The following is a 72,089-nucleotide window of genomic DNA, read 5'->3' on the forward strand; positions in this document are numbered from 1 at the left end:
CAAATGAGAAGCCGAAAATAATGCCCTGGCGGAGGTCGAGAGTAATGAAATTAATAACTGCGTCGGTGTAACTCTCGGTGACTGAAACAATGGTGCACGCGATGTTTAAATCGCGGCCATCCAAAATCATAGCGGAAGAGCACGACTAGCGGAATCATCGGCATAATCCATACGCCAGGCGTTGATGGCCAAGAAGCTGCCATCATAGCGGTCACACTCTGTCTGAACAAAACAGAGCTGTGCGGCGCATTCTTTTCTTACATCTTTCAGCATGATCATGATCGAAACATCACGTGCACCATATTTTCAACCATGAAGAGTTACTACATTCAACTCTTCCGAGCTTATTAGAACCACATGTCAATGATTAACACTTTTTCTCGCTACCATCGCTAGGGTATAATTTTCAACTTCTGTCCTGTTTCTGCGTCTGGTGCACGCTCTGCGTCTGCCCGCTCCTCCCATTGACCAAACTCTCTCTATACACGGCTGTGCGCCCGACCGACGCGGGTTGGCGCCACGTCCCCAAGGAGTTGGTCGCCCTTTCTCTCGCCAGTTGCTGGAGACGCGGAAAGACACGGGCGCCAACGAAACGCGTGAAGGACTCGTCCATGTGGTTGAGCCTTAAGGTGAAAAAAGTTTAGTAAAGAACAGTCAACATTTGTTTTCTTTATTTATGCTTCGTGTACCTTTAATGCTCTTTTCTTTGTTGTTTGTTGTATGCCTCAATGTTTCTAATAATAAAAAGCAGTGTGCCCGTCATAGTTCCAAAGAGAATTCTTTTTTCTTACTTACTTTTTGCATTATCCGACTTGATTAGTGAACGATTTAGATTACCCAGTTTTGCTCAAATGTCACAGCGAACTAGTATAGGCGTATTACCATTATACTACTTTTAGTAATGATAAAACTATAAAAAAAAACAAAAAAACATTATGACCAGAGCATTGGAGCTAACAGAAATTGTTAATTTAATTTATTCAGCTGGTGCTTTGCTCTTTTTAAAAAAATTAGATGAAAGTGCCGCGCTGAATGAACCTGATTGTGGCTACAGCGGCATTGTGAGAGAAAGCAGATTTATCACTGGAGGACATCGAGCACAGATAGGAGAGTTTCCTTGGATGGTAAGCAGAAAGATCGTCGTTTCGGTTTTTTCTAGTTTAGTATGTTAGACAGCTGGAATCATTAGTCTAATCATTCGGTCCCGCACATAACTCATTATGACTGTATAATGTACTGTGGGGCAGACTTGTACACGTTACTCAAAAATTGTAAGGAATTACATTTACAATTACTCAAGGCTAAATTGTAATTTTTTACAATTACAATTACCCTCTCATAAAAGTAAGTGACCGTTACTCCCAAAAGTAATCCGTTACTTTCGTGGCGTTACTTTCAACAATAATTTCCTCAATTAAGCAACAAAAGGAAGAAGGTTATTCAAGTTCTTACTGTTGCCACCTGTCCCATTTATTGACCTTGAGTATTTTGAGCAACAGCTGGCTCTTGAAAGTCTCGTCAGACATATATTGCGTCATTTTTTACTGAAGATGTCGACTGCTACGCTACGCTGAGCACCATCTGAACTGAGTCACTGGATGGGAGTGCCGTATTGTGCCTCATGAATATTTAATTCTCTGCATTGAGCTTTTTCAGCGAAGCAATGGAAGTACTATTTAGCTCGAAGATAGGGCAAAGCTTCATCGTTGCAGCCGTTGCCTGCTTTTCGAGAGTTTTAGCAGAGTTAAAACCAGTAAGGTGATAATAAAATAATATTTAAGGTTTGGCTCGATATTCTTCTTCCTTTGATTCTGAAAAGGTCGAGCCTCGGTTGAGACGCCTTGGTGAATAAAAAAACGTTTTTAATATATAAATATAAGTAATAGAAAATAAATCAGAACGTTGGTTAAAATAAGGAAATGCAAATGCACGTTTGCCGTGTGTACCTTTCTTGATGCCGTTCAAAAACGCACGGAGCACGGACTGATAGCAGTTTACTCCTGTTTTCTCCAGATAGACTTCCGCTAATGCCACGGGCAGCGAAGGGCAGAGAACTGAGCCACACTATGGCTCCCCACCCTAGTGAAAAATACAGCAGCTCGAGGGCTGGTGTGACTTGATGTTACACCAGACTTTTCCACAGATGTGATTTGGGACGTTTTCTGGTGTGACACCAGAAACCTGGTGTTCTGTTGTGACACCAGAAATCTGATGTTTGGGTATGACACCAGAAATCTGGTGTTCTGATGTTACACCAGAAATCTGGTGTTCTGGCATCAGGTTTTGTTGTAATATGATACCATACCACCTGTTGACTGGGTGTTACTTTACTCACAAAAAAAACGTGCAATGATAAGTTTGACAACAACGCTGCTGCCATAATTACTTTATTCAAAAAAGCAAAAAAGCACAACAGTAAAGCTTCTGAAGCTTTACTGCTGTAGGGAGTTGGCCGTGATCAACTGGAGTTTGTCCGGAGCCACTGCCGTGCGTCGAAGAACCGGACGCCCTGTCGTTCCGAAATTCTTGGCCTTTCAGCTTGCAGTTGACTCGTGTCTTAGTTACGCTGATCCGTTCCGCGTACCCCTCCGCACCAGAAATTTCCTCTTCTAAGGCATCATATTCGACAGATAACTCGATTTCCTTGTCCAGCTCTTTCAGGGAAGCATCCTTAAGTAGAAGAAAATCAAATGTTTCTTCGAGCTTACCGATGTCGGTTGGATCCGTGGCCAGCAGACGCCAGTCTCGTTGATGATCTTTGTTGTGGCAGCTCGCAGGGTAATCCTCTTTCGCTTCAGGCGGTCGACGCCCTTCTCGCTCGTTGTAGGCATTTCGGCCCCAAAAATCGTAATAATTACTAGCTTCCTTTGTTTCTTTGCTACCAAACCAAGCTCGTCGGAAGTAAGGAAAGCGCACCAACACATCTTTTCGGCCTCGACTCACAAAGAAGACTTCTTTACTTTCTTAAACTTAAACAAGAATACCGGCAGAAAGGGAAAGAGAAACCCTCGAAGAGGCGAGCCGGCAAGCGCCCCAAGCTGCTCAAGGCCGCCCGGGAAAGTGCGCGGGACGAGGGGGACACTTCTTGAGCACAAAGCAGCCCGCCGTGGGGTCTCCGGCGACCACCAAGACGGGAGGAAACAAGGCGCCCCGTCGGCGGACGGAGCGGCACACAAACTGATAGAAAACACGCGCGCGGACGGGGGGAAAAGTCAACAAAAACACAACTCTGGTGTCACACCGAACTGCGTGGTGTGCACACCAGGTTGCTTGATCGGCGCTTGAGTCCTTGTGGCGTGACACCAGACTCCCTTGGTGTACCCATCAGGCTCATGTGCGGGTACACCAGCATTCCTGGTGGGCACACCAGGCTTGCGTGCTCGATACATCAGCATCGCTGGCGGGCACACCAGATATTCTGGTGTCACACGAGAATTCTCTGATGTCACACCAGGGTTGCCTGGTGTATTTTTGATTAGGGCACTCATGAGTTTCCCTCTCTCCTCAAGCCCAGAATCTCAAGTCTACGTCAGCCACCATTATGTTTTATTTGTAAAGATCTCTTATCTTTTATTTGTAAAGATGCGTCGTGCTGGAATACAAACAGCGAAAAAAAAGGGAAGACAATTTAATTTTTGCAGTGATCGCAAAAAGCTGACTTACAAAAAGGGTGGCTGAGATGCGGATAACCTGGCTGAAATTCACAAATAAAATGGGCCAACCCTAGAATTTGGACCACAAAAAAGGAAGTAGCTTCCAAAACAGGTTCAAATAATGTGGAAGAAGCAGGAAAAAAATACATCCTGTTCTCCAAGAGAAGATGATAAGTGTGCAGCAACGAACGAGGATGCTTGTGGCAAAAACACCTTTACATATTATCACATCCCTTTTAGTGGATTTTAGGGCAGACGGAGCGTTGTCTTGTGTTGTGACATTATGAAAATGGTTGTAGTTACTATAACCGAGAAGGACATAGTTAATTCCTGTCTGTGCACTTACCGCCTAGAGTTTCTCGAAGAGGCATACGATCACTTGGTGTCCACCTTTCCCCGCCTTCAATAGCAAAAAAAAAAAAAGAAACGAAAAAAAAAAGCGGATATAACTTGCCCCCCCCCCCCTTTTTTTTTTGTAGAAATGCTTATTTGGATTTTATGACATTGTTGTTAGGGTCTAAAAAGAAAATAGATTCAGGGGCTTGGTGGTGCAAAAATAGGCTTTGCAGAACTGAAGAGTGCCAAGCCTCCCTAGCGCTGGTCAATGCGCGTGACAGTGTCACTGCGCTCAACTTTACCAAAATAAAAACGACCTTTTCTTTGAAAGGGGGGAGGGGGGGGGGGCTGGTCCTGAAAAAAATGTAACGGATTACAAGGAATCCGTTACGTAAAAAATGTAAGGGAATTACTTTAGAATTACTCTAGAAAAGATGTAACTATTCCGTTACTAAATTACCGATAAATGTAAGGGATTACAAGTAATTTCGTTACTTGTAACGGATTACGTACAAGTCTGCTGTGGGGATTAAAATTTAAAATTATTATATATGAATCGCTGATCGCAGTTTTTTATATGTTCATCTAGTTATACACGTTACTTATCTTAAACGGTATAAAAAGGGCAATTTGATTAAAATATTTGATGGTTATGAAATAAATGTTTTTATTAACGTGCGGTTGTAACCTGTGAATTAAAAATTCAATTCAACGTAAATAATTGCAACCATTTATGTATTACAACTGTAAGTAATTAAAATAGGATAACTTTTCAAGTTTTAAGCACATTTTGAACTGTTATCACCAAGAGGCACGGTTCATGTAACTTTCTCCATCGAAGCAGCTTCGTACGCCATTAAGAGGGCACTTTGTCCTGTAGCAATCAATACACCGATATAACACTTCCGCAAAAATTAGAACGTAACTGTTTTTTTTTCTTGTTTTTTTCGTAAATATATGTAGCATTTTAACATAGATTAATTTTCCGTGGTATTTTATGCTATACAGTAATAGCCATTAGAAGCACCAGGCGCGCCTTTGCATCAAGCCAGTACCTGCTTTGTACATTTGGTGTAATTAGTTTCATATCCGGTAAAAAAAATTCTAATAATAAGCTTAAGAAACCCAGTGCGTGGCGATCCCCGAAGATTTTTTCTTTTATCCTTCCGCAGCCAATGATATCGATACCCCAATGAAAATGTCAAAAATCATTTATGATTTGACCAAGAGACATATCAAAACATATATAAATTACTTAAGGCGCGTATACGACTCGTATAAGTAGATATATATAATCTATTATCGACATATGTTATCATAACATCGGAATATCTGTATATATTTGTTTTTTCACAAGCGTAAGAACTTTGAAGAACTATAGCTACGAGCCGAGTATCATAAAAGTCACGCCCTGGTGTGTACTCAAATATAATTTATCGTTGAAAGTATTTATTTCTATCGCAAATGTGCCGCTCGTGGTGCTCCGGTAGCTTGTTCCATATTTCTTTGTTATTGCTGCCAACATTTCTGTTGTGGTCGCATCCGTTTCGCGCCCATAAAATGCCATGATCGTCCAGCAAATGGGCCAGAAAGAGAACTTTCAAAGGTAATCGGTTCACTTAAAAGGAAAGCAATGAGAAACTGGCACGACAAAGCGCAAGCTTCACGAAACTTGGTGGGAGTATCGGTGTTGAATCCATCGATGTAGACGGGATGAGTACGACCGGCTTCTGTCTAATCGACTTCGATCTTCTCCGCAGCTTCTTGCAAGATGTTGCTCTGTGTAGAAACTGCAGCACGGGAGAAATAAATTTGGAATAAGCTATTGATACAGACGAAGCGGTTTGGCATCCTGCCGAAATGTTTTCCCGGCAGCGAGTGCGATGGTCTCAATGTGCTCGAGACATCCAGGCGTAGTGCGGGCAACGTTTTTGAAGTAAATCAAAGGTTCGGTTATGCCCTTCGCACCAGCGGAAAAGGATTGGCAACTGGTCGCATCATATGTGCTGTGCTCAATCTACCGCCACCACCAACGAAGTTGGCACCGTACAACGCGGGGCTTCTCGACGTAACCATGACCGCTGTGAGCACTAGTATGGTAAAAGCTGCCGAAGAACTGAAGAAAGAGGCCTCCGCCTTTGATAGAGAGCTGGAATCTGCTGTCACAGTGGACGACACATGAATGAAGCTGGGTTATTCCTGACTACACTGCGTCGTAGCAGCAATCTCAGCTGACACAGGAAAGGTGCTCGACTTCGTAGTAGGATCCAAGTTTTGCCATATGTGTGCACGCAACCTTCACACAGATGACAAATAGAGCGAATGCAAAATAGCCTACGGTGGGACATCTGGTTGAATGGAATCTGCAGGAGCTGTAAAAATCGTTGGACGCTCAGTTGAAAAGCACCAAACCATTTATACAACTTGTGGGAACCCATCGTTTTCCTTCCCACCCCATCGTGCGCTGCGCACGCCATGTGGCGATAACACCGAAGGGGCGTTGCCGAAGTGAACATTCTTGTGGCCACAGCGGAGCTACCAGAGGATGAAAAGCTACAAAAGGGACGGAGAGACGACGGTTACGGGTCTCGTCTGCGCGGGACAAACGACGACGGCTCCCTGGCTTCTTGACGGCGGGGCTCTGATTGCCGCCGCTGACCGGCGACCTGCCCGGAACTGTGTCCCGCCATGAAAGATGACTGCCTGGCTCCTGCACCGCGGGGCTTCGATTGCTGCCGCAAGCCGGCGACCTGCCAGGAGCTGCGGCCCTCCCTAGATGACAGTGCCCGTCAAAACCAACGTGGCCACTTGCCCGGAACCATAGCTTCCCGTGGACGACGTTTGCGTGCCGCCAGATCATCGGGAAGCCGACCCATGACGGCGTTTGCGCGCCGCCCGCCGACCGCCTGGACATTGACGTTGGCCTTGCCTCGTAAACATTGCTGGGTTCATAAATAGTTAACCTAGAGCGTGTAGCGTGTTCATCCGAGGGAGGGGCGTTAAGGAACCACCCACAAACTTAGGTCGTGCGTCGGTGAAGGAAACCGCAAACCGTACATAACTGTCAGAGACTCCCAGCCCTACGAAAAGGTCATAAAAAAGCATGAGTGCGTTGGGCACGTCTGGAAGCGTATGGGCACCAGGCTAAGGAACATAAAAAAGAATGAGAAGAGGAAAAAGCTGGCCGATAATCTGCAATTCTCCTGGAAAGTGTGCCTCACAAAAAAGGACATAGATTTCATTCAGGTTTACTATGGCAAGGCTATTTGGGGAAACACAGATAGTTTGGAGAATATGTTACGAGAAGTATAGGCGATATACTTTCTGCAGTTTTCTACAGATACCGAGCCCAACCACGGACGCTGCCCAAAGGGGCCATCTTCATGGAGGTATAAACGCAGCACTGATGAAGGAAACCTTGAGACATAATCTCAAGAAAACTACATTCCTGAGGCTTTGATGAAAGTCATCCAGCCAGTGTTCAACGCGTTGTCAGATCCGGGTCTTATGACCAAATGTTTGGATGGATGAACACAGAACACGTATAAACCTCTAAACTGATTCATCTGGTGCCACTGCCTTCAGACCACAATTGTCAGTGCTAACACATTGAAGACAGCAATTAACGATGCCGTGGCTTGCTACAACGACGCTAATTCTGCACGAAAAGCTGTTCTGGAGGCCCCGTTAATATTTATAGGTCTGTATTGTGCCGTTGCCCTAAAGAGGACGGACGAAGAGCGTGTTCAAAAAGAGAGAAAGAGACCAAAGAAAGACGCCTGAAAAAAAAATGCTAAGAAAGGTTTCAGATACACCATCGTGAGAGACGCAGGCAAAATGTATTCTCCTGAAGTAGTTTGACTTACGATAAGAAGTATGTGAACATAAAACTTCACTTTTCTCAAACTGCATTTTTTATACATTTGCATTAATTCAATGTACTTCCCTTTGAAACTATTGATCCGAATCCAGTAAAACTTTGCACACATGTAATACAACCCCTCATAAATATTCTGATCTAGAACAAAATGACTGAGGACATGCAACCTAAGAATTGAAACAAATCCCACTGCTCCGTGCATGGAGTGATTTTATGTTTTTGGACACAAACTCCAAGGAGCATACAATATCTCTCCAGTTCGAATATGATCAATGGAAGTTGAGAATAACACTGCCTAATATCATCAGATTCCTCCTTGTGGCTGCTAAGAAAAGGTGCATTGAATAATTAAACCCACCTGAAATTTTGGGAGGGGGCCATCGGAAGGGCAAGTCAACTAGCTACAAAAACAAATGGGTGTTATGTTATAACCAGTGGCACTGTTTTTGAAATACATAAAATTTGTTGTCAATACATCCACCAGACTCTGAAATATTACGTTAAAACTAACATGCACAATTTACCATACCATACCCCCTTGAGTCGGTTGACTCTCTTTCTGGGAGTACATGAAGAGTGGAAAAAAAAAAAACACAAGAGATCCGGCCATAGCGTGCAAAAAAAGGTGTCTATGAAAGTCCTATAAGGTGTGGCTTTTCTTAGGCTGGGCAGACTGTCGGTTGGGTTAATGAAAGGCTCTTTGAGCACAGAAGGACAGTGCTATCAAACTTGCGCAGCTCCAAAAGGGTGAGGATTTAGATGAGTGTAACAATTGCGTTCCCAAGGTGAAATGGACAAAGTTGCTAGGGAACATTTAGATCCATTTAAACGTGGTATTAGGATTAGGATTACTTCAGCAGTGAATAGTGTTAGCGTTCCCCTGGTTCTTCTTGATCAATAAGAGCCCACGTTTTTGCGGTTGCAGTTTTGAGAATTTACTCTGTCAATTTGTTTTGTTGTGGTTGGCTTCATAGATAATAAGTTACTAGATATCCACGGTGGATGGCTCACAATTTGCTGACACTAGTATTTGTTGTTTTTTCCACTTCCGAGTTGGCTGAGAATTGTTTGCTATAACGGAGGGTGTTGGTGATTAAAACTTTATAGCTGTGTCTTTGACGGTGTTGTGCCTGTCCTTGTTTCGCATGTCTTCGGTTTTATTATATTGACTAGTAAACACTTTTTTTTTTCATGTTTATTTATACTTACCGAGAGCTGAAAGGTCGATCCCTACGGAATTGTTTTATGTCGGGCTGACATAAGACAATTCCCAGTTTCCTTCTTTCCATTCCTGTCTTTTCTCCTCGTCTACCCACGAGGCTCCACAGTCCCTGTTTTCTATCCCTGATCCACTCGAGGTAGAACCGTTCGAGCAGTCACAATGTCACGTATTCAACCGACGCACCCGAACGGTTCGAACCCGACGACCCGACCGTGGCCCCCCCCGCCCGCCTACCTTGCCAATCTCGCCGCACATGCACACTGCTGATTTAGGAGGAAATGACGTAGAGTGCTTTGTACTTCCGGAAAGATCTGTGATATCCCGCAGAGCAAGTTCGGCCGGTTTGAAAAGCTTCGTGCAGCGGGCGCTGCTAAAGATCTGCGAGCGGAACATGACCAACTCGAGCCAGATCTGCCAGCGGAATATGAGCGCTCCAAATGGAGTGCTCTTTTTCACTCCATTTGGAGCGAATGCGATCTGCGAGATCTGCGAGCGGTATTCACCATAATATAATTCTGTATGAACGCAAGGAAAATGTACTTGGAGCTTGATGCACACTTAAATGGAAACCAAAAAACCTCAGTAGACAAACGCGTGTAGTGGGAGTAAGCTGTTTCATCATCCTCAAAAAGCACAATTCGTCTTTTATACTGGCACGAGCAATATGTGTTTTGCTTTATTCGATGGCTTTAGTTGTCTTTTCCTCTCTAACCTTATATCTGGACGAAAGTAACAATATTGCAGATGGTACGCCAGAGACGTATCTCCAAATTCTTTTACTGATACTGCCAGCTTCGTTCAGGCACGAAGCACGGTGCGAAACTGCGGGTCGTCTCGATGAAGTGCTCCCATGTCGGTATCTGTAACTGCGCCGAGACACACAAAAACACCATTGAGAATGTGCCATCGTGCAAGCATCTCGGCATATAGATTTCATGCGCGTGAAAAGTCGATTTCTATATATTGTCGCGAATGACAAATAATGAGACGGTGAAAAACGGAAGGAACTGAACGTTTAATGGGGCGAACTTCTGCCCTTCTGAACTTCGCAGGCTTCGATATCGACGAAACGGCAGAATCAAGTGCTGGGGCGAAACTGACTGCGGCTGGCCACGCGGAGCCCCTTTTGTACAAGCCTAAGCTTCTGAAATAATGGACGTAGAAGGTTCGCGCATAGAACTTTCTAACTTCGAATCAGCTCCCCCCAACAGGGTTCTCAAATATACCAGAACATCACTTTACAAAGTAAAAAAAAAAATGTGTGCACGCGGCCAGGAATCGAACCTTGGCTTTCTGAGTGGAAGGCAAGCGCATTAGCCGTTAGGCCTCGAGCGCGCTGCCGCTTGGTCAGCTGCGCTCGTGGCATTACTTTCCCCTTTGGAAAAGGTGCATCGTCCCGATGCAGCACAAAACGAAAACAAAAAAATCGCAGCAAAAGCAAAGCAGAGCCGCGAGTCACAATTCACAGTTCACTCTTTCATGAGAGTCCAAAGTCCCATCGTTCTATTAGGCTTGAGCCGGACGACGTGCACCACCTCGGGTCGTCGCTGGCGTCTTGCAGATGTGCACGTTCCATCGGGAAGAACATCCTAGTTCAGATCCTCGAGGCTTCGGATGATCTCCTAGGGCCTGAAATACCGTTTCAAAAGCTTTTCGTTGAGACCGCGGCGCCGCATGAGCGTCCATACCCATACCCGGTTTCCGGGTTTAAAGTGGACGTTCCCGGAGACGAAGGTTATACCGGCGTGCGGCGACTCGCTGTTGGTCCTGAATCTTGATTCTTGCAAGTTGACGAGCTTCCTCCGCGCGTTGAGAGCGTTGAGAGATCTGTTAAACGTCGTCGTTGCCATCATCGGTTGGCATGTGAGGCAGCATGGCGTCGAGCATCGTGGGAACCTCCCGGCCATGCACCAGTTGAAACGGCGTCACTCCCGTGGTTTCTTGAACCGCTGTGTTGTACCCGAACGTAACGTACCGCAAGACCTCGTCCCGTCTTGTGATCCACGTCGACATTCCTGGAGATCTTGTCGGCGATCGTCTTGTTGAACTGCCCTGTTAGCCCGTTGTCTACGGATGATAAGGGGTGGTTCGTCGATGGCTGGTGTGACTAAGCGGAAGTTCGTCTTGAGTCATCTGTGCCGTGAAAGATAACTTGCGATCTGTGATCAGCACTTCAGGTGTGCCGTGGGGAAGGGATATGGACTCAAAGAAAAACTTGGCGACTTCCACCGCTGTTGCCGATGCAAAGGCTTTCATTTCGGCGTATCATGTAAGATGATCGGTGGTGACGATAATCCCCCGGTTTTCTTGCGTCGATATTGAGAACGGCCCAAGTAAATTCATTCCGACCTGCTGGAAGGGCGAAGTCGGGGCAGATATCGGCTGCAGGAGTCCTGCTGGCTTCGTCGGAGGCTTCTTACGTCGTTGGCACGCATGGTACGACCGTGTGTACAGATGGATGGTTTTCGGGAGTCTCGGCCAGTAGTACTGATCATGAATCTGGGCGACCGTCTTGCTGTTGCCAAGGTGTCCAGCCGTCGAATCGTCGTGGCATACTTGAAAGATTTCTTCTCGCAGGCTGGCAGAAACAACCAGCGGCCAGGCAGGGTGGCTCGCTCCGAAGTTCTTGAAGATCACGCCTCGCACCAGAACGAAGCTTGACAAGTTTCGGGCAAAGACTCGCCGTAAGCGAACCGACATTTTGCGGCTTCAGTGTCAGTCCGGAATTCTGGATAGCCAGTAGCACGGCTCGCAAAAGTCTCAGGTTGTCGTCGAGGTCGCTGGCGGATACGACGACGTTGTCGAGATAGAATAGACAACTTTGCATTTCAAGCCGGAAGGAACGGTGTCCACTACACGCTGGAACATCGCCGGTGCTGTGCATAGTCCGAACGGCATCGCTTTAAATTCGTACAGGCCGTCCGGCGTGACGAAGGCAGTCGTTTCATGATCTCGTTCGTCGACTTCGATCTGCCAGTACCCACCCTTCAGGTCCATCGATGAAAAGTATCGGGCGTGGCGCAGCCGCTCCAGGGTGTCTTCGGATGGTTGGAAGCGGGTAGACGTCCTTTTTGTTACGGCGTCCAGTCGGCCATAGTCCGCGCAGAACTGAATAGTCCCGTCTTTCTTTTTCACCAGGACTACTGGTGAAGCCCACGGAGGGTTTCAGGGCTGGATGATGTCGTCGTCGAGCATCTCTTGAACCTGCTTCTGGATGACTTCTCTCTCTTTCACAGAGACACGGTACGGCGTCCGATGAATAGGAAGCGCGTTGTAATCAGTAACAATTCGATGTTTAGCAACCGTCGTTTGTCGTACCTTTGACGAGATGGAGAAGCACTCTGTGAACTCGGCGAGAAGATCACAGAGTTGTCATTTTAGTGGGGTAGGCAGTGTTGGATCAATGTTGAACTGCGAAGGCGGCGTTGTGTTATGTGGCCGCGGAGAGAGGTCTTCTTATATTCCTGCTATTGCGGCTGAGTCCTGGAGTTCTTCCGCGTGACCCACGGCGGTGCCTTCCGTAAGGTGCTGATCCTCCTGCCGGAAGTTCGTCACGAGTGCAACAGTATGTCCGTCTTCAAACTCCTCGATGCCTCTTGCAACGCCAATTCCTTCTTCCTCGGAGCAGTTGGACGCTACCCTCCAGCAGAGCTTATACGCAGATGCCTTTTTCAGTCCCAATAGGCACAAGTACTCTCGAGCGTGGTGGCAAACTCACGTGGTCGGAGAGTATACGCACTGTAGCCGACGTGGCTGCCGTAGTTTTCTCATCATCGGGCGTTACGACAGGTTTCCGCAGCCTCAGCTTGTTGGCTCCCAGGTCAATGACGGCGCCGTATTCGCACAAGACGTCTATTCCGAGTTCAATGTCTCTGGCGCAGTCTCATAGAACGAGGAACTTTACGGACACGCCTCGCCGTGAATCTCGACGCGAGCAGTGCATCTTCCGACTGGAGTAATAAGATGTCCCCCGGCGGTCCGTATCTGTGGGCGATCCGACGTCGTCGACACTTTCCGAAGACGTTGGGATAGCCTTCCACTCAGGACGGACTAGTCTGCTCCGGTATCGTTGAGAGCCTACTTTTCGTCGCCGTGGATAATGACGTTTATGTTAATATTTACCGTTGCAGGAGCGTCGTTTCTGTCCCTGGTGGCCCTCTGAAGTTCGTGGAGGACCTTGGCGCCGGTCGTCTTTGGCAACTCCTCCTCTAGGGCTGCCGCGCCTAGTTTCCCCGGCGAGGAGTGAGGGGCGAAAGGCTTTCGCGTCGGGGGCAGTGCGTCGGCGAAGCTCGACATCGCGGTGACGGCGACCGGGACACGCGGAGAGCTGCAGGCGGGAAAGACTGAGGTCGTCGGAGGTATTCTTCGATCTCCCGCGGTCGTTCACCGCAGCGGGAACGTGGATCGTTCGGATGAAAGCTACGCAGCCCTCATTGCCGGTAGGGGCAGCGGCGGTAGATATGGTCAGCTTCCCCGCAGTGGTAGCACAACGGGCGCCGATCGGCCGTCCTCCACACGTCAGTTTTCCTCGGCGACAGTGGTTCCCGGCGGACATACTGGACGTCTCCTTCCGGGCGTTGAAGGTTCAACGGCATCGGTGTGTCTCGCCGGGGTGGCGCCGTGGCTTGGCGGTTAGCTTGCGGAGGTCGTCGGGCCATGGAGGCGTATCTCAACGTCGGTTCCTCCGGCGTCGTCCTGTTGATGGAAACTTCAGGTTGGTCCGCCCGCTGCACTTCCTCGCGCACAGACTCGGCGATGGAGAGAGTCGCTGGACGACTAGCGGCTGGCAGCAACTTTCCGAGTCCCTTCCGGACGACATCCCGGATAATTTCACGGATGTCCGGGGCAATAGGGACACTTTCGCCGCAAAACAGGGTGGACATAGCGATGCATGGATATCGCTGATAGTGGGAAGCGCGCGCTTTGAGGGCGCGATCGATGTTTGTTGCCTCCCTGACGAGGGCTTTGAGGGTGGTAGGAGAGCCCCACACACGGCCTCCGAAGAGGTTTTTTTTTTACGCCCCGCATCACGATTCGCAGCTGTTTCCCTTCGGGGGCGTCGGGTCGGACCGGTTCAAGAGGCGGAGAACGTCTTTATCGAAACTTGTGACGCTCTCGTTTGGCTCCTGTCTGCTCGCTTGGAGAGCTTCCTCGGCCTGCTGACGTCGCTGCTGGCTGGCAAAGGTGCGTCAAAGCTCGGCCTGGAAGTCTTCCTACGATGAAATTCACGCTTCGTGGTTTTCGAACCAGGTGCGTCCAGTGCCTCCTACTGAAAAAAATTATATGAATTTTTTTTCTGATATGTTTATTGGACACCTTTTTCATATCAGAACTTATTTCATATCAGTTTCCTATGCCGCATATCAGTTACACTAGGCTAGGTGGGGCTAGGTACCGCCCAATTCATGTGCTGCAAAAATATATTTATTTACTCTCGCCACCATGTAGATACATTACGCATACCACTACCATCTGATGAACAAATACATTGAGTGTATACACATACACGGCACAACAAACATGAATACAACAGCATACCCAATAACTACTTCGAAGCTCTGCGTTTCCACCTTTTATACAGGTTGTTTTGTAAGTACGGAGTTTTTCAGTGACCACCTACGCAATAAATAATATTTTCAGAGTGTTGGATTTTTTTCAGTAATGTCGTACCTCTGAGAGTATTTAGAACGGCTCAGGGACGAATCTCTTCTTGAAAAGTAAACGCTCATGCCGTAATTATTTGAAAGCCAGCAAATAAAGCCGGTCCACTGCGGTTCCAAGTCACGTGTTTGCTTTCCCGCGCGGCACGTCATATACTGAAAAAAATTATATGAATTTATTTCTTATATGTTTATTGGACACATTCATATCAGTTGTTATATGTTGCATATCAGTTCTTATATGTCGCATATCAGTTTTTGGGTATTTCATATCAGTTCTTGTATCGCATATCAGTTTTTGGATATCTCATATCAGTTGGCATATGTTGCATATCAGTTCTTATATGTCGCATATCAGTTTTTGGGTATCTCATATCAGTTGTTATATCGCATATCAGTTTTTGTATATTTCATATCAGTTTCACATGTCGCATATCAGTTTTTGGATATTTCATATCAGTTCTTATATAGATTCATATACTTTTTTTCGGTAGGGCTAGCTTCCAGAGCGAATTACACATTCCGTAGGCTCTGCTCAAGCCCCCATCTGTTGAACCCGGCGAGGTGCTCGTATTGGTTTAAACAATCGTCCACATCTTCGTAAAGGTCGCCATTGAGAGTCGCCCGCGTCCGTGTCGGGGCCTGCTTGTAGACGATGGGAGTCGGTGGTGCTTCGTCTTGCTACGACGTGGTGCTCATCGTGGCCGTAGTCCTCGTTGGCTTCGACAATAGAGAAACGAATCCCGTGGGTAGGCTTTGGTTACGGCGGCTGGCCCAGGTTTCAGGTTCGTCAACGGGGATAAGCTTTCCGGGACTTGAGAAGGATCGAGCCAGAGAGATCTTTTTTTTTTCAAATATCACGAATGACAAATGATGAGGCGGTGAATCACTGGAGGAACCAAACGTTTAATGGGGCGGACTTGTCCCCCGAAAAACGAGAAGGTTAGCGTCACATGCGTCGATGCGTCACATGCGTCACATGCGTGGGCTTCTAGAACAATCGATGTAGAAGGTTCGCTCATCGAGCTTTCTTACCTCGAATCGACCAACACCGTTCTCGAATTTACCAGATATCACATTACAGAGTCGACAAAAATGTGTACCCGCGGCCAGGAATCGAGCCCTGACCTTTTACGTGAGAGGCAAGCGCGATAACCTTTAGGCCACGAGCGCGCTGCCTACTTGGTCGGCTGCGCGCGTGGCAATATTTTGACTCAATATATGCCCGGGCACAGTCGAAGGCACGAACACACGCCACCACGAATACACACTATAATAGCTCAAGTCACTGGGCCCTCCCTGTACACGATTGGCTCAGGGATGGCAGTGCGGGTACGGAACCATGACAAACACAGGGACGTTCGCAATTTGACGATGTTTGATTGCTCCCATCGGCTGGCAGTGTCGGTTGCGTCCGCACTTAGGGTGAAACCAACGATAGTTGATTCACTGCATTAACTCACATAGAAGAAAACATTTTACGGGCATATCGTGAAAGCTCCCTGATTCAAACTGCTCGGGATGAATTGGCGCGAGATTTCAGGTGCTTCAGGGTAATATATCTTTAACGTAAAAAAATAAACATTTAACTCTGCCAATGATTTTCATAGGTGGCCTTGCGTTACCGAGTATCCGGACATCATTTCTGTGGTGGCTCTTTAATCAAAGCTGACTTTGTTCTCACATCCACACGGTGCATTAGGGGGTAAGTGTGTGCTCAACGATCACGTGGAATACATAAAAAGGCGCACGTATTTTGTTTAATTTTTTTTTAGACCGAAGTTAAGCAACGTTCAAGTTGACGCCGGAATAATAAATACACGAACGGGAGGACGTTACCGCCAAGTACGCCTGGTGAGTTGTGTGTGTGTGAAAACTTTTATTGTGCCTGCAGCAATAAACCTAACGGTTAATTGGACGCGGCCTCACACCTTGGCTGGCGGCTTCGAGGGCTTTTACCTCTCGAGGAGGGCCGTGATCTGCTAAACGGCCCGGAGCTGGTGCTCGCAGTCTTCCTTGCCGATGGCTCCTTTGGGTTCCGTGGGAGGTCAGCCTCTCGGTTGGCCTCCTCCAGTCTTGTCGTACTGTCCCACGCAATGTGTGTCAGCGTCGCCCGGGCGTTTTGCACAGCACACAGGTATCCTTCTGGTATAAGTCTGGTAGTACGTGCTTGCCTATCTCCGGGGTTAGCATGCTCCCCGTTTGTAGCTGCCTGAACGTGACCGCCTTCTTCCTTGTTAAGTTTGGATGAGGCGGCGGGAGCTCCTGTTTGTCTAACCTGTACTTTCTTAGTTGTTCACCGTATTCTCGAGGTTCGTAGTACGGGAGTGGGCGGCTGGCTTGGTCAAGTAACGCGCGAGCCATCGCGTCCGCCACCGTGTTTCCGGCTTCGTGCGCCGGGAACCACCTAATTGTTACCCTGGTCTGAGAGTCTCTTCTTAACCTCCTTTCTGCTTCTGAGCTCACGCGCCCTGACATAAAGTTTCTGATGGCCATCATAGAGTCACTGAACACCGTTGTGACTGTGGGTAAAGAGGCCGCCAATGCTATGGCCACCTCCTCTGCCACTCGCACGTCTTGTTTCTTCATGCTTGCTACAGCCACCAGCTTGCCGTCGCAGGCTTTCTCGACCGCCTCCACGAAGTGGTCGCCGTGTCTGGCCGCGTCGACTTGGAGTGCGCCTTCGTCTTCTGCGTGGTCCTTGGTGAGGGCTTGTGCTCTTGCTTCTCTTCTCTCTGCGTTGTGTTGTGGATGCATGTGCCTTGGTATTGGTCTGATGTCCAGCTTGTTCAACTCCACGGGGGAGATCGTCTTGTCGTCAGGTACTGTCTGGGTCTCAATGTTTAGTCTTTTTAGCGTCGCTCTTCCCGTTCTGGCCTTTTCGAGTCTCGCGACTTGCGCCATTTGTTGGGCTGTGACTACCTCTTCGAGTCTGTTGTGTACTCCCAGTGACTCCATCTTTTCAGTGCTGCTGTTTGCAAACAGGCTTAGTGCGTTCTTGTAGGCCTTTCTTATCATGCTGTTGTGCTTTCTTCTCTTGTTGACTTTCCAGTTGTGGAAAGCTGCGACGTATATGCCAGGTGGCTTATCGCAAAGGATTGGACCATGCGCATCTAGCTGTTTTCTCGCATGCCTCCCCCACGATTCGCCACCCTCGACGAGTTGTATTGCCACGTTGGTCTTGATTTCTAGTTTGTTGATTATTTCGGTGTGTTTTCGTCTCTTGTACACGATCAGGCCCTGTATTCGAATCTGTTCGACTCTTGGGATTACTTGGCCCGTCCCAGATTGGATGATCAGGTGGTTCTATTCTGTTCTTCTCGGCTCGATCCCCAGCAGCTCTTATTTGCTCGGGGAGCAGATCAGGCCCGTTCCTTCTGGTTCTTCCTCGATGGCATACACCGCTGCCTGCAGCTCTTCTTGTGCTTGTTGTTCGTCGTTGCTCGTCGACCACATCGTGATGTCGTCCGCATATAATGTGTGTTTTACTTCTTGAGTTCCGAGTCTTTTGGCGATCTTTGTCATGACGAGATTGAAGAGCAGTGGGGAGATGACGGAGCCTTGCGGCGTTCCTACGTTCCCCAGTTCTCGTTCTTCGAGATCCAGTTCTCCGACGTGGAGTTTTGCCGTGCTTCCCGCGAGGAAGTCTCTGATGAAGTTGTAGATTTTGAGTCCGAGCCCCAGCTCGTTGACTCTCTTGAGGATTGCCGCGTGCTACACTTTCTCAAATGCGCTTTGTAGGTCGTGCCCTAGCAGGGCTCTTCCCTTGTTTTTAGCGTCCACCACTTCCCATGTGATGAGTGCCATCGCGTCTCGCGTGCAGAGTCTTTCACGAAATCCGAACATGGCGTTCGGGAAGAGGCCATTATCTTCCAGGTATCGCTGCCATCTGGCCTTAAGGACGTGTTCGAGTACCTTGCCCACGCACGAGGTTAGCGAGTTGTGTCTGAGGTACTCGATGCCCGGGGGCTTTCCTGGCTTTGGGAGTAGTATCATCTTTGCCGTTTTCCACTGTTTCGGGAGTTTGCCTTCCTTCCAACATTTGTTTATTCCGTGAGGGCTTCAATCGTGTCGTCGCAGAAGTTTATGAGGGTCTTGTTTGATACCTTGTCCGGCCCTGCAGCTGATTTGCTGGTCACCTTCTGGAGAGCTGCTTTTACTTCCCACACCTCGAGATCTCTGTCTAGCTTTTCGTTTGACTGACCGTCGTAGTGTGGGTGTCGTTCCTTCTCTGTGACAGGAAGGTACTTCTCCAGTAGCTGCTTCTTGGTTTCTCGTTCATCTAGCTCGCGTAGTGCCGTTTGGAATATGCTCGCGGGTCTGTTGTGCTGGAATCCCTTGGTTTTCGTCTCGTCTAGCAGGTGTAGGAGCAGGCGCCAGGTTGCTTCGTTGTGCATCTGCCCGTCGGCCGCGTTGCACGTGTCTTCCCACTGCTGTACCGACAGTTTCTTGCAGTGTTCGTGGATTGCTCTGTTGATATTTGCAATCTTTTTCCTTAGTCTTCTGTTTAGTCGTTGTTTCTTCCATCAAGTGAGGATGGATTACTTGGCTTCGACGAGATACGCCAGCCTGCTGCCCATCTTGCCTTCGGTGTCTTCGGTCGTTTCTACTTGTCGGGATGCGTTTGTGGTCGCCCTTTGCAGGTCTCGCGTGTATTCTTCGATGTCCGCGAACTTTCCCGTGGGCGCCAATTGTCTGAACGCATCCCAGTTGGTGTAGTTGAATTTTATAAGCCGAAAACCGAAGAGCGCAGTTTGAAAACCAGACCTACGTGGCCCGCCTATTTCTACAACTAGGCAAACGGTGAAAATAAGAGCCCCAGAGATCCCATCAGCGCGACAGAAAAAGTCACCTGACAAATTTTCGTCCAAACGTTTTTGTCCTACGCATCCTACGTCGGGTCGGGTCAGCAAGCGACTGCTCAAATCCAGTCGAAAGTCGGGTCAGCAAGCGACTGCTCAAATCCAGTCGCTGTTTGACCGCGATGGTCACTTTTGCAATGAAAGTTGTCGCGCGACTAGATCGCATCGCCGGTGTGAACGCGCTTTAATATCGAACCAGTCTCACGGCGCGTCCCGATATTGGCGTGTGTACCTACGCGCGAGTACGACATCCGGCACAATTTGCGTTTGCAAAGCCTGGTCCAGCCGCGTCAAAACATTCAGCCAACCTTTGGATTGGAGAAATCAAGAGACACCCGAAATAAGATGAAGTTGCCAGCCGAATAAAACTTGATTTCTATTTAATTAGGATGAAGACCCACCCGCGTACATCAAATACCTCATCAGCAGAACTCCAAGGCAGTAAGCCTAGTTCTGGCACTTGTTTGGCAACTTTGGCCAATAGCTGCCAGATGACAGCCGAACTATCGGGAAGCGAAGCCTAACTTTGGCACTTGTTTGGCGACTTTGACCCGTTGCTGCCAGATGACAGCCGAACTATCGGGAAGCGAAGCCTAACTTTGGCACTTCTTTGGTGACTTTGGCCCGTAGCTGCCAGATGACAGCCGAACTATCCGGAAGCGAAGCCTAACTTTGGCACTTGTTTGGCGACTTTGACCCGTTGCTGCCAGATGACAGCCGAACTATCGGGAAGCGAAGCCTAACTTTGGCACTTGTTTGGCGACTTTGGCCCGTAGCTGCCAGATGACAGCCGAACTATCGGGAAGCGAAGCCTAACTTTGGCACTTGTTTGGCGACTTTGACCCGTTGCTGCCAGATGACGGCCGAACTATCGGGAAGCGAAGCCTAACTTTGGCACTTGTTTGGCGACTTTGACCCGTTGCTGCCAGATGACAGCCGAACTATCGGGAAGCGGAGCCTAACTTTGGCACTTCTTTGGCGACTTTGGCCCGTAGCTGCCAGATGACAGCCGAACTATCGGGAAGCGAAGCCTAACTTTGGCACTTGTTTGGCGACTTTGGCCCGTAGCTGCCAGATGACAGCCGAACTATCGGGAAGCGAAGCCTAACTTTGGCACTTGTTTGGCGACTTTGACCCGTTGCTGCCAGATGACAGCCGAACTATCGGGAAGCGAAGCCTAACTTTGGCACTTCTTTGGCGACTTTGGCCCGTAGCTGCCCGATGACAGCCGAACTATCGGGAAGCAAAGCCTAACTTTGGCACTTCTTTGGCGACTTTGGCCCGTAGCTGCCAGATGACAGCCGAACTATCGGGAAACGAAGCCTAACTTTGGCACTTCTTTGGCGACTTTGGCCCGTAGCTGCCAGATGACAGCCGAACTATCGGGAAGCGAAGCCTAACTCTGGCACTTGTTTGGCGACTTTGACCCGTTGCTGCCAGATGACAGCCGAACTATCGGGAAGCGAAGCCTAACTTTTGCACTTCTTTGGCGACTTTGGCCCGTAGCTGCCAGATGACAGCCGAACTATCGGGAAGCGAAGCCTAACTTTGGCACTTGTTTGGCGACTTTGACCCGTTGCTGCCTGATGACAGCCGAACTATCGGGAAGCGAAGCCTAACTTTGGCACTTCTTTGGCGACTTTGGCCCGTAGCTGCCAGATGACAGCCGAACTATCGGGAAGCGAAGCCTAACTTTGGCACTTGTTTGGCGACTTTGACCCGTTGCTGCCAGATGACAGCCGAACTATCGGGAAGCGGAGCCTAACTTTGGCACTTGTTTGGCGACTTTGGCCCGTAGCTGCCAGATGACAGCCGAACTATCGGGAAGCGAAGCCTAACTTTGGCACTTGTTTGGCGACTTTGACCCGTTGCTGCCAGATGACAGCCGAACTATCGGGAAGCGAAGCCTAACTTTGGCACTTGTTTGGCGACTTTGACCCGTTGCTGCCAGATGACAGCCGAACTATCGGGAAGCGAAGCCTAACTTTGGCACTTCTTTGGCGACTTTGACCCGTAGCTGCCAGATGACAGCCGAACTATCGGGAAGCGAAGCTTAACTTTGGCACTTCTTTGGCGACTTTGACCCGTAGCTGCCAGATGACAGCCGAACTATCGGGAAGCGAAGCCTAACTTTGGCACTTCTTTGGCGACTTTGGCCCGTAGCTGCCAGATGACAGCCGAACTATCGGGAAGCGAAGCCTAACTTTGGCACTTGTTTGGCGACTTTGACCCGTTGCTGCCAGATGACAGCCGAACTATCGGGAAGCGAAGCCTAACTTTGGCACTTGTTTGGCGACTTTGACCCGTTGCTGCCAGATGACAGCCGAACTATCAGGAAGCGAAGCCTAACTTTGGCACTTGTTTGGCGACTTTGACCCGTTGCTGCCAGATGACAGCCGAACTATCGGGAAGCGAAGCCTAACTTTGGCACTTCTTTGGCGACTTTGACCCGTAGCTGCCAGATGACAGCCGAACTATCGGGAAGCGAAGCTTAATTTTGGCACTTCTTTGGCGACTTTGACCCGTAGCTGCCAGATGACAGCCGAACTATCGGGAAGCGAAGCCTAACTTTGGCACTTCTTTGGCGCGTTTGGCCCGTGGCTGCCAATGACAGCCGAACTATCGGGAAGCGAAGCCTAACTTTGGCACTTGTTTGGCGACTTTGACCCGTTGCTGCCAGATGACAGCCGAACTATCGGGAAGCGAAGCCTAACTTTGGCACTTGTTTGGCGACTTTGCCCCGTAGCTGCCAGATGACAGCCGAACTATCGGGAAGCGAAGCCGAACTTTGGCACTTCTTTGGCGACTTTGGCCCGTAGCTGCCAGATGACAGCCAAACTATCGGGAAGCGAAGCCTAACTTGAGCATTCGTTTGGTGACCTGGGCCCAAAGATGCCAGATGACAGCCGAACTACCAGGCAGTGAAGCCTAAGTTTGGAACTTGTTTGGCGAATTAGGGCCAAAATACCCAGACTGTTGCCAAGGGAGGTCAGGTTTGGCTCTACTCTGGCTTCTTCGGGCTTTTCAATGCCCTAAACTCCCAGACGCAAGCCTAGTTTTGGCCCAGAATTCGGTGCTACCTGGGTGGCTTATTGTTTCTGGCAGCAGTATTGCGTCCGGTTTGTATTTTTGATTCCTGATGTGGTGCAGCAGTGTTGCTTTCTTGTTTTTGAGGCTTCGGCAGTTCAACATCCATGCTTTTAATGTTGTTGCCATTGCTGCGTAGGTACGAGGTTGGCTATAGTCTCCAATCGTTCCGTGACCGTGGCAATGAGTGTATTGAAGCGGGTTTCTATGTTTCGACAACCTTCTTTGCTCTTGTCTATGGGCTCCAGGACTTTCTGCAATCTGTCTTGGCGCTCTTCCAGTCGGCGGATGCGACTTGTTTCTGTGCTTCTCTTTGCCAGAGGTTCCTCCGCAATTTCGGTCGGTTCCCAACGCAGCTATGTGACCCGTGCGTGCTGAAAAATCTGCCTAGACGTCAGTAGAGGAAATGGGTTTCACCAGCTAATAGTCCTTGAACGCTAATAGTCTTTGGAAAAGGGGAACAAGGTGGACGAATTTCAGTGGCTTGTTTTGCTTGTTTTGTAATCTTAATTTGGTATAACTCCCAAAATAAGTCGTACTTAAAAAAATATTTCCTATGTGTTTTGACGTTCGATGAGCTCCGTCTCAGCGCAAGTTCCAAATTGGTTCAGACATTTTAGAGGCCGAATATAGTAAAGCATTTCTTGTAATACTATTCATCGATGATACATCTACAAAAGAAATTTAATTGGATATTTCCCGAATTGCTGACAACCTCAGTCGCTCCTTTGCAGCTGTTTCAGGTGTATCGCATCACGAAACCATTGTGGCTTCAAAGTCGAGACCTTATTGTGTCCTCAGCCTCTGCTTTCTTTGAACATATCTGCAAATCATCTACGTAGCTATACTTTTTTAAATGTTGTTTTCTGTGAGTAGAGAACCTCGGGCAACTAATATTCGGCTCGGTAATTTATGACACTATGCTTTGAGGCTTGAATAACCTTCCATAAGTAATAAATGAAACTCAACTCCGCAATTATTTCTTTCAGCTTAAATTGAGCTGCTATAATATTCCTTCACTAAAGGAATACGCGTGATAGCTAAAAAATTTATATTCCTGTGTCTAGCGCTAATATTTCAAAAGCACATTGTGGTACGAATTTCATCATTTGTTACCATTTGTTGGAAGATTTAATGGCTTTATTCCGGGGTACAAAACCGAATTCCTAATTGAAGAGCATGTAACACATTACGCACAAATTGGCATTGAAAAATTCTGACCGCTCGTGCCAACACTGCCAATCACACGTCGACAATAAGAGGTCCACAACTGCGGGATTCGAATAAATAGGGGCGCCACCAAACGTTGCGCTGTTTCTGCCTGATCGAATTAAAATATGATGCGCTAACATTTCCTGAGTACTAAATATTCCCTAGTAGCCCGACCTACTTATGAGGTAATAATATAAAAAGCGCAGATGCTCAAATATCGTTAGAGGCCCCTTTAACTTTGTTTCCAAAGTCTTCCAAATTATATTTGATAAAAAACGCTAATTCTTGTTTCTCCTAAAGTGGCATGTACACTCTTGAATTGATTTGGCATTGTAAACTAATCTTTTTATTGTAAAAAAAAAAGAAAATGCCATCGTGTTTATACGCATTTACATATATTTCTTGGTGTTTTAAAAGTTATTGTTCTAGTGATTTATGAGTCTAGAAAGGCATTGCCTAGCTTTATGTGGAAATTGTGATAGTTTGACTTTTTAATTAATATACCCGAATAATTGATTGAATCTAACAAATTAAAGTGGCTTAATTGCATGACTATAGTTTTAGTGGTGTTATATTTTGCGATAAAACACTGAAGTTAATTTGACACGTTATAAGAGTGATCCGGCGTGTTGTAAAAAAAATAATAATATTAATAATAACGGATGAAAAGGTAAAAACTTGAAAGCCTATAACATACATATATTTAGGTGTTTCTTTTGCTTAACATAATTCTATCTTTAAAAAAAGCTATAAACTGACACTATATTAGGTGTGTGCAGGTCAATTATACGGTCTTTATATCTGCGATTCCTGCGGTTTTTCGTTTTGTGGTTAAAAGAAAAGCGAGAAACGTTTCAATAGAAATGTTTATTTTTGGGGTTTATGCTTTTAAGCAATACCTGAACGCTTTCTACGACAAAATATTTTGCTATAAACACCTCTTATATAAAATAATGAGAATGGTTCTCTGATATTTCACTTGCTTCTTTTTAAGAGCTTCAACCAGTAATACAATGTTTTACAGCCAGAGCGGTTCATTCTTCATGGCAAATTCGACAAAAAGACCCTGGAAAACGACATTGCGTTGATAAAGCTGGACACACCTTTCAACATTTGGAGGAGCGGTGGAATGATCGGCACAATTTGCCTTACTAGGGAGCCTGTGGACTCCACGAAGCCTATTGAAGTCGCTGGATGGGGCACGCTTCGTGCACGTAAGAACCTCTATCATTATTCCGTGGCATTTGTAGCGTCTCCTTTGGCTGGCTTGTATATACAAAACTACACAGGGTCCATCAGCTAATGAATGCAAAGAATTTAAATAAATGCTAACACCGCTCTGGTGTTGAACCAGTTCAAATAAAGGGCAACTCCGGACAGTGTTTTTGGAGTTGTGATTACGTCTTTTTCAGCTCAGTCAGTGTCTCTGAATGATTTTTTTTTATGATATTTTATGTAGCCTTATGAATTTCACGGCTAAAAGTTTGGTTTCAAGCGTATCCGGCAGAATTTAAACTACGAGCTAAAGAGGGATGGCAACAATGATATCAACTGTACGACCACGACATGACGTGACGGTGGTGCTGCGGAACGCGGTACGACTTGCGGAATCAACCGCGGTACCACAGTGACCTGACGCCACAAGGGTTCTGTATGAATGGATGGATTTATGGGTGGGCGTTAATGGCTATAGCCTCTGCAACGGGCTGCAGCTTGCGCCACATAGCCTAAGTCTATGAAGACAAAAACATACAATTCCTTCCGCCGTTTTAAGACCAATTTTCTCCCCCTAACTACCACCAGGCAGTGTGGCATACCACCTGAATGACCTTCGGGGAATCGGGCAGAAAATCTAAAAAAACATCACCTCCTGCTTCCACCCACCTGGGAGGGAGTCGGCAATTTTTCTCTGGTCATACCTTGTCGGCGTTACCCTAGCACCGGACGCACAGGGAGACTGTGTTGAGATTTTGGGCCGAAGCCATAAGGAGGGAGTCCCAATTATACTGTCCCGCCTGTCCCCAGCTGTGCGAGTCAGTTGTCCATCATTTAAATTTTCCTGGATAATTTCCACCAATCTTCCAATCGCCTCTTCGTGGCTGTAATCCTTTTCTTTCCCATCCTCTCATTGTCGCCAGTAAAACCCAGAGTTGTTGAGATTCTCTTTAAAGCTCGAAAACAATAGGCCTAGAAAGGTTAACTTGATGCAAAAGGCACAGTGGTGTGTTTCTCAACGCACTCTAAAACGTTTGTCTTGAAAGGCATGCGCAAAAATTAATATTTAACAAGTTGGAAAATACAATAGTGTAATTAGACACCTTGCACCTTGCAAACAATATCATACCTTGCTCAACACGGCTCTAACAATTCTGCATTGGCTCGACATGCCTAGCGCATATAGTTATTAGAATAAACGCTAGAGGCTCAGCTGGCGCTAGTGTGCTGTTGCAAATTGAAGCAGACAGCATGCAGTCAGAAATTGACTGCCGGTAATGCATTTCTATGGGAAAAAGTGAGTGCATTTTCTCTCTGCGCTCGATTATAAGAGCAAATATCACGAATAATTTGTACGTACTAGGCACATTGGAACATTTGTCAGTCACGCAGACGAAATAATTGGTCAGTTACAGCTTTTTTATTTGAAATTCGCGGCATTAAAAACGGTGTTAAAACCGCTTCGTACGTGTATTTATGTGCACTGTCGGACACTGTTAGCGCGAACACGACGTCGACGCTTTCCGGCAGGGGGGATATACGTGCCAAACGAACGAACGACATGTGGAAAACCAAGAGAGACGACAAGAACTACGCAGTAACACTGGGTAAGTAACTCCTTGTGCTTGCAGACGATCAAAATAAGTTGAAAGTGACGTAATATAGTCCGATTTGCAATAAATAAGTACTGCTTTATTATTTCTGCTCATGAATATGTGCGAAAAGATGCTTGTTCTGTGTTCAAATCATCGCCCGCACGCTCCAAATCTTTGCAAATAGGGGGAAGCCAGAGGACAGGTGCGCGATAAAAACTGCCCAACATAGGAAATAATAAGAAAACACACCTTTCGTAGCCCACGTACTTTATTCTTTACGTTTCGAACGTTTTTTTTTTTTTTTTTAACCGCTCGTAGAGATTCACGACGGGGTCATTTTCATATGGTGAGAGGACAGGCATATTAGCAATATACAAGCACCAACGGAATGCTGGCGAACTTTGAACACACTCTACATTCCTTTCGATCGTTATTTTGCTTAGAATCGTCGCTCGTTTCTACATACCTGCCATGGAACAGAGGTTTGGGCGTGAAATATAGCGAAGTTTAACATCGTTCAGTGGTAAAGGAAAAATGCTGTAACTAAAGCAATTACACTTTCACAATATTAATAAAGGTACATACTACCCGGTACAACCGAAATAACAAAAGTTATTAATGTTATTTTCCGGCGACGAGACAAAATTCACGCGCGTTTTCCCATAGGAATACACAGAAGACTGGAAAAGTAGACTGCATGCTGTCTGCTTCAATTTGCAACCGGAAGTCGCATAGACACTAGCGCCAGCTGAGCCTCTAGCGTTTGTTGTAATAACTCTATGGCCTAGCGTAGACCATCTTTTATTCAAATCTTGGCACAATCCAGCTGAAACACCCTGTATAATTATGCTTGGTATGTTTTCTCTCGGACTACAATTATTGCCTAAAGCAGAGGTTTATACAGTTTTTGATATCAAGGAACGCCTATTTTTCTAAAATTGCAACCCGTTCTGGTCAATGATGCTGTAAAGCAATGCCGCTATCACTGAGCTTGTAAAGATTAATGCACGTGCTTATTCACGAAGAACGTTTGCCACACAGTTTTGCCTCAGTAGATGATTTAGGTCTTCCAGAATAGTCTTTAAACTGGGATAACAGTTTTCTTAGATGCAGGTAGAGCAGAACGAATTTCGCAGCTCGGATAACCTACGAGGGATTTTGGGAAAACCCCTTGGTCTTTAGGATCTCAAAACCCAGGGTCTATAGATATGGCTAGATAATAAAATATCACGAAAAATATTATTCAAGTAAATTACAATTATAAAAACACGAAACGTCATACTCTTTACAGTTGAATTTTTTTTTTACCATATCTACCCAAACGTACTACCCGAGCCATTGAGAATTAAATTCTTTCTTTTCTTTCTTTACACTTTAACTTTTTTTTTTAGTTTAATGATTATCGATATGGTTATGAAGTGTGGAGTTTTAATTCCAAAATTCTTAGAACTACGGAATATTGCACACTTGACTCCTACTGGAATCGAGATGCAGGAACAATTCTAATTCATAATATGTTAGTTTATAATTATTAATTTTTTAACATTTTCTTAGACCACCGGAGACTGGGTCTGTTTTTAGCTACACACTAAAGTCTCCTAGAAAGCAAAATTTTCATAACTGAGTTTTGTATGTTTGTATCGGCCCCATCCGAAGCGAGCGTGTTTGCGGATGAACTGGCAAAGCGTCTTTGCTGCAGCTTTTGAATAAGACGGGTGAGAGAAGCTGCGATGTTCGGGAAGTCTGCGACTCGTCGTCAGTAGGCCGTGTATCTCCCATTCTCCCTTGCACGTTAAATAAGCAGAGCAAGCTCCTTCCTCAAAGCGCTCCACTCTTCAGCAGAGCGAAGGTTGGAGAGGCAGAGAGAGAGAGACGGGGAGTTGAGCGGAGTCGCCCCGTCTCCAGCGTCTGCTCTGCTGAACTGGAAAGGGGGGAGGGCGTATTTGGGAGGCGTTTGTCCTGGATCTTTTATAACCTGCCACATACTATGCGGAAGGCAAGTCGTTTGCTACTTGCGCAGGAGTTGCGTTGACGTCAGAACAATTTTTCAAGCTCATATAGGCTGATTAAGTAAAAAAAAAAATAACTGGGCAGATTTCAATGCTAGGTGCTTTGAGGTATGAGCAACATTTTTCTTTTTTGAATGAACCAATAAGAGCTCGGCGTCGTACTGACGTCAGCGTAACTCCTGCGCAAGAAGCAGACCAACACAGGGCTTAGGCGTGATACTAATGCGGAGGCGCTGCTATCGGCATGGCGCCTGCGCGGAACTGTGAAGAGGCTTTAACGGCGCACTCGTTTCGCTCCTTAAAGGCGGGCGCTCAAAATTTTCTTCAGCGTGGCAGAAATTCCCCCTCTTTTCTTTTTTTTCTCCTCCCCTTTCCTCCTCCATTTTCCTCCTCGCTTTTTTACGGCCTTCTCGCACGAGTGCTAATGGGCTTGCCGGCCCCCCGACAAAATCTCTGTAGCCCCTTCAAGGTTCTCTGCTTCAATCCCAAACATCAGGGATTAGTTAGGCAGCCTGGACATGAGCTCGGAAGCGTTCGGGCTGGCTCGCTTTTCTCCTTTTTTTTTTTTCTTCTTTTTTTACTCTTTTTCTGCAGCTCCAAACCACACTCCAACTAGCCCAACAACAAGTTATTTTATATTCAGATACTTCCGCGTGCGGCCACATACGCTACAACACCGTATACGGTGGTATATTTATCTCGAGTGAACGGAACTTGAACATCACAGCAGAAGGAAAAAAAGATAGGTATTTTTATCTGAACTTTGAGCTCTACCCAGAGAGTTGAAAATTGGTCGTTTTAACAACGGCACACTGAAGAGTGATGTTATCACTATTGTGTTTTTGTTTTTCTGTTTTTTGTACAAAGTAATAATCATGAGTAATTACAAGTCAAAGATATTGCAGTCAGAGGGACACACTCTGACCATTTCTGGGGCATAATATGTAGGTTCGCACTACAGGTGTTTTCTAGAGTGACGGCCGCCTCGTTGAAGCTACTAAGAAGAGTAAAAACAAACTTTCATAAGAAGTGAAACGGTTTATGGTATGTTTCATCTATCTTCAGCCTTTGAAAAAAATATCTTCGTGGCCAAACGTGCATTTAGTTTCTGTTAACAAATGTAACTGAAAACTCGACAGCAGACCTATATCTTGCGTATCAGCAAAGAGAACGGGAAACGCAGAGATTGAACCGCAATATCACAATTTTCTTCACGTAGAATAGTGCAACTAGCAATAGTGGCATATTATGCTATTTATTAAAAGACAGGAGGTATTACGAAGTTTTCATTCTCTTCTGTTCCCATTTATTCGCTGATTAAGAAATGGAATGTGCCGATAGCCTCTGCAGCCCTTGCATCATAATTGTTCGGGGCTCTGTCAGGGTGGGCGAAGGCCAGCGACCATCTCCAAAAAAAAAACCCAGGTGTTCGGAAGGTGTACTACCGCAAGTTTTGGGGCTGCTTGGCTAATTTAGGCGTCTGGCGTTGCCCGGCCTAGTTAGAAAAGAAGCGGAACAGCGGCCAGCTCAACGTTGTCACCAAGCGGGAAATCATGCCGAAATGTGTCCTTGAACACGTGCGAGATCGTTACCCGAACTTAGCCGGGATTCGCCACAATTCATCTATGAAAAAAAAACTATAAAAAGGGGTAGGCTTAAACGATTTTGCAATTTTTGAATATAGTCATGCCGTACTGACTGTCCACAAGTACAGAAATAAATGCAGTAGAAATGCAGAGCTCTATTGTGGTCTTTATGACCATACTTGTCTTTCGCGCTGTACGCGAATTAAAATAAATTCTGCAATATCTGTAGATTATGCCTGGTTATGTTGTCTCTAAAAGAAAAGTAATCAAGCAAGTTCGGTATCGTGCCACACAATTGATGCAAATACAATTTTATGTGGAATTCAACGTCAAAACAGTACTTCCGCGGGAAATAATGCATCCGTCGTTCTTTGTCTCCCTGAAGCTATGAACTACCGATCTCGGCTACAGGACTTTTGGGTCCACAAAATATCACGCTCAGTAGAAAATTCGCCTTTTGTACCAAAAGTACTGGAAATTATTTATTTTTCAAACGGGTCGGGTGGTGATGCGTGTTTGAGTGTAGGACCGTTGACTGGGCACTGGTTTGCGCCAAGAGTGCAGTGCTTCCTTTTATGCTGCCTGCGACGAGTGTTGAAATTTGGATATAGTAGAAATAAAATCAACTGAAGCTCTTAGAATTATTTTAAACTTGCGCTTTCTTCAGGAATTAAGACTTTGATCGTACCTTTTATTCATTGTCGTCTTCGATGAGGGAACAACTTGCTGAGGAGGCCGCGCTGTCCGCGTACGCGGCTTGACAGATAAGTTCGCGAATGCTTTTCACGAATCTTTAAAAACCAAGCATAAAAATGAAAGACGCTTACAAATCTCTGTAACGCGAAATAAGAGCGCAGCCACTTTACGCCAATGAAACTAACTTTATGTTTTGGGCAGACGTCTTGCGAGAGTTGCAGTATTTTTAATTATGCCTCATAAATTAAATGTTTAGGACTAAGTACCAAACTTTTTTAAATGTATTAAGAACCGAAATGTCAATTGGAAAGCTCTAGAGCTCCTTGAGAAACACCCGAATTAGCTCAGTGTTTGCAACGTGATATGGCTCGCGTGGCTTCCTTCTGACCTGTAACAAAGCTTATGAAACATGTCAAAATACCTTGTGATAAAGCGCCCGCCCCATCATAAACTCAATTTCGAATGTCCCAGAATTTGTTTTTATAGGCGGGGAAAAAAAAAAAAAAGAGATGCATGCAAGACGCGTGCCTCACGCCTTATTTATATCAGAAAAGAACTGCGCTATGTTTTATATACAGCGTTGTTCTTTTTTTTTTTTTATCTACTAGATTTTAGAAAAGACGTGCAAATTAACGTTTTGTGGATGTGAGCTATACGGCTAGGTGAAGATTGGGTTCAAGAAAGAACGCAACGAAAACCGACTGATTACCTAACATTTGTTAATGAACTTTTTGAATATAAAAGACAACGGGACAGTTGATTCATAAAGTTGTTGGGCATAATCGAAAGCCACCAAATTGTCCAGTGAAAATTAGCGCCATTGCGATTTGTGTAGGTGAGCTATACGGCCACGCGAGGATTAGGTTCAAGAAAGAACGCAACTAAAACCGACCGATTGCCTAAAATTCGCTAATTAACCTTTTAGTTAGAAAAAGAAAAACGACATCGCGTATTTAGAAAGTTGTTGGCCGTAATCGGCAAGCCACCAAACCGTCCATTCTTAAAAAGATGTAACGCGCGTACACTACTATACGGCGTCTTGATACGGCGTCCTCCTAATTTGGGCGCGAAAATATAGTTCTGATTTTATATGGGCTTCATCTCCGCGTGGCACAGCCTAACGCCATAAAGCCAAAACGACAAATCATGCGCATCGCTGTGACAACGCCACTGTAGAAGGGGCGAGGAGTGCGGCGGCCGAAAAGATTGCGCTAACACGATTCGCGTCCAAATTAGGCTTTTTAGGACGCCGTGAACCACTTCACGTGCACTACATCTCTTTAAAAATGCATGATTTGGTGTTTTTGATGACTACAGATAAGGCACAAACCGAAATTGGGTAACTCGGACGTCTTTTGTAGAAAAATGTGTAGTCGTTAAAAAAAAATCGCCATGTATAAGCAGGATTGTAAGGCAGTTCTTTACGTCCGGCGACATCATTACGGCATGGAAGGAGACGTTGACCACAGATCATACGCTGTGTATGATCTGTGGTCACTGTTTTTTTTTCGTACGAGAATGAGCAAACATTTTATACCAAATAAAATAGATTTAGCATTCACCAAATTCGACTTGTTTTACTTGATTCAAATCGATATTTGATTCTATTACACTTATTATGTGCCCACACACGCCTCCTTTATTCCCTAATGAGTTACAAGTGATAATTACATTGTTTTTTTGTCGTGCGAGGTCATCACAATTTATTATTTACAATCGGAGCTGTGCGATTACGCGGAGGCGGAGCATTTGAAGATATTTATAATTGTCCTGAATACACAAACAGCCTCAAACGTCTTGCTGTTTGGGTCCTTTCCTGCACGTAGGACCAATAATGAAGCCAAAACTTATAGAGGAGACTATCTCTATCAACTCAACGCGCAAACAGGATGTGAAGCGTGTCTGCGTACGTTGGAAAAGAGATACCGGCGAGCAAACCATAGCGTCGAATGTCCATGCATCAAAATGTCCGTGCACCGAAATATCTGCGCACCGAAAAGTCCCACACCAAAAAGTCTTTGCAGCAAAAAGTCCGTAAACTAAAATGTCTGTGCACCAAAACGTCCGCACCGAAATGCCCTACAGCAAAACGCTCTACGCCGAAAAGTGCTAGACCCACTACGGATGGGGTCCTCCGTCACCTCTGGCGGTTTACGAACCATAATGATTCAGAACCACTGGTCTATGGAGCGCCATCCCTGATATACAGAAAACGCCGCTCGTACTTCCCGTTGTCGCCATGAAACCGACAAAGAAAGATGCCAAATCAGATATTTATATTAAAATTTATACTTTGATGACTACTTCTTTGAGCAGAACGAGGTATTTAATAATAATAATAATAATAATAATAATAATTTATTTCCATCAAATGATGGGGGGCCCAAAGGAAAAAAGCTGCAGTAGGCAGCTTGACTGGTCCTCGGGCCCCTTACATTCGTCAGCAGCAAGCAGGCGGAAAAAAAAAAAAAAAAAAAAAAAAAAGGCAAAGTATATAGTGAAACCGTTGCACATCTCCGGTTGACATTTCTACAAACCAAGGTTCACCCAAGTACAAAAAACATAGAATGATCAAGTACAAAAATATAAGCGCAGGTCTTGGAAGGTTAAACTATCAAAGTCAATATCATCAATGCTAAAACTATTTAGTAAATGTGGAAGTGTGAAATTTAACATTTGATAGCCATAATTTGTTCGTTGTGTGACCATCCTCCATTTCTCTGCGTTGCGGGTGGAATAATGTGGGCAAGTTTCCCTTAACGACGCAAGTCTTTCCAGAAAACACAATCCCCTTTTCTTTTCACTTTTAAAACTTGTAGCGAGCCTGTACTGATATAATTTAAAAATGTTAATTATTTTACAAGTCTTAAATAAATCGGCAGAATGAAAGTCATATGGCACATTGCATATTCCTCTCAATATTTTTTTCTGGAGCAAAAACAGTTTTTCTATATTAGTCATTGTGGATGTGCCCCAAACTAGAAGACAATACGTTAAATGGGAATAAAATAGTGATTTATAGAGCAACAATTTAACGTTCGTTGGTAAAACAGATCGGTCACTCAACCAGCAAGAATCATCCTCCAAACCAATGCTGAAAAAGAGCCAATGCAACTCGTTGGGAAGAGCAAGTCCCAAGCTCGCACAAAACAGCTACTCGGTTGGTTCAGCTCCTTGTCGCAGGTGTGCCGGCTGGCTTCTGGATAATCTTTTCAAATCCTCGAAGCCTTTCATTTCCTCCACCCCAAACTTGTCAAAAAAATAAAAAAATAAAAAAAAAACAGGCAGTTAACAACAACAAAAAAATCGGAAAATGGCGAGAAGGAAACGAGAAGCGATTTCCTCCTTTCACAGGGGCGAGAGGGAAAGTGAGGGCCGGGTTCCAATTCTCTCTGCTTGCGGGCCGGCCTTTAGCCGCAGTGTTCCAGCCGACTGAATTCTTTTAATCAAGTTTACATCAAAGCCGCTCCAGCAGATTGGCTAAGTTCACAGCTACGCACTGAAAGTATTTTTGTTCTTATCTAATCAGCGCTAAATTTGTTAAACGAATAGCAGTATAGCTGCTCTCAAAGAATATTAGACTCAAGAAATGTAAACATGAAAAATACCCTTTCTTAGTTTTTAAGGTGGCTGGTAGCATCCTCACTTATAAAAATATGTTATTACCAATATAAGAAAAATTAACGGTTTGTAATTTATATGTAGCACTCAACACACAAATTTATAAAAATGAGCATGTGGTATGGACAGTTTCCTCAATTCAGGAATAAAAAAAAATTATTCTTGATTTTGTGCTTTAAAATTCTGTATCTTTTTTGTGATTGTTTTGTTCCTGGTAGGCATTTTCTTTGCCTGCTTCTTTGAACACGATTGTTTTATAATGCTCACTGTTTCTGCACATTTTTTTTTAATTTGTACCGCTATGTACCGTGTTTCTTCCGATGTATTTTTTTTTACTTCAAGATGGCACTTGTTTATTTGAATGTGTTTATAGTGCATACTAAACTCTGACTTTGTGTTTCTAAAATATCTTGTTAAATTTTTTATATTGAATGTTTTTGACAATAATGCTTGCTTTTTCTTAACTCTCCTGTATCATGGTTATGCTTTTATCATGTAACAAATGTCCGCTTGCTGCCTGCCCTTAACCAAGAAGTGGCTAAGTCCTTGTCAGGCACATATGCCTTTTACCTTAATTAAGCGCCCTCTACCGTGCTGTACAGCAGAGACAAAGAGTTTTGGGAACAAACATCTTTCAGAAATGTAGGTTACCTATTATTTTTATTGGAATTGCTCATATTCGATTACTTTAGGGGTAATTTTTCACTGATGGGATTTTCGGTTTTATCAAGTAAATGTAAGTGTAGCCTCATTACTTTTGGAAGCACTAAAATTATTTGTGCGTCACTATCATTACTTTTGGAAGCACTAAAATTATTTGTGGCCGTTATTATCTCTTCCACTCTATTTAATGGGGTTCCTTCTTTTCACATGCTCCCACAAAGGAATCCTCAAAACAGGTTTTCAACAGAAAAAAAGGTTTAACCAAATTGGTGGACGAAGGCGACAAGTACTTTACCGTGGCCAGAAAATTTGGGACAGGTGCTTACAGCCCATTTACCCGTCCCCACGTGGTGTATTCCTCTGGGCCTTTAGCATTTACGCCGTGTGCAAATTTCCGCCAAAGCGGAGTGTGTGTCGAGTGTAAAAAACAGCAACTTCAGATATAAAAAGGATGAGATAATGAGTGTTTCCCAGTTGCAACATACTGATAATTTATCATTCTCCGTTACCATTTCATGGCGATACTTCAATCAAAGGCAGAACATCGGAGCTTCTAAATGATTGCGCATAAGTCATCGCACGAATTTTTTGTAGTTCCTATTGTTAACTTCAAGTCCGATTAGGTTAGGTACTTATGGATATAACTGTGTTCCGAGTGAGTGTATGTAGGGCATAAAACGCACACTAACGTTGTCACGAGTGACAAGTGGTGAGGCGGCGAATCATTGAGTAAACTGAAAGTTTAATCAAAAGAGCTTGTGCCCAAAAATAAAAATAAGGAAACAGAAGATAACAGCAGAGCGTCGCGGGCGTCGAAGTCGGCGTCAGAGCAGAGTTGAAGGCCTGGTTCATACTAACAGCGAATCCGCTGCTGCTGAAGCGGAACCGGCCGCGGCAGTGCACAGTTGACGCTATGCCCGGCGGCGGAATTCTTGCAGATTCGCCCGCCGATTGGCAAGTGTGAACCAGGCCGAACACTGAAGCGAGACTCTCTGCACAAGGTCGCGGCGGCCTCTCATCTAGAGTGCGTGTGCGTCACTATCGGGGGGGGGGGGGATGAACACGCACTTTCTAGAACAAGAACGCAGAAAGAAATGATAGAAGTTACGTCCGCAGCACGAATAAAGGAGAGCCTGCTAGAAGCCCGTGACCGAGCGTTGCTTTCTCGGCCATGCGCGCTGCATTATTCCCCCTTTAAAAGCGCATCGCCCCGATGCAACACAAACCGAAAACACAAAATCCACAACGAAACGACAACAGAATCGCGAACCAAAGCTTACAGTTTTACGAGAGTTCAAAGTTCTGTCGTTCCTAATACGGTTTGAGGCGCACGATGTGGACTACTTAGGGTCGCGGTTGGCCTCGTCTTGATGGTCTTGTTCCGTCGGGAAGCACCAAGTGGTTTAAGTCTCCGAGACGGCGAAGAACATTGTAGGGCCCAAAGTAGCGCTTGAAAGCTTCTCGCTGAGACCGCGGCGCCGTATTGGTGTCCACACCCATACCCGATCTCCGATGTGAAAGTGGACGTCCCGGCGACGAAGGTTTTACCGGCGAGCGTCGACTCCCTGTTGCTCTTGAATCTTGATTCTTGCCAGTTGACGAGCTTCATCCGCGCGTCGAGAGATCAGTTGAGCGTCGTCTTTGCCATCGTCGGTTGGCACCGTGAGGCACACAATAAACATTATAACACCTATAGTTGTGTAAAAGGGGTGTAATAAGATTGTATGTTAGGAAAGACACCCTTTCTACACTTTTTTTACTCGATTTCTGGATATCGGTCGGTGTAAAAAGGGTGTGCTGAAGTTTTACACCCCTTACACGCCCTTTTTACGCCCCACTTGTAGCAATGTTTTCCGATATCGTGTAAAAAGGGTGTCTGGGCGAATTTTCCGCCCTTCATTCACACGGTGTGAAAGGGGCGTTATGGTGATGCAGTCGAATACACCATGATTTCATATAAGTTCATGTTCATTGCTTTGGTGAAACTGTTGCTGATTTACGGTGGTACAAACATCCAGTATAATTAATCACCACACGATGTCGCTTATGATTAGGTGGTGCTAGAGAATAGTTTCTGCAACTCCGATGGAACTCACCGTCCGAAACAAACCGAAAATTACGTGTCGCGCGTGTGTCAGTTTTATCAGTTCAACTTCAATTTAAAAAAAAAAAAAGTATCTCCACTCGCAAAAGATGAACGAAGACGTGTAAATATACAGCCCAAGAAGCACACAGTATTGCGCCGATATGGGATTAAATCTGAAAGATTGTGCCGTTATTATTTTGGTCCAGCCAATATCTGTGAAAAAAGGGATGGGTCGCGCCGACGCAATCCTGACATACCGTACGCGACGCCGTTCTTGGTTGAGTGTCAAGATTGTCCTGCGTGAATGGGCTATGCCGGCGAGGTATTTCTATTTCTTAACCGTCCAAAATCCGACGTTAGAAAAGAAAAGAAAAACAAGATTAATAAGCAAAACGGAGTCTGCTTACTTTTAACGCGTCAAACACATCCTACTCTGAAGCCTTGAACAAACTGTTGCGCCCTCATTTCGGGCTCATTTCGGGCGCATTTGTTTTGTGTATTTATTTTGTGATTTCGTGGTGGGCATCAGAGCAGGCACGCCAGGCGCACTACTGCATGAAGTAGGTTCTGGCGTGTCCCATTTTGTGACCCCCCCTGGGCGGGGCAGGTGTACTATACAAAGCAGCAGAGGAATATTAGCTGCTTTGTTCACCCCTCTTTGACCTCGTGTTCTGATAAGCCTCCACACCTTCTTTTGTGTCTTGGTGTGGCGGTGAGCGAGTGCGAAGGCTGCTTCTAGCAGATCAGAGGGGTGGTGCGAAACACGTGACCACTCTCCTTAGGGCAAAAACGCTTGGACGAAAATTTGTCACGAGACTCGCTCTGACGAGCTGATAGGGTCACTGGGGCCATAGTCTTTGCCGTATTCCAAGTTATGGTGAGTTGTAGGGACAACGTAGGTCCGGTTTGCGCCCGTCAGGCGTCAGTCTTCTCTGTTTTTCGTGCGTTGCAGTCGCAGCGGTGATTTTTCGTCGTGAACGGCCGGAATACGTCCATACTAACTTTTTGGTAATGGTCGTTTATTTCTTCGGAGTCGATGGAATTATTGTGCTGTGTTCGTTGGACGCGTTTCGACAAAGAGCTGCTAACCGGCGGTCGCTAGACTTCCGCTGAATGTGATCGACGGCCTTCAACCTCGATATTGTGTTTGCGTTGTTCTGTGCTGCCCGAATCGGATTGTGCATCTATCACCGCGAGACCGCGAGACTTCCGTTGGATGTGAGCGACCGTTTCATCACCACCGTTGTGTACGTGAATTGTTCTGTGCTACCGGAATCGGGATTATACATGTATCACGGATTACATGAGATCAATGTTTTATTTGTAAGTACTCTGCAAGCATATTTCTGGTACCGTATTTTCCGGGCTATAGTCCGCGGACTATACATGTTTAAAAGTTGAAATTTCTGGCTGTGCGGGCTATCTACGCCTGGGGACTATACAGGAATTATGTTTTTCAAGATCGTTTATTATGACGAGACGTGACGAATTTCGTGCACGAAAGTGTATGTTAATGGTGATTTATGCACATTATAGGCTTTATTGTGAGCTAAAAAGCAGACATTTGTAAACGTGTGCGTCTATGAGAAGATTTTCGTGTCTACTAAGCACCAGGTGCGGACTATGCACCGGGTGCGGGCTATAGTCCGGAAAATACGGTAGTAGTCCTGCTTCCGTCTCAATAAACCATTTTACTGTTTCAAACATGAACTGCCGCTTACGCCCCAAGCAACTTTCGGCCGTTCCGTCTTTGCCAGCCTGTCGAGTTTTGCTTACGTCACCAGAGCTAGAAAGCATTAAAGTAGCTTTAGGCGAAGGAAAGCCTTACTAAACGTTTGAGTGCATTCTAAGAATTTTGTAGCCTTGTCACAAAAACTTAACATTAGGTCACTAATGCTCGCGTTTGAGGTTTGACATTTGTTTGTCGCGAATTCGCGACAGAAAAGAATGAGATCCACGCACGTTTTTTTTTTAATTGAGAAAATAAAGTGGTGCACATGTTTCACCTAGTTACCAAACATTTCTCCGTAAACACTTTTGATGAAGTGCTGCGGAGTTCTGCGCCTTGTGGATGTGTTACACATTTCCTATTACCTCTTCTAGTTGAATGAAGTGAGAGTTAGCGCGCATGAGAGCTGGTGAAAGATCATGGTGAAAAAACCCCGAAACTAAAACAAAGAATCGGGACAACAAAACACGTCTCAAAACATTTTGAGTTAGTGTGGTGTTGTCCCAATTTTTTGTCACTAATCTCGGTTTTTTTTTTCACCATGCTCTTGTGGCTGCAGTACACTTTTTGGAAGGGTGTACTGCAGCCATCACACCCTAATAAAATGGTGTAGAGCAGAATCACACCTTTCTGTGAAGGGTGTAAGAATTTACACCGGTTCTTGAGGGTGTGAGGAATAACGCCTTTTTTCTAGGGCGTTTTTGTACACCAATAAGGGGGTGAGTTGTGACCCATGCCATCTACACCAATAAGGGTGTGAAAATGTTTAGTGTGGGGCAGCACGGCGTCGATCATTGTGGTAACCATCCGGCCGTGTGCCCGTTGGAACGGCGTCATTGCCGTGGTTTCTTTTACCGTTGTGTTGTACGCAAACGTAACGTACGGCAGCACCTCGTCCAACGTCTTGTGCTCTACGTCGACGTACATGGAGATCATGTCGGCGATCTTCTTGCTGTGCCGCTCCGTTAGCCCGTTGGTCCGCGGATGATAAGCGGTGGTTCGTCGGTGGCTGGTGAGACTCAGCCAAGGAACCTCTGGAGTCAACTGTGCCAGGAAAGCTGACCCTCGATCTATGATCTGCACTTCAGCTGCAGCGTGTCGAAGGAGAATGGACTCCACAAAAAACTTGGTGACTTTCACCGCTGTTCCCGATTGAAGGGCTTTCGCCTCTGCGTATCGTGTAAGATAATCGGCCTTGACGAAAATCCACCGGTTTCCTGACGTTGCTGTTAGGAATGGCCCAAGTAAATTCATTCTGACCTGCTGGAAGGGCGTAGTCGGGGCAGATATTAGCTACAGGACTCCTGCTGGCTTCGGAGGCTTCTTACGTTATTATTTTATTTATTTTCACAATACTGCAGGCCCCATTGGGGCCTGCAGCATTGTGAAATTGAAATCGCGCTCATGGCACGACCGTGTGTACAGATGGACGGTTTTGGGGAGTGTCGGCCAGTAGTACTTCTCACGCATCCGGGCGAGCGTCCTGCTGCAGCAAAAGGTGTCCAGCCGCGGGTGTAGTGACGGCTCGACAATTTTCACTCGCGTGCCCTGCGGCGACGCCTACTTCCGTACCTGCGAGTGCGCATGCTCGGGGTTATCTTAAGCTCGAAGGAAGTGATAATAAAACACTTTGGTCCCGGACACCGGTGTGGCTGGTCGCTCCTTCCCCGCGAGACTTGGCGTCAAAAGTGGGATCCGTCCCGGCGGAGTGACGCAGCGAGTGAGCTGTCGACGTGGCGCGTCCGTACTGCAACGTCCGCCATGGCAATCGAAGACGCTAAGCCTACGCAGTTCTGCGCCGCCGGTATCCAGACACCTCCGAAGTTCGACTTTTCGAACCGCAGTGAGTGGAAGGAATGCGTTTCCTTGTTCGACGACTACTGCTACGCTTCTGGGCTCTACCAGGCGCCGGGCGAAGTGCAAGTCAGGACACTGCTCTACGCCCTGTGCTCCCGTGAGGCTCGACGACTCCTGGACACGTTGGCCTTGACAAGCGACGACTGGTGCTCTCTTCAAGTGGTGAAGACAAAGCTCACCGACGACTTCATCCACCCGGCAACTAAGTCTACGAAAGCATGCGCTTCCACCGGCGCGTCCAGGCTGAAAGCGAGTCGGTAGACGACTTTTACACTGCCCTACGTACTCTCGTCAAAAAGTGCAATTACGCCTCCGCGAAAGTCGGAAGAACGTCTAATCCGCGATAGATTCGTCGTCGGTCTTCTGGACTCTAAGGTGATAGACAAGTTATGTCGCACGCCAAGGCCCACGCTCGAAAATGCGAGATTTCAGGCCCGATTTCACGAAGACGCCGTGAAGTCTCGGTCTGAAGTTTTCCGGAATTAACCAAATCCTGGCAACGTGGTCTCCAAAGCAAAAGTCCGAAAACGTCTTCCGAAGTCACGAAGGCGCAACGAACACATACAAGCGTTGCTTAGGCGACGGAAGCTGCAGCTTCTGCGGCAGGACACGTCAGCCCCGCTCCGACGTTCCTGCAAAAGAGGCAAGATGCAGGCGGTCCAAGAAAGTTGGACACCTCGAAGCCGTCTGCGAAAAAAAAAAGCTATGTTCTGTCGAGCTGCATACAGTTGCAGCAGGCGCTTGTACCAGAGAAAAGTTCGCAACCGTGGTCGTCAACGGACACATTGTGAGCTGCAAAGTGGACTCTGGAGCGGAGGTGACCGTAGTGTTAAGTTCATTCCCTGGAGTGCCAAAAGAGCTTCACGCACCAGCAAGTGAGGTCACGGGCCCCGGAAAATACCCTCTGAAAGTGCTGGGCACGTTCCAGCGGTGCAATGGAGGGACAAGTCGACCGTGCAGGGCACTTACGTCATGCCATCACCACACACCCCTCATCTCGGCTTCCCAGCAATACAAGCGCTGGGCGTCATTCAGTTTGTCGACAATGCGGCGACACCAGCAGTGCTTCGGAGACGGGCTTTTCGACGGTCTGGGGGAGCTAAAGGAGGAGTACGTCATCCGGTTCGACCTGGCGCGAAGCCCTTCGCTCTAAGCGTACCGAGGAGGGTTCCGATCCCGCTGCACGACGTCATTCGTGGGGAGCTCAAGAAGCTAGAGTTTGAAGAAGTCATCCGAAAGGTTGACCGCCCCACAGACTGGTGCGCCGGCATGGTCGTCGTTGCAAAAACAGGAGGAGGATGCTACCGCATCCGCGTTGTCCTAACACGTCCCAAAAAGGTCATACTGAGGATGCGTCACAGTCTGCCTTCGCTTGAGAACATTCTCTGACGTCTCGGTCATGCAAAGGTTTTCTCGAAGCTGGACGCCACTGCAAGCTTCCACCAAGTGAAGCGTTCTCAGGAAAGTCAGGAGCTGACGACGTTCACAACCCCGATGGGAACGTTCTGTTTCCGCAGGCTGCCTTTTGCCATATGTTCAGCGCCAGAGTACTTCGAGAGACAGATGAGTCGCATTCTAGAGGGACTAGAAGGAGTTGTGAGCATGATCGACAGCGCAACTCGTGGTACTGGGGACCAAGCCAGCAAGCTGCCTTTGAGATGCTAAAGAGCACGTTTAGCTCTCATATCTGCTTGGCCAAGTACGACCCGTCCTACCCCACAGTAGTTTCAGCTGATGCGAGCCCTTACGGACTCGGGGCCGTCATGCTTTAAGATCAGCCCTCCGGCGAGAGACGGGCAGAGGCCTAAGTATCTAGGGCTCTCACGACCACCAGAACTCGCTACAGTCAGACGGAAAAAGAAGAGCTGGCCGTAACCTGGGCGGTCGAGCGCCTCGGTCAGTTTTTGAGAGGCATCGACTTCCTAGTTTAAATGGATCACCGCCCTCTCGTCACGCTCTTGGGATCTGCAAATTTGGATCGGATGCTACCTAGAATTCAGCGACTACGCGTCCACCTCATGCGCTACCAGTTCACCGTTCTTTATATCCCCGGCCAACGTTTAGCTACGGCGGACACCCTGTCAAGGGCCCCGGTGCAGAAAGTGGATCAGTACTGGCAACGTCGGGTGGACTCCATAGAACTCTTTGTCGGCGAAGTGGTTTCAGCAGCTGCTGATTTCGTGTCCTCCCGCCTGGAAGCCTTACAAAAGCACAAAGCGGAAGACGACATCTGCTCGGGCTTGCAACGCTTATGTGAAAAGGGGTGGTCATAACACCTGTGAACAGTTCCTGTGCGTCTACGAGAGTACTGAAAGGAAATTGAGAACATCACCGTGTGGGATGGCTTATTACTCAAAGATCGCCGCATCTTTATTCCACGCTTGCTGCGACACAAGGTACTGCAGCTGATACATGAAGGCCTTCAGGGCATCCGGCGCTGCAAGGCAAGAGTAAGGGACGCAGTTTGGTGGCCTACTCTAAACACCAAAATAGAGCAACTTGCAACAGCCTGCGAGCGGTACGACCCAACAAGAGTACAGCGATCCAAGCCACTCATCAGCACACCGACTCCCAGTCGTCCGTGGCAGAGAGTTGGTGCGGATCTATTCGAGCTCGAGGGGAGACACTACGTGCTCGTCGTGGGCTATTGGCGAAGTGAGTGATCGAAAGTGTCGCTGTGGTCGGCCCACCACAATTGGCCGAATGCTGACTATGGCGTCAGCATAGGATCTCTCATCGACGGAAATAAGAGGAATGAAAGAACTTAAATTTTGACGGTGTTAGCAGTGTTGCTTTGAGACCGCTATGATTTCAGGCTTCCAGAGTGCACATTACAAACACCATCGAGCTTGTTGTCCACAAGGTAATGACGTCACGAAAGGTAGCCGAACGAGGGCGCTACCGAAACATCTCGCCGCTAATTACTCCCGCTTCCCAGAAGTCATTAGCTTGACGTTGACGATATCAACGACCGTCCCTGCAGTAGTCAAGAGCACGTTCACCCGGTTTGGGATCTCCGACGTGCTGGTATCGGACAATGGGCCGAAGTTTGCCCAGGGCTACGGTTTCCACCACGTCACGAGGAGCCCAAGCTACCCACAGGCGAATGGTATCGGAAAATGGGCCGCAGTTTGCCCAGAACTACGGTTTCCACCACGTCACGAGAAGTCCACGCTACCCACAGGCGAATCGGGAAGCGGAGCGTATGGTGCGCACCATGAAAGAGTTGTTCTACATATCAAGGGACAGGCACATGGCCCTTCTGGTGTATCGAGATGCTACTGGCGTGACCGGCTACAAAAAGTCAGAACTGCTAATGGGCCGACGGTTGCAGACAAAGGTACCGAAGATGCCAGAGACATTGCAGCCGGCGTGGCCATGACGTCGGGACTTCAGAAGGAAAGACAGGGAGGCCCGAAGACGCCAGCGAAAGGACTTCAATCGCCGTCACGCCGCTCGCCAGCTTCGCCCGCTGTCCATAGGAGAGGACGTGTGGGTACAAGACGTGCGGTGCCGAGCAACAGTCCTCAGTCCAGCGAAGCGGCTGCGCTCCTACGTAGTTGAGACCGGGACAGAAGTCCTGCAACGCAACCCCTTGCACCTGCTACCAATCGATCCGTCACTGGCTGTCTCCGACACTCCGGATCCTGGCGGTTCGACCAACAAGACTACGGCTCCAGGCAGTCCGGCGGTCTCAATGGCAAGGACATATCCGGGTACAGGGAGCCAACAACAGCCTACCGCAGTTGAGCCTGCCCCAAAAGCAGCGCCGACAAACTTGACGAACTCCCCGTCAACATCAACGTCGACGGACACGTCGAAGGGGGACAATACGCCGATAAGAGTGACTTGGTCGGGCCGCCAAGCGAGGCGACCGGTACGTCTGCACTTCTGAAAACTTAGAAGGGGGGATGTAGTGATGATTCGACAGTTTTCACTCGTGTGCCTCGTGGCGGCGCGTACCTCAGTCCCTGCCAGTGCGCATGCTCTGAGTTATCTTGAGTTCGAAGAAAGTGATAATAAAATACTTGGGTTCCGGACTCAGATGTGGCTGATCGCTCTTTCCCCGCGAGGCAGTTGAGTTGCCGTGGCATGCTTGAAGGACTTCTTCTCGCAGGCTGGCAGAAACAACTTGGAGCCAGGCAGGGTTCCTGGTTCCAAAGTCCTTGAGGAACACGCCTCGCCGCAGAACGAAGCTTGGCAAGTCTCGGGCCAAGACTCGCGGACGGAACTTCCTTGACCTTCGGGGCGGTCGATCACGGCCCCGAAGTTCCCGGTCTTCTCGTTGAAGTGCTCGCAAATCGGTATCTGTGACTGCTCCGAGAAAACGGGCGTCATCGTCGTCGTCAGTGCTCTCGGGAGGAGATTCGACTGGGGCCTCAGACAAACAATCGCATCATTATGCTTGCGGCCAGACTTATGCACCATGATTGCATCGAAGTCTCGGATTAGATGGGATCCCGTACATGTGTGGGCGGAACTTGGTTAACGCCCAAACGACACAAGACATTCCTTGTCGATCGTTTAGTAATTTTTGTTCTGCCTTGGACACTGCCCGGCTTGCGTAAGCGGCTTGCTTAAGCGGCTTGCGTAACCACCAAAATGCCACGAATGACAAGTGATGAGGCGGCGAATGACTGAGTTAGCTTAACGTTTAATGGGAGGGGGGGGGGGGCGATGTTGTGCCAAAAAAATAAAAAAGAAACAGAAGATAACAGCAGAGTGTCTCGGGCGTTGAAGTCGGCGTAAGAGCAGAGTCGAACGCTGGGGCGGAACTGACCCGACAATGTCGCTGCGGCCTCTTATCTATAGTGTGTCACTCTCTCGAAGATTCGGCAAAGAAGGCTTGAGCTCGGGGGGGGGGGGGGGGGGGGGGGGAGAATGAACACGCACTTTCTACAACAATGAAGCAGGAATAAATTGTATAAGTTACGTCCACATCAAAAATAAACGAGAACCTTCTGGTAGCCTGTGACCGAGCGGCAATATTAGTGGTTGACACCGTACAGGACGTATCTAAGAATGGATTGTCAGTTTAAGTCTTACGGGGACATTATTTTTTACGCGTTCATATATATCCACTTTCCAACCGGTGCAAAGTTGTCACAAATAAAAGCAGCCGTTGAGTAAAGAATGAAAAAAGTGAAGCCGTTTACAACTCCCTGTAACTCCGAATTAGAGCGCAGCTCTTGAGGAGGAGGAGGGATGGGTACGGGGGGGGGGGGGTGAAGTGACCTTGGGGGGTCACGTGACGATACCGATGATGTCATCACGTGACGATGCCGATGACGTCACTGATGACGTAATCAGTGACGATGACGATGCGGACTCCGATGACGTCATCAGCGATAATGACGATGACGTCGCGGATGTCGGTGACGTCATCAGTGACGTCACTGATGACGTCATTCGTGACGATGACGATGCGGATGCCGGTGACGTCACTGATGACGTCATCAGTGATTATGACGATGACGATGCGGATGCCGGCGAGGTCATAGGTGACGTCACTGATGACGTCATCAGTGATGATGACGATGCGGATGCCAGTGACGTCATCAGTGACGATGACGTCATCGGGGTTGTCACGTGACCTCGGCGGGGGTCACGTGACCCTGGGGGTGGTCATGTGACCTCGGGGGGGGGGGGTGTCACGTAACTTCGGGGGGGGGGGGGTCACGTGACCTCGGGGGGTCACGTGACTTTGGGTGTCACGTGACCTTCGGATGACCTTGGGGGGTCGCGTGACCTTGGTGTGACCTTGGTTACGCCGACGCCGACGCCGCTCAAACCGGGAACGGGCCCCTAAGAGCTGCGCTCTAAAATAAACGTTTGATGAGCCGAAAGGGTGCCTAGAAACATATGTCACATTCGTCTGGGGCGCACCGCACCGCACCGCGCTGCACCGACGGACGCGTCACGTTCGCCTGGTCGTGTCGGTGCGGCTGCACTACTCTCGCCTGGGACTTCATGCGGCGGGCGGCACCGGTGCGTTGCTACACCAGCTGCACCGTCGGAAGGAGACCATGCAGGTCCTCGCACTGCGACCTTGAGTTAACGCTCTCCGCTTCCTTCGGCACCTCCTCTCTCTCTCTCTCTCTCGCCTCGTCGTCGGTCTTCCTTCCTCGTCTCGCGAAACATGGCGGCCCGCAGCTCGAGAGAACGTGATGTCGGCGCTGCTGTCTTCTTTCCCTCAAGCCCTTTGCTCTGGCTACGATTCCAGCAGTGACAACGGGCGTCGGTTTTTCCCTTTTCGGGAAGTGTGTGTGTGCGGTGCTGCGTTGCGTCGGCCGCCGAGCAACCAGTCCACCACGCCGGGCACGTGAAGCTTTCGTCGTTCGTAGGATTCGAGACGTCGGTGAGTCTTCGGACTTCGTTTGAACTTTTCCCTGGACTTTGGGTCCCGCAGTGGGGACTTTCCTTTTTCGGAACTTTCGTCTTCTTTGCACCGGCGAACTTGTTTCCCGGCTGCAGTTTGTGTCGCGAGCGGCGAGTTGTTTCGCGTTGTGTCGGGAATTGATGGCTGTCTTGTTCTTTTCGCGGCCCCGCTGCCCGAAGGTTCGTGAGTGTGTTGTTGGAGTAACGCGTATTCGCATTTCGTTCTGATGGTTTTGTTGTGTTGTCGCCGTGCGCGGCTTATTATCGCCTGATTAAATTTCTCGTTTTTCTTTTAACCCGTGCGGGCCCTCGCCTCTGTTGATTTTCACACCGGACCTGTACCTATTGTTTGCCACCAGTCCGTCAATAAAATCGCATATATGTAAACACTCTGTTTCATAGTCCATGTGGTTTTGTTTTTACGTCGGCGGGCGACTTTTTGGTGTAACAAGTACATACTTGAACCATCCACTTGAAAGGCAGTTTGTTACTTCCATTCCTCGCTAGAAGGCGCGAGCCACCGCCCCACTCTTGCGGATACTTTTTACCGTCCACCCCTTCATGTGTTGCCCTTGCAGTGACCGCACCGAGCGCGTCGCACGGCGCGATGCTTCGCGTTCGCCTGGTAGTGCGTCATGTGGTGCACCTACATAGTGGCGTGGCCTTGGGGGCGACATTTTCTCGGTGCCGTGCGCGCCCCAGACGAATGTGACAATACAGAGAAAGGTGCCATGGATCTTGCGTCGACGACAAAATGGTGATTGACCCGAAGCACCGCGTTGTCGCTACTTTCATGCACGCGGCACGTTCAGGTATGTTCCGAAGGAAACACTCGATGACAGTCGAGTACGGGCTAGGATCCGGGCCGAACGGGATTCGAACCCCGTCCCTTTGTGTGACAGCCGCATGCGTTGCCAACTCCGTCACACAGGCGGCAATATCGCCGGTACACTCACACAACTCACTGACGTCACTCCACTGCGGTGGCGCTGCTGTCGGTAGTGGGCATGCGCAGACGCTTCTCTCCTCCCGAATTCGGTTTCTGCGCATGCGCAGTGCCCACACCTAGTGTGGGCAAAACGGACTTGTTGGGAAACACCTTGTTGGTGTATAGACTACGAGGTGATAGGACTAACCACAAACAGAAAAGGGCCCAGTGATTTACTCTTTTGATGCTGCATCATTGATACCATAAGCTCGGGGCGTCGGTTCCCTCTGAACCACGGTGTAAGATATGCTTTCTCTTTAGGCGAGGACTCTGCCCGACGTGGAGCGACCAGATAGAGTCCTCTCAAGAGCGCATGCGGGCGCCCAACAGTCCTCGGTGAACTAGCGCCGCTCGCTGGCGAACTGAAGCAACTGCGGAAAAAAAGCCAAAATGAAATATCTCCTTGCTATGGCATTTCTCGTGCAACCGTCGCACATCCTTGAGCAAGGAGCCCGAGCTCGTCTAATGCCATGGCAACGAGATATTTTATTGATGTTTGTTCGAGGTTTCGTCGGTTCGCCAAGGAGCGAAGCTATTTTGCCGCGGGTTGTTGAGCGCGTGCAGGCGCTTGTAAAAGGACTTTTGCTATAGACGATCGCCTCTCATTGTTTCATTGCTCCTCGCACCAGTGTCCTTACCTAAATGGTATGTATATCTTATACCCTGGTCTTCACATAAACTGAACCGAAGGGGGGGGGGGGGGCACTATTGCTTATGCGGCATTTATATCACCTGCGACCGTACCACAATATTAAATTAATTGCATTTGTGTCATGTATACAGAGTGTTTGTCTGAGGCTTTTAACCTGCTTTTTAAAACATTCGTTGAGGCTATACTGACGGATTATAATCACGTAAGTTGTACGGCCAAGGCAAAATTAGATAGGAAGCTGATCGCCATGATAAGTTGATTGATTCATTAAAATTCGTTGAATAGCTTTAATTAGTAAACATAGACAAATTGTTCATATATGAAAATTGCTGAGCGTCATTGAAAAGCACCAAATCAGTAATGCTGAGAGAGAATTGCAACCCATGCGAAACGCGACAATACGCTAAAGTTACGGCTCGTGCGACAGGCACGAGGCTGGTGGTGCAAAATGCGGAAGATACTTTCACCATCTGCGTCCATCGTACAAAATCATCAAACAAATCAACGCATACCGAGTAGCATCGTTTCAAAGTGGGGATGGTTCGGCCGTTTTTACCCATTCGTTCACCCTTTGAAATGTATGGTCACGCGCCTCCCGAGGGACCTTTTTCAGGAGAACCTAGTTCCGAACGAAAAGGCAGATTATAAATTCTAGAGCCCTTGAGCCAATCCTGATACTATGGAAAGTATTTCGAAAGGAAACAGTTTTGAGAAATCCGGTTTCAAAGTGCAGATGGTTCGGCTGTTTTTACGCAGTCATTCATCTTTTGAAGTTTGGGCACCCGGCCGTGTTTTGAAGGGAACTTCTTGAGGCCAACCCAGTCCAAAATGAAAGGGGGAATATAAACGTTCTAGCCCTTGAGCCCATCATGGTACTGTCGCAAAAACTCCGAAATAAGTGTGTTAAAAAAAAGACGGTCTTCAAGTGGGGATGGCTCAGCCGTTTTCACACCTTCGCTCATCTCTTGAAATTTGGGCACCCGCGCCACGCGAGGGTGAAGGTTTTGAGGTCCGTCGAGTTCGCAACTGTTGACGAAATGCACAATGCAGGGCTTTTGACTACAAGCTGCTGCTGCTGCCTTTAGAATGAGCCATCTTTCAGAAACATCGTCCCGAAGTACCTGTCCTGGGCGGGCGCAGTCCTGGGCGGGCGCAGTCCTGGGCGGGCGCAGTCCTGGGCGGGGCGCAGTCCAGCGGGGTGTGTCGCAAGACGTAACACTGTTTTCTCGTCTGCATTTTCTAGCACCTGGTACGCGCTCCCGGCAAAAGCCTATCTTCGTGCCAAGGAAACAGAAGTGGGACTATCGCCAACAGTCAACGAACCAAGCGGCGGTGGACGATGAGCGCAGTACGTCGGAGTGCAGAACATCGCAGAACATCAACTGCCCCAAGGAAAAAGTCGCCGAATTATCGGACAGTGAAACCATACTTGCACTGTCGGACGTTGATAGTCGCATGAAACAAGATTGGTTCAAGTGACGTTGTTGGCTACGGTACCTCCCCCTTGCGGTCAACAAAACCAAGCAGCAGTCTACGGCGGGGCGCAGTCCAGCGGGGTGTGTGGCAAGACGTAACACTGTTTTCTCGTCTGCATTTTCTAGGTAAGGATCTTTTCCTATCAATCTTGCTTTCTTTCGTTTGCGGCCTCGCTGGACTGCTCCCCTTTCCTAGATGCCTCTTGTTGAGTGTTTGAGCTGCTTGAAGTCAATTCCGGCAGATAGCCACTGTCTAAAGTGTGTAGAATGTAATAATAGCTATCATGTGGGTAAGTGTGCCGGGGTGACTAAGACTGTGCTTAAAACCTTGACGAGAAAGTATTTGGGTGTTTGGCAGTGTGCAACCTGTAAGATTCACGAGGCTAGGCAGACGACGCAGGCGGCTAGGGACTCCCAGGAAGCTAGTCAATTCAGCGTCGTGGGCGCAACTTCGGAAGAACCGAATGCTTCAGATTTAATGAAGCACATCCTTGCCATGAGCACAAAACTAACGGAAGTTTTAACCCGTATTAATAAAATCGAAAAGTCCATCGATGAGCAATCTGACAAACATGATGCGGTAATTGTGAAGCTTAGCAGTCAAGAGAAAACCGTGGAAGGCATAGAACACTCCTTAGAAGTGATGGGGAAAGAGTACCATGAAATTCTTGAAAAGGTGAATGTCCAAGAAAAAGAGCTAAAGGAGCTAAAAAGTAAGACCAATGAGCTGGAAAGGACGATGTATAAGAAAGACTTGGAGATTCAGGAGCTGAAGACCGCAGTTTATGCGGCAGAGCAGTACTCAAGGAGGAAAAACCTTGAAATTCACGGGGTCCCCAGAAAAGATAACGAGAACCTAATGGAAACTATCCAACAACTTTCTGCTAAACTGCAGCTACCTGCTCCGTCATACGACGACATTATAGATGCGGTACACAGATTAAGTCCGAAGGAAGGGAAAATCCCGCCCATCATTGTTCGCTTCAAAGAAAGAGCGGTAAGAGACCTCTGGATCTCCAAGAGAAGGGCTCTGGCAAAGGAACGGATATTTATTAATTAAAATTTAACAAAGTTACTTCGACAACTACTATGGAAAACGAAGTCGTGCGCAAAAGAGAAGGGCTACAAATTTGTGTGGATTACTAACGGGAAAATTCTAGTCCGGGAAAAAGAAAAAGCGGCTGCGATCCACGTGGAAAAGGAACAAGACTTATCTAAACTACGTTAATTATGGCTAAATCGTTCCCATCATTTCAAGACTGGGATATCAACGCCCAGAGTGTGTTGGCAGATTTGGAAGGCGGTAGAATGGATCTTAACTTATTACACATAAATGTAAGATCTCTACATAAACATTGGGACCAATTAAATGTCTACTTAAGTAACAGATTGACAAGTCTTGACATACTCATTTTGACAGAAATCAATATAGATGCAACGATGGTCAGTTGTTTTAATCTGGTTGGACACTACTCGTTTTCCGTGTGCAGAGAGGGAAGACGGGGTGGTGGCGTATTAGTTTTTATAAAGAACAACTGGGTGACTGAGCAAATAAAGTTATCTTGCATACACGCGGAAGGTGTGGTGGTGTGTGCGTCGAATCAACAGGTATCCTTTGTTATCTGTGCGATATATAGGCTACCTGGTGCGAATATACATTCTTTTCTCGATGAATTCAACGAGCTACTCAATAAATTCAATAACAGCAAATATTTAATTATTGCTGGTGACTTGAAAATAGATATTATGAATGCAGCCAGGTTCGGTGTGTCTGACTACCTGAATCTACTTGCAGGCTACGGGTTAGAACATGTAATTAATGATTACACTAGGGAAGAATGTTTAGGAACGCGCCTTACGCGTTCCTGTATTGATCATATCATTGTTAGAGGCAGCGATCTCAAGTTAATTTCAGGGGTGATTAAGCAAAAAGTGCCGATCACTATTTTGTAGCGCTGACTATATTGGGAGTAAATTCTAGGGTAAAAGAACAGACGGTCTATAAACGCATTCTAGACAATAGCAGAATAGACAAAATGATAAGTGCATATAATTGGGGGTCACTATTGGAATACGACCATATTACTGCTTATCAAAGGTTCAATGACAAGATGGGGTCCATTTATCAGCAGTGTTGGAAAACAGTGAAACTGAAACAAAGAAAACCAGATAATGTATGGATAAATGATGAAATCATGACGTTATGTCATGAAAAAGATAGGTTATGGAATATATATAAGGGAAACCCAGACAATACTCAAATAAGAGCAGAATTTCGAAAGTTACGTAATAAGGTAACCGCGAAAATAAGACTAGCAAAAAATTTTTATTACACTAATAGATTTCAGAAGTGCCAGGGAAACCTAAAGAAGACGTGGGACTTGATCAACCTCATCACCGGCTCAAAAAGGAAGCGAACAATTGATGAAACAATTGAAAAGGCTTTTGGAGGTAACGACATGGTCTCATTGTGTAATTTATTTAACGAATCTTTTGCTCAAAGGGTAACTGATCTTAGAAAAAGGATAAAATATCAAAGGGGAGGACGAGAGGATTACGACGGTAGTTTGCACTCTGCATACTTACCACAGATGACAGCAATAGACCTTGAAGATGTAATAAAAAATATGTCACTGACAAAACCTGCGGGGATTGATAAAATACGCTTAAGGGATATTCAACATAATTTTTGTAAGCTAAAAGTAGTTCTATTAAACATAATAAACGACAGTTTTTTAACGGGGCATGTCCCTGTAGAGTTAAAAACCGCTATAGTTAGACCGTTATACAAAAATGGCGACAGAAAGGACGTTTCAAATTACAGACCTATTTCTATATTACCAGTTATAGCACAGATTATGGAAAAATGGATATTCAATGTAATGACTGCATATTGTGAAAAGTATGATTTAATACGCTCATCCCAGTACGGATTTCGTAAGAATAAGAGCATTGAACTTTTGCTGCAAGATTTTACAGATTATGTCAGTTTCAGTCTAGACAAGAATCATTTTGCGTTAGCCCTTTTTCTCGATTTGACAGAAGCTTTTGAAACAATCGATCATGAAAAACTTTTATTAAAGCTAAGAAATATGGGTTTTAGGGGGCCTTTCTATACATTTTTGCAGGATTACATTACAGATAGATATCAACTGGTTAAAATAAGAGACTGTAGAAGTAATGTAATACGAATTAAATCGGGAGTACCACAGGGATCAACAATAGGACCTTTACTGTTTAATATTTACGTAAATCAAATTGGAGCACTATCTCTTGCATCTCAAGTGTATCAATATGCAGATGATACAGCACTGGTACTAGAACATAGCGGTGAAACAAGCGCACTTTCAACTTTTCAGAAAGATATCGAATTATTAATGACATGGTTTTCTAACAATCATATTTTTGTTAATTCTAGTAAAACTAAGTTGATGTGCTTTCACAGTCCGTACAAACATGTTAACTTGTCGACTCCACTGTTTCTTCATTCAGATAGTTGCAAAACTTGTAGCTGCGTACCTTTAGATTATGTTCTAACAACCAAATATTTAGGGATTCATCTGGATGTAAATCTTTTATGGAATGATCATGTAGAATATATCATCAAAAAAATGAGAACCGTATCAGCCTATTTGTACAGGTTACGTAGTGTTTCGAACGTTTATCTGAGAAAGAGGGTATATAACGCACTGGGTGAGTCTATCCTACGTTATGGAATCTCGCTATTCGGAATGTGTTCCAACTATAAAAAATCAAAAATCGATAATATCCTCTATAAAATTGCTTGTAATATCACATATGGGACAATGTACGAAGACGTAGAGAAAAATAAGAAATTGAATGCAGCGGGAGTGTTCACGACTGAGAGATTGCACTGTTATGTAATTTTAGTGAAACATTACTTCAGGAGTGATTTTAAAATTCCTTTAACAAAGGAACGAATTTTGAGGCGAACAGAAAAGTTCATTCTTCCTAGAATTTATACTAAATATGGAAAGAATGCAAGGTCATACTATGTTCCTTTTTATTTTAATAAGTTACCAGAAGAGCTTCATAACCTGGATTCCCTAAAAAGACTAAAACAAGACCTGAGAGAATGGTGCTGCCAGACGATAGGTGACTGAAATGGACCACGTTTTTCCCTTGTTCTCTTGTCGGGTATAGTTCTCTTTGTTTTGGGTTTGTTTAGTTACATGCAAAAAATGCATGCTTTGTTATAACTATGTAAGCAACCTGTTGGACGCCAGGTCCCGCCGACAAGCATACCCATGCTTTTGCGGGCCGGTCTATGTACTGTGTTGAAAACGGGACAATAAAATATTTATTATTATTATTATAAAAAAAAGTGGACATGCATGTCTGACTGTTTTCGAGCGCTCGTTCATCATTTCAACTCTAAGGCCTCGACCTTTTCTGGGAACGTTTAGAAATTGACTGAGTTCTCAACTGGCGACGAAATATAAAATTTAAGGCCGCCGACTACAAGTCGGTGGTATTGTAAAATCTTGGGCTCCTGCCCTGTTCGAGGAATGTGACATCAAGTCGAATATTTCAATACGATCTTCTTTCGATTTCTTTTTAATTCGCGCGGGCTCTCGGCCACCGCTCCCATATCAGGCGTTGCTGGAGAGGGAGTGGGGAGGGGGGGGGGGGGGGCTGCGGGCGCTTCACGAGAACACGCGCTTGGCAACTCCGTAAGTAGCGAAATGTGGCCGTCCACGGCAGTACACCGCAGACGAACTAAGAGAGGAGAAGAACGAAATTCATGCTTTCGCACTCAAAATTCATCAGAAATGCTTAAGTTTCCCCCAAAGTTTTTTTTTTGCTGAATGTGTGAAGGCGATTGTGATAATTAATTGTATGTAAACATTTAGTACCTGTCTAGATATTACTTTTGACATGTGGAAGCTAAGGTTTTAAGAACTTTCATTTTCTCATTATTCTTTTAGTCACCGTAGCGCTCCCATTCCTTTCATTAGAAATTTCTTTATTATTATCATATAGCATCATAATTAGAGATAATAATTTGAAAACTTATTTTGTAATTTTGCATTCTGACATAAAACAGCTTTTCTTGTTTTCTAGTTTATTTATGTCAATAACAGAATACTGGAAAGGAACGTAATCATCTGAACGAAAACAAATCCACCTTATTTGGCAAATAGATCTAATGAACCCAAGAAAATATTTTCTAGGAAATACAAATGGTACTTAGTACATCATCATATTTTCTGGTTGAGTGCAGTCGTGTGACAAATCTTCTATTTTGTTGTATTACTAAAATATGCTCGTTTGAACTTCGTTCTTTCTAAAAAGAAAATACATTGTGTGAAGTGCCTCCAAAATAAAACTTTGCACAGATGTAATACGTATTTTAGAGACTAGAAATTTGCCGGGGAGGGATTCCATTTAATGTAAACATTGATAACGAGTTTTTGTTTTGTAAAAAGGAATTAATTGTACACTTCCATTAAATCGAATATTATCCGTAGTCGCAATACATTAAAAAGTTTATGCGATTGAGAAACCTTCAGTTTACACGTCGTGATTTTGAGCTTTCGGCATAAGAATAGCGGCATAGGATGATAGAATGTCGTTAGTAAAATAGCGCAAAACAACAAGGAAGGAAGGACGAGGTAGACGGAAGGGCGCTAAACTGACAACTGACATCTAATACAGTCTTTAAAGGTGGAGAAGAAAGAAGCAAGAAGTTACTGATGTTGTTGCTTAAAAGAAAGAAATGTACACCCTCAGAGTCGTTATACGTAAACATTTAAAATAAAATGTAGGAAAAAGGTGTGTTGCTGACGATATCTGTAAGTGAAAAAAAAAGCCTTAAGAAATAAGAAAGAAAGAAAGAAAGAAAGAAGGAAGCAATAACTTTGAAACAAAATTAGAAAATTGCCGAGGTACACGATCGGAAATCGTAGATGATAAAAAAGATGAAGTTTGAGACCAAAAAGGAACCTGAGGTTGCAGGCTGAATGCTTGTCGTCAAGTCATATGATTAAGGTAGTAAAGTTCCTACGGAGATAAGGCGATCGATGGGGCGCTGATGCACACCGCCTCAGGAAACACATTTGTTTCAGCTTCATACAACTCGCGTGTTCTTTTGGACCTAAAACGTGTTAGGATTTTGCTTTGGCTAAACACTGCTGAGCACATACATTCCTTTGCATGTATTGCAAGATGGCCGGCTGGTGACGATCTCAAGGCTAAGGCATGTTCTCGTAAGCGTTCATTGATGCATCGGCCTGTTTGTCCCACATATATTTTGCCGCAGGTGAAAGGTATTTCGTACACCACTCCTCGATGGCAGTCGACGTATTGTTGCTGGTGTCTTACTTTGCACTCAGCTTGCTGTGGTTGGAGATGGTTAATTCTCGGACGCAGCCGCCTTAGTTTATCTGGTGCAGAGAGTGCCGCTTGGACTTGATATTTAGAAGCAATCTTTTTTGAGTTATGGGTAACCTGATGAATGTATGGCAGCACTGCTGGTCGTTGGTTCTTCTCTCGAGTGCACAGTCGTTGTCCACTGTTGGTGAGTAATGATTCGGCGACTTCAAACTAAGTCGAACTCGGGAACCCAGATGTCTTGAGGCGCAGCACTTGAGCTTGAAAACTCATGTTTTCAAAATATGGAGTGGGAGCATAGCGAATCCTTCAAAATGTAACGTTTCTGTGTTATGGCCAGTGCCGTAACCCTCTAATAGATAGCCCAAGCATACGATGCCACATATTTCTGGGTATGAATTCAGTTCTTTAAGTAATCAAGTAATATAGTTGAAGACTTTTCCACCAAGCCCAAGAGTAATTGGAAATGGAATAGGTTACTTTATTCTAGAAATGTGTGCAAAGACTGCTTTATATAAACTGCATAACAAGCCCCCCCCCCCTCTTTTTTCATTTCATTTTAGATGGGAGAAAACCAGACTTCTTGCAAACTATCGGCATTCGCGTGCAACCAAACCGCAAGTGCTACAAACAGTATCACCGGTTTTCTTCGGTAGCCACGTTTTGCGCTGGTGCCCCTGGACGAGACGTCTGCGTTGTAAGCTGGTTTCTGGCTGTAATCAAGTACCGCCGTTAATTATTATGCGTAGCCATGGCCAGCTTAACAAATGAAAGGCGTGGCCTGTAATGTTCACGATTTTTGCGTCGTGATTTCTTATTTCGGCGAACGCAAAGGCTAATGCCGGTATCCTATCGGCGACAAAAAAAAAAATAAAGCCACACACCGCATTTCTTGTACTCGCAGTAGCTATACAACATACTTTAATAAAAAAAAAAGCGTTAAGAGAATATCAAACGTAGCGCTACAAAAACAAAAAAGGGAAAATGAGAGAGTCAGTACATAAACTGCGAATTGGTTACATTCCAGGTCGAATAAACAGAGAAAATAAATATTTGAATGTTGCGGTTCAGTATCGAGGGTACTATCTCACTATACTTCGTTTCAGCTAAAGTCCAGACACAGCCTACGCTACGAGTTAACAGAGCAAATTCAGCGGCGTCAAAAGCGCAAGTCACTGGACCTTTTTTGTTTAGAAATAAATGACGACCACAAGCGAAATCTTAATGAAAAGAAAAACCTTACGTTTCGAGGCCTACGCAGCTCTTCTTTAGGGGTGACTACGCAATTGCCGTTGAGGAGAGGTACTTTTACGATCTTCTTTCAGCGATATGGCGGAGTTCGTTGGCATAGACTGTTGTTTATGACTCGTTCAGTGATGATACAACACGTAGAGAAACATGACGAACACAAGAATGGCCCGCTTTTGACACTGCCTGGTTTATGCCATCAGCTCGTAGCGTCGGCTACGTCTGGACTTAAAGGGACGCTAAGTGAATTTGTAGTGTAGAAGCTTGTTTTTGATCTCATATTCTTTGTTTGGTGTTTTGTGAATAAAAATGAAAATTTCTAGATGGCAAGACGTCCTGGTAAGCTTGGAGCGATCTAAATTCGTACAAAGATGCTGCTCTCCTCTCTGTCCCGCCCATGGCTTTCACAGCACTGTACACAACTATACATCAACTCGACTTTGTCACGTCACGCCGCGGTGGTGGCGTTTCGAACGCACTTCCGGCCAGGGGTGTGGGCGGAAGTCGCCATGCGGGCACTGCATCTGCTGTTTCTGTTTTGAAAGAAACCAGACTTAAAACTGCCATCTCGGCAAAACGCCGCGACTGGGGCTACACCAAAAGAGTCGGAAAAAGTATCAAGATCAGTTTTCACTAGTTTGTTTTGACCGCCCAGTTCGCCCGAGAACGTGGTTACGACCGCAAAAAGGGAAAACCAGGCGCCATCGAGCCACGACATCTTGCGATTGAAGCGGGTTGATTTAACGGAGACTTGTGGTCGTTAATGTTTTTTGTATTTTTGACAACATGAATTTTGAAAGACCGTCAATTGGTCTGGACCACCCGCAGAACACGTAGTGCGTTTTCACGTTCATACGGTCGTCTGACGCCTCAAAGTGTTTTTTGTTCCTTCAAACTCGTCTGCTTGTTCAAACAGTCGTCTGTTTGTTGAAATGACAACCGCCCGTAGACCACAGGCTGACGAGGTAATTTTTATAAGACGTATGTACAGGCCCAAAAAAGACATATTTAAAGGATATTTAGGGTACTAGGCTGGGTGTAAACAATTGGCAGAAGGGCTGCATTCACGTTACGTACAAGAGTCTGCATTCACCACGCTTTTTTATATATGCGTCAAACTATATATGCGTCACCATGCTTTGTTATATGTGTGTCAAAAGTAAAAAAAGATAGGCGTCAAACTTGTTCAACATTTCACGCCTATCTTCAGTTTAACTTGAGCAGTGATACCAGACAGAAGCATGAGAAACTAATTCGTGAGGTTCGTTGCATGCAAGATGTTTTAAAATATTCTGTTTTTCCGCGAGCTGTTCGTGAAGGGAACGAGTTGCCCCGCAGCGGTGATGGACATTGTCTCCTTCACTTAATTCTCCAGCGCCATCGATAAACTTATATTTGTTTGAATTAACTTTACGGACTAGGGGCTTACGGGTTTTACTGTATGTTTGTAACTACTTTAAATTGTTTTGCTGAACTTGTTTTCTTTCGTCCACTCTACGCCTTGGCCCTCAAAAGTTAGCCGGCACAGTATCTTTAAAATAAATAAATAAATATATGTATATAACAGGTGCTCCATATTCTCATGTATTTCTTCGAAAATCAGCGTGACGACAGCTGCGGTCTTGGTCCATTCTTTTAAATGCTAGTTTGAAGCATTTGACATTAAAGCGGAGATGATGACATTGACCATCATGTTTGGAACGACTATTTTCTTTAATTTCGTTTTTCTGAGCGCGTGAAGGAGTACTCTTGGGGCACGCCCGAGAAAAGCCAAACTTCCACATGCCTCTGGACTTTCTTTGGCACTTTTGGCACACATTTGGCACTCGTGTGGAAAACCAGAGGAAAGCAGAAATTTCGCACGCCATCGAATCCCCAGATTGTGAGGTTTGCTTTGGAAGGTATGGCTCCAGCGTGGCACTTGATTTGGTAGCCCTGTGGCAGATCAGAGAAAACCAGATTTTGGCATGCCTGAGGTTCGCCGACATAGAACTCTAGTTATTTAAAGTTCTTCGGTACTAACAAACGCATAAGGGCAAACCCTAACTATGGTGCGGATTACGCCTAACAAAAGAAAAAAGAAGAAAATGATGAGTGTCACACAAGACAGGGCGTAATTTCGACTGAAACTTATTAGAATCCACACATTATAAAGAAGGGTGTAGTTGTCACAGGTTCGAGTGGAAAAAATCCCCTAAACAAACTTGTAATTTTAATTGGACCGCTGTCCAGGTGCAAAAGCCGCACATTGGCGAAGGACTACCTGAGAGGCGGTAGAATTGAAAGCGAGTCATGCTTGGCGTTACTAACACTATTTAATATCAACGGAATTCATAAGTAAAGGAAAGGTGCACAAAACGTACGCAAGTAAAAAAAAAAAAAAGGTAAAAAAAAGAAGAAATAGAACATATCTTGCGGGCGTTCCGGCCTTCGTAACCGCGACAAGAAAAACAGAAAAGCCTCGAAAGCGTAGCAAAAGCAACAGAAGCCGAATGAAAGAGGCCATACAGTTCGGAGTAGGAGGAGAGCCCAATCGGTGTCCCAAGATGTCGGTGGTGGTCCGGTCCCTTGCGCCACCAGTCGGGGCCGAAAAGTCGTGGTGGCTTGGGTACTCACAGTGCCAAACAGCACTCACTCACAAGCACCCGCACATAGTCAACGACTTTCTCGGGGTCCACCAACCGTGCCGACGGAGACTCGCTCGGGGTTCAACCACCCCAATCTCCGAAGCCTTGCTCCGCGTTCCACCAGCCATACCGCCGAAGCCTTGCTTCGAGTTCCGCCAACAACCTCGCCAAAGCCTAGCTCCGTATTCCAGCAAGGATCACACCGAAGCCTATAGCTCCGCGTTTCGTTGAATTCTGTGTCAGTAGTCTTACACTCGTCTGTCCCATATAACAACGTACATCACACTGCCGTCGAACTGACGGCCTAAAACATTTACGAGTGGCTTGATAATGGTTCGACACGACATAATAAACTTCTAAAGTAGATATCAAACACTTCAAAAAATAGTGATGTTTTACAGTAAGGCTGAAAAAAGAAGGATTGAAGTTTGTTTTGTTTTTTGTACTCAGTAGCATGTACACTATCTATCTTAAGAAGTTGTATCACTCGGCTATCAAGCCGCTCTTGAAAGTTGGCACCTTCGGTTGGACGTGAGTGCGCTGTCAGTCGAATTGAAGTTTTGGGCTGTATTATACGTGACAATAGGTGTAAGCACTGCACCCGATGTTTCTTTGAGTGCATATTTGTTTTAATGTGCATTTGGTGTGTACTAATGTGCATTTAATATGTGATTTTGATTGTGTATTCTAATACATTTCAATTGAAAGTTACGTCCTGCCCTGTGTGCCACTCATATTTTTGTCCTCGTTTTTGAGCGTAATCCACGGTAGGAATCATCATCAACTAGCCTAACATGCAGTCCTATTTAAAAGGCCAAGTTAGGCCCTTACTTTTGCCACTCCTTTACCAAGTTAGGCATTTATCTGACTTGCTGCCTGGGTATACATTATCGCCGGAGGAGAAAGAGAGAGCGATCGCTTGACTCGGAATCCGGAAGCAACGTGAACTCCTTCTGCCATTCATTAAAAAAGGGCGGACAGATTTCCTCACATTTCTGACCACATTTTTTTTTCACTGTGCCTAGGGTGACACCGGCGGTCCAGCCATGCAGCATGAAGGGGGCCAGACGGTGCAGGTTGGAATTGTATCATACGGTTTCAAGTGCGGAGTGACTGACGGGTATTACACTCGGCTGTCGAGCTACATAAACTGGATTGACCATTTCGTTGGGCAATTACACTATGCCGACCTCAAGGAAAGACTTCTTGAATAAAGAATAATTTCTCGGGTTACTTCCACGTTTATTTGAATAAACCAATCTCACTAAGGGCGTTCGTTGCATGCGTGGCGCCGCCATAACTGTGGTTCACAGGGAACAGGCGACACTGCACGAGCCGTTTCGTGCTCTACACACTCAGAGCTCCCGCGGAGTTTTCGAGCGTGCAGAAAGACTACAATTCCCATTTTTCATGTCGGCCTCGTCGGCATAACAAAACTAACTGATCAGATCGGTCTACTGAATCCGGTTCGACATTAGTGAGTTCTAGTACAGTGTACGCTACGGAAAGCGGGCGCAGCAGGCCATTCTTCGAAGCCCTGTTTAAACCATGCCTCGAAGTGACGGCACAGTCTCCCGCCACCAAAGCGTACCTCTAGAATACGGTCGATAGGTGGCGTGCAAGTGGACGAGAGGAGAAGAGAAAGCAGTGGGAGAGAGATTGATCATGGGCTAAACGAACCTCCACGCCATAACTGTTCCTCTGTCCGCAGCAGAAGAGAGATTTCGGCCGTGGGTTGCTCGTTCACTGGAACGGGCCTGACAGTATTTGTGTTGACGAAATACCTTTGGAGGTATTTATTCTCAGCTTTCTTGAAAGCTAAGTCTTGGCTCGAAAAGAGCAGGCGAATTTTCGGAAGCCGTAGAAAAGGTAATACACCCATTGCTTGGATTAGCAGGCGACGCTGGCGTTCGGCACCTGAATGCCTGACCCTAACGCAACTGCTTACTTACTCAACTTGGAGGGAGACAGGGGTAGAAAAAGCAGCTAACCTTTGAGTCTACTCTTTATTATTATAATCAGAGCTCGGCAGTCTGACGTCACCGAAGCCTATGCTCAAACAGCCGACGAAATTACGCGCCGTACTGTTCGCGATCAAAAAAGATGAGGATATGCCGGTATGTTCACGACCAGAGACAGAAACCAGTGATATTAGAGTTTTAGTAGATCGTTCCGATACCTTTGTATACTCGATACGATACTCGATAACGATATGATGCATGCGCAAAGGCGGCGGCGTAGTTTATGGTATCGTTATCTGAGTCATCGTAACGATCTATTAAAGGTATCTAATGAATCAAGATGTCGCGATATACGGCGCTGTTGCTAAAACGTTTAGGGGGTTTGAGCTCTTCAAACACTTCCACCTGCTTTTCTCATGTCAACCAGTGTGTCCATGGCAAATAAATATATTTAATTAAATTTTATTTTATTGAAGTTTGTGCGATCGAACTTGTTTTTAAGTTTTTATCTTCAAAGTTGGGATCTTCCCCTACAATGAAGCCCTGGTGAAAACCAGTGACATCAGATGGTTTTGCGAGTTCTATTTACTGTGCAGCACAAACACAACGAATCTGTAAAAAACGTAAGCCTCGGACTACGAGCGCGCCCCACGTCGGCGGCGATGCGAACCACCCTTACCAAGCCCCTTGACCGGTTAGAGAATCAACAGCTACCGAAGGCCGTTTTTTTTTACTTCGTTTCTCTTTAAGTCCACAACGTAGCCGACGCTACGAGCTGATGGAAGGTATCAGACAGCGTGAAAAGTACATCATTATGGTGTTAGTCATGTTTCTGTGCGTTTTTTATTATCACAATATCAAGCATAAACAGAGAAGGCCCATTGACCTGCGCTTTTGACACTGCCTGCTTGGTCCCATTAGGTAGTAGCGTGACTGCGCCTGCACTCGAGCAGAAATGATGCAAAGACGCTTTAAAGCAGCTGTGCGTGTGCGCCGCTTTTACCAACCTTGAGCATTTGTTTCCTCTTATTCCGTTTACTTCACTTCATCATTATCGCAGAGGGGCCAGGTTAGGATCATTGTAGACTCCACAGCGTCCTTCTCCCCAGCATTGGTCATTGTAGAGGAAAGACAACGCCCGTTTTAGTGGCTCGGCATCTTGGTAAGACAAGAGAAGTTCAGCAATGGCGGCTCCCACCTGGTGCGTGTTTGTCAAGAGTCGCAAGCAGCTTAATAAACTCAGTGCCTGGCAAGCCCCAAGTATCTTAGTATCGCTACGCGCGCAATGGTAGTAGTAGTAGTAGTAGTAGTAATAATAATAATATTAACAATAATAATAATAATAGTGAATATAATTATAATAATATTTATTGGAACCTGTATCGGCAGCAAGTTCGCTTGTAGGGTTGGTCAATTCCTGCAACGACTTGTAGGACCAGACCCAGCACTCAAATGAAGTATATTCGTGAACAGTTTAACGATCACATACACAAAACACAACCACAAATACACAATACACATATTAAATATATTGTAGGACCAGAACGCAGTTCTACAATTCACATCGTACTAAAGAGTTCTTGCAATATTAGATAAAAAATTTAAAAAATAACATTCGCACACACAGACACATGGAAATAAAAAGTGTACGTAGTTGTCTCCGACGCAAGGACGAGGTGTCAAATTTAGAATATATGCCTACTTTGAAACATAAGGAGCATACACATACTCAAGCATTTTTCCTAATTATTGTAAGTTGCGTTCTATGGTAGTCAAATCCGTTTGTTGTTATAAATTTGGTTGTTACTTATGTTGTAGACTATTAGTAAAGCTTGATATTATTTAAAAAAAAATTTTTTTTATATATTCCATCTTGTAGTAGCCTTGAGTATACATTCTGGAAGCTTATTAAAACTCAAAGGTACATAATGTGAACCTACCCGTGTACCCTAGCGCGTATAACATCCAGGGGTCACAAAACGAGCCGTTTGACGAAGGTTTCCATTCGAAAAAGAGGGATTTAAAAAAAAAAAATTAAAATCATCACACCAACAGTGGCGAAGCACGGCAGTTTTCATAAAAAGAGACTGAACATTTGGCAGTTGTAGAACGTTGAAAACATCTTCTTCACATGAAAATTCGATTTGGTATTGAACACTCTTCAAAAGACGCTTCAAAATGTGAGTGATCTTGCATTGCCACAGCTCTTCCCAATTACCGAACAATGTGATATTGTACCTTATTATTCATTTCATTCTTTCATTTTTTCGAAGATGGTGATGCGGCGAGTATCCTAAGTAATGGTGCACAGAGTCAAGAGGAGCGCACACAAGAAATCCACGGCACGTGCAACAGCTATTATCTTTTATAGGGAAGAGGAAATAAATAATATTAATATTAATAATAATCACTCAATCAAACAATCGTTTTTATTGTGTGTCCAGGAAAAACCATTCGGTCTTTGGTACTGGCGCACCGGACATTTAAGTACTCATAAACGAGGAGCGCATTCACATTACAAGATAAAACATAAAAATTATAACCGTGCAGACAAAAACACACAAACATCATAATCAGCGACACATAAAATTAGAAGGTAAATATTTATGGCGGAAGTTTATACGTCGGTGGGCTATGAAGATATGTGTATAGTCAGAAAGGGGGGGGGGGGGGAGTACATCACGCAGAAAGAATAAAAACAAAAGTATAAACTGGCGAAGTTTCTTGCAAATATTAGTTGGCATGTAGGCCTGATACCATTTGTAATCATCATAAAGTATCTCAAAAGTGATAGTAAAATGTTGTTCCAAAAACTTCAAAAGTAAAACAACGTGCCGACAAACTCACAAGAAAGAAAAAAAAAGTATTAATCTGAGATTCACTGTAACATCTTAGTACCTTTCAGCCCTGCCTCAATTCGTACGGGTTTTCGATTGGAAAGTTGAAATTCTTTCGGCTGCAGTGAAACATCTCCAGTTTTCCATCGTAACCGTCGTAACACTCAAATAACCTGGGAATTGGACACAAATAATTCTCTAGATGCATAAAAAGGTGAAATGAGTCTTGTAGGTTCTCTAGGAATCCTAATACTCACTTCAGATAAAAGACATGGAATGTCAATTAAGCTGTGAAAGGTTTTCAGCAAGGATACCAAATCCACATTTTCTCTACATCGATGTAGGTCAGGTAATCCAACACGTTCCAAAAGGGCTTCATAATCCAAAGGTTGCTTTGCTCATCTCTAGCCAAAGAGCCACATTTCAAAATTGAGAAGAATTTATGCTACACCTGTTCAATTCTCAGTGAATTAGTTTTACAGATTCCATTCAATACCACCGACGCATAGTCTAGCTGCGAGTGGCACAGTGAGCAGTAAAGGGTCAAAAAGGTCCGTGGATTGTTTAATTCTCTAGTCAAGCGACACAGAAGGCTAAGCACTCGTAACGATGCGCAAATCATTTTGGCCAAGTAAACATTAACGAGTTTTCACGAGTAATAATATTAACCATCATAAGAATAATGAATTCATTCTACGTATCTTAAATACGCAAAAAACTAACTTGTCCGTCAAAGCGCGTAGAGGCTTAAGGAACAGGACCCTGTAAGTGAAATTACACAAATAACAAAGAGGAAGTCCTAGAAACACACAGCAAGCAAAAACGTATGACAGTAGGTTGAGTCAAATAATCAGTAAAAATAACACAGTGGAAAAAAAAACCTCACCAAAAGCACAAATGTGCAAAACAGTACAACAGAACTACATTAAAAAATTGATCAACATTTATGTTTACATTATCTCTACCAGCAGCCTCAAAATGTTGCCAGGAAGTCCGTTAAATATATATGGCACATAGTAGGAACGATCTCGATTACCATGGCTCGTATAACACCGGGGAGTTATAAAACGAATTGAGCTACGCGAAACTCTGTGGGACACAAGGGGGTATTTAAAACCATTACGCAAATAATGAGAGAGCACGAAACATTGAAGATGGAGCTAACGAAAGTTTGGCAACTCTAAAGCCTCGAAGATGTCTCTTCACCTAAAGGAAGATTCAGGTTGTACCCAATGCTTTTGGAAAATATTTAAGAATTCGGTCAATTTTGGTTTCCCAAGCTTCTGGCCAGTTATTAAATAATGCGACCACATATCTGAGTATACTATAAGCAAGCGCATGAGCAATCAATTTTTTTGCAACAACTGGCATTAAGTTCCTATTGTTATAAAATAAGCAGCCGACACTTCGAAGCTTTCAGATACATGCGATAAATGCGTTGTCCACGGTAAATCTAAATCAATGAATATTTCTAGGTCATTCACAGTCTCAACGTATTTAAGTGAAGCGCATGAAGTCATGGCTCTTTGATCTATGTAAAACAAAAGATTTGTCCAAATTTACCTGGTTTATCGGGCTCCTGAGGCGGACGAGTTTGGTTTTAAAAGAGCTAACAGTGATAAAGCTCTCGTAGAACCAGTCTATTAGTCGCGTTGCGTCGTGTTACAAAACACTTAGAGTTTGGGGGTAATTAACGTGACTGACAGCAAGTAAAGTATCTTCAGCATACTGTTAAATTTTGCAACTATTAATAAGTCTTGTTCAGCTGCTTTTAAAAAAACTTGAATTAAAGAGAAGAAAAATCGACCCCTGTGGCACACCAGCTTTCATCATAACTCGATCACTTTTGAAGTTATAACCATAGACACAATTTGAGAATGGTCAAGAAACAAATTTTCGAAGTGAAAAATGGGTGATGGAAGCCATAGTTGCCGCTGGAAATTAATTCTAGAGGCAGCGACCAAAGCAAAAAAATTGAGTATATCCATATTTGAGGCACACGAAAAATTGCGCCTTGTTACCTTCTCCTCACCAACTTGGACATCTAGACGGCAGCCTGTAAAGTAATCATCGGAAAATGTTTTGAGTAATTACAGCAGATTACACTGATACATCAAGTGCCCTAATTTTTATGTGATCAATTCAGGAAGTTACCAGCCGTAAGTATTTTCAATTCCATATTTTGATACTTTCAAAGAATCGCAGACAATTTATTTATTTGGTTTCAAATATTAACGTTTCAATCGCCTACCAGGCAAAAATAGCGTTCTGAGCAAACCTTGCTTAGCATTTCACCTAGCTCCTTAAGAAAGAGCGAAACGTTTTTTAAAGAAGACCTGCCGGCCGCTGCGCAAATCTATGGAGACGCCAGAAACTGAAATATGAACATCGAATGACACAGAAGGAACCAGACATATGCTATGATTTGAAAGTAACCACTTACCTTTAATGTATATTGCAGCACGACCACCTCTACCATGGACACGTGTGTGAAATAATTCCTTATAATTATGTATTTAAATTAGATTGATTGTATTCAAAAGATGATAAACTAATTTCAGTTAAAATCATCTACAGACCCGTTTAGGTTCCTCTTAAGAGCACAGAACTTGTCTCAGTGCTTACGCAGACTTCTCTTATTTTCATAAATAATCGTCAGTTAAACGAAACAATTCCCGAAAGCTAATTAAATTACTGCAGATTTGTAACAGATAAACGAGCAGTCATGCTTAACATCAGCTGCACTAGGTAATTTTTTGTGCTTACGCGTACCACTGGCGAGCCTTCGGTTTTCTTTGTGTAAATCTTAGAGTTCTTTGTGTGCACATTCCACTATCCATTTTTCTTACCTTGAATTCTCGCGAGACAAAGAACCTCTTTATTCACTGGTGTAAGGTTGTCACTGAAGAATACGTTTGGCTGATTTTCAGACTGATATATCTTGTGTAGCCTAACACGTGCAGTCATCAAAAAGATTTGTTTTTATCTTAACAGAGGTGAAATTAATTTGAAGAATGTAAATTAAGAACAGCTTTTTTTTTTTTTTTTTTTTTGCGAGGCAGTGAATAGGAGGATGTTTGAAGACTGCGGTGTTTTTACTTTTGAGACACACCGTTCATGACTTGCATGAAATCCTCACCATGAACAAAAGGAAGACCGCGAAGCTCTAAATTGCAACGGCGACTCTATTGGTGCGTGTCATTGACTTCTTTTTTCAGTCGCTCAATTGTTTCAGTTTTCTGCTCCATTATTGCCTTGACTATGTCAACCTCCTGTTGAAGACCCTTCACAAATTCCTCATTCTTTATTGCAAGAGCGAGCACGGAATCGTACTTTAAACTGAAAAAAATGAACGACCGTTTATCCTTCGACTGTGATGCGCAATTCATTGACTGCTGGTTTTAAAGCCAGCCGTCGTGCTTCAACAGTCAGTAGCCTTTTTGTTAAAACATGAGGAAAACGTTGAGAGAAAGAATAAACAAGAGAGGGGAAATCAAGGCGTAAAGAGGGATAAAAAGCGACACAAAGACAATTATAAAAAATAAGCGAAGATAAACATTAATGCAGATAAATTCACATCCAATGAGTACACCGATGTACATTCACCAATTCGCTCCAGAAACAGCCGTGGCAAAAATAAAATCAAGAGCACCATCAATTGCGTTGCAATAGCCTTAATGACGCGCCAAGACTTGGAATGCTGCCGTTGAATATGTCTTGTTTTTCGGCGAATTATTGTATTTCAGTTGCATGTGAGTGCCAGGGTTCAACATATTTGCCGCAGTGAAATCAAATGCGCTACTAGTCACAGAGCTGTAGTGGGGGCACATGCAATGAAATAGATGATAAAATCTCAGGAGAATCAATCATGCCGTGTAAGCATTTGAAGAGAAATAAGATGTCGGCAGATGACCTGCAGTAATACACAGTTTCGACGTTGCAGTAGCTACAGACACTGGAATAACTGTATGGCTCTTTATACAAGTAGCTGTAGTTAAGAATGTAGGCGAATTTCTTCTGAACGCTGTCGAGTAAAACTTCATTTGATATGGCCAACCCATTCCAGACTACAGATGCGTATTCCAAGTGGAATCGGCAAAGACTTTTAAAGAGTGTGATAAATACACGAGGATGCAAGACTTCACTCGATATTCGGCTGATCACTCCCACTGTTCTCATAGCAGTAAGAAATGGTGTCTCTACATCAGAGCCGAACTTTAAATTTGACTCGAAGTAAAAACCCAGATCTTGAATTCTTTCAGTACGCACAATTCTTTCTGACTTATTTTCGTATGGGAACATAATTTGTTGCTGCTTTGGGACTGTAGGTGACAACTTTCGGTTTGTTCTACTGAGTACTAAATCATTGACCGAGCACTAGTTTCCAATTCTGTTTATATCTCTCTGCAGCTCGTGGCATTCCTCCTATGACTGGATTTCTCGGAATAGAATCTAATCATCCGCAAACTGAAGAACGGATGAGTATTATAGGCATGACTGTACATCATCGATAAACAATGTGAACAATATGGGGTCCAGAACCGAGCCCTGAGGGACACGAGGAATTCTGTGATTTGAAGAAGAGTTCACACCCTCAATTCTGAGCCTATTATGGAGGCCTCTTAGGTAACAAGAAAACCAAGCAAGCATTTATCCTCTCACTCCGATTCGCTGTAATTTGTTGAAGACAAGATTATGGTCTACTGAATGGAATGCCTTGCTCAGGTAAAAATAAATTACATCAAGCTGACTACCATTACTCACTAGAGACACAGCGATATTCATTAAGCACGTTAAATTGGTTACTGTGGAGCGACCCGACAAAAAGCCGTGCTGTTTGTTTTTAAACAAATTCAGACATATATAAGTGCACCACAGATTCAAAAACCTTCGGAAACACACAAAGTAACGACACAGGTCAGTAGTTTGAGGCCCCTGACTTTTTCCTTGATTTATATACAGGTACAACATTGGATGTTTTCCATAACTCTGGAAACACACCAGACCTTACTGAAGTATTAAAACAGTTGTCAGAGTAGGTGAAAACAGCTCCACGTAGGCTATAACAATCGAACCAAGAATATTCTCAGGGCCCCCGGCATTGAATTGCCCAGCTTCTTTGCGGCAACCAGGACAATTGACACCGTAATATCGAACCCGGAAATGACATCGAGAGAGATATCCCCTCATCAGGACAATCCCGCTTCCTGTTGCGTTTGTAGACGGAACTAAAGTAGGCTGCAAACGTGCGTGCACTATTCGCTCGAGCAGTAAAAAATATCTTGCTTTGAATTAGTTATTCTGGACTATTTTTGTCCAGACCTGCCATTGTCCGTGTGGCTGCGCCGATCCACCTTGACCAGAGCCTTCATGTGTTTCCTTAATCGACAAAACTCCTCGTACCAAGGAAACATCCCTCTTTTAGCATATATTTTGCGAGCGTAATTCTTCCTTTTTAGGCTTCTCCACCAGGTCTGCTGAAAACCACGGGGTTACTTTTGTTGGGAGTCCTTTTTTTAGGCATGTACTTCGCCATGTCCTTTTTAACTATACCGGTCATTGCGCGTACCTGATCATTAACATCATCAAGCTCTTGAATGGCGGTCCAATGAGCTTCTGCATGGAAGTGGTATCAATTGACATAATCTCCACTGCAATAGAAGGACTGTTCCTGTGCCAATGATGCAGGTCCTGGTAGCACTAATCGCATGTTTATACGAAATGCGGGGTGATAGTTACTCATAGGTACAACCGAAGCATCTGCATGGTTTATTTCGAGAATTTCAGCATCTCTAAGACAAAGATACAGAATTTTTTCAGTGCAGTTCTTAATATGGCTATACTGGGGAAGTCCCAGAAATGATAGCATGCTAAAGGGGTGTCAAAACAGGACATTACAAAACGCACGACTCCGACAAATCGTGAAAATTGAAGCGGGCGCGAAGCGGGCGCGTCCGCTTCAATTTTCACGGTTTGTCGGAGTCGTGCGTTTTGCAGTGTCCTGTTTGGACACCCCTTAAGAAGGTCTTGGCTATTTTGTAGTGAAAACGAGTTCCAAGAGTTGATGTAATTGTTTCGCCAATGAATGCATGAGATATTAAAGTCGGTTAGGACAAGAACATTTCAATTTCTGCTGCGCAACGCCGTCTCGAGCCTAGCAAAATTAGCCCGAAAAAGAAGCCGGGTCTGTTTGGGGAGGTATGTAAAAATTACCTGTAAACATACTCTTAGCTTGGTTATTCTTAATTTCATACCAAACTGATTCGTCAAAAACTTCAAAATCGGGCCTCGTGTAAGTCACCATATTTTCCTTTACGGCTATCAATGCGGCGCCACCTCGACCTCATATTCCCGATCTCTACGATATACCTTAAATGAGAGCGGAAAAAAATCCGTGCTTGCAGTTTCGGATCCCAGCCATGCTTCGAGAATACGAATAATGGAGTAGCAAGAAGAACAACCATTAGAAAAGAAGCCCGGTTCAGATAACAGGCTCGAAGAATTAATGAGTCAGAGCGGCTTTTTAAACAAAAATAGTAAGACCGCGTTCTCCCGACGCCGGTACAAGCTAGGCAAACCACCACGCTCCAACGCAGACTC

The sequence above is a fragment of the Ixodes scapularis genome, unplaced genomic scaffold (genome assembly GCF_016920785.2).
Source record: "Ixodes scapularis isolate PalLabHiFi unplaced genomic scaffold, ASM1692078v2 PGA_scaffold10__122_contigs__length_95168666, whole genome shotgun sequence".
Classification (NCBI taxonomy): domain Eukaryota; kingdom Metazoa; phylum Arthropoda; class Arachnida; order Ixodida; family Ixodidae; genus Ixodes; species Ixodes scapularis.